The sequence below is a fragment of the Ruditapes philippinarum genome, unplaced genomic scaffold (genome assembly GCF_026571515.1).
Source record: "Ruditapes philippinarum isolate M1 unplaced genomic scaffold, ASM2657151v2 ctg5307_1_1_1_1, whole genome shotgun sequence".
Taxonomy (NCBI): domain Eukaryota; kingdom Metazoa; phylum Mollusca; class Bivalvia; order Venerida; family Veneridae; genus Ruditapes; species Ruditapes philippinarum.
In genome coordinates, this window is record NW_026861849.1 from 32,616 (window position 1) to 104,704 (window position 72,089).

The 72,089-nt window shown below is 32.1% G+C and overlaps 2 protein-coding genes across 4 annotated transcripts in view; both read right to left on the bottom strand.

Moving 5' to 3' along the window:
* The window catches only part of LOC132717117 (CAP-Gly domain-containing linker protein 1-like), a 10,901-nt gene extending 1,964 nt beyond the window's left edge, over nt 1-8,937 (bottom strand). The window contains exons 1-4 of one of the 2 annotated variants that reach the window (XM_060700517.1): nt 8,860-8,937; nt 5,175-5,333; nt 4,368-4,691; nt 456-488 (exon numbers count right to left, since the gene is read on the bottom strand). In XM_060700517.1, coding sequence (XP_060556500.1) covers nt 456-488; nt 4,368-4,691; nt 5,175-5,333; nt 8,860-8,931 — 588 coding nt within the window. In that variant the 5' untranslated portion in view covers nt 8,932-8,937. Of the gene's footprint in view, nt 1-455; nt 489-557; nt 4,692-5,174; nt 5,334-8,859 lie in introns of those variants that run through there. The other variant, XM_060700516.1, reaches the window with a different exon arrangement.
* A 10,518-nt stretch (nt 8,938-19,455) lies between these two features.
* On the bottom strand, nt 19,456-34,957 carry LOC132717116 (uncharacterized). 2 transcript variants are annotated; one of them, XM_060700513.1, is made up of 4 exons: nt 34,803-34,957; nt 34,110-34,340; nt 24,873-24,942; nt 19,456-23,155 (listed from the first exon to the last, which is right to left on the bottom strand). In XM_060700513.1, the coding sequence occupies exons 1-4, from the start codon at nt 34,941-34,943 to the stop codon at nt 19,890-19,892; spliced, it is 3,708 nt and encodes a 1,235-aa protein (XP_060556496.1). In that variant the 5' UTR covers nt 34,944-34,957; the 3' UTR covers nt 19,456-19,889. The 2 variants fall into 2 exon arrangements, with proteins under 2 accessions (XP_060556496.1, XP_060556498.1); XM_060700515.1 differs by having other exon boundaries at nt 24,839-24,942.
* Nucleotides 34,958-72,089: the final 37,132 nt, after the last annotated feature.

A 72,089-nucleotide genomic window follows, 5' to 3' on the forward strand; every position in this document is an offset into this window, starting at 1 on the left:
TATAAGGCTAAAAACATAAAATTTTAATTTTTCACATAGATCATCATGAGTACTTTAAACAGAAATATAAATAAAATATAATTAAGAAAAAAACAAAAAACATTGAAAATCGTATGTTTATGATATTCTCTGTCTGATTTGAGTAAAAAGCGTTTAAACGCCTTTCCATTTTGGGTTATTTTTCACTATTATAATAATTATGTTGGAAAAATGGAGCGAGGTAATGATCTGAAATTTCGCACATAAATTATTAGTATAGATCTACATCAAATGGAGTGATAATCTCAAAAAATTATTTCCAGTCCTGTTATATCAAAAGACCTCAGTGGAGTCTCTTTAAATAAATTTCTAAAAAAATAAAGTAACGAGGATCTTCAGTTGTTCTTTGTTTGTTTTCATATTAATGGCAATATCATAAACTTGTATGTACACCATCAAAACAAATATTCACTCACCTAACTTGGTTTGCTCGTAATTTTTGCCATTTCCTGCAAAAAACAAATCATCTTCTTTACTCCAAAAAAGACATTTTTGTTCAAAACTCATCAACAAGATATAAATAGTATTTAATGCCCAAAGGTATGTACAGAATTGTGTACATATTTTATTTCATTTTTATATTTTAGCATAATAACCATTATGATCACCTTATTTAACCCATTACTTCATGAGCATTTTCTGAAAAAATGGCTGTTTTTATTGAAAAGTCTCCCGTTACAAGTTCAAATTGCTATAAAACTATATAAACTTCTTCAATACTAATCAAACTTGGTACAAATGTTGACTCAACCATTGCCTTTGTAACAACATTCCCAGGCTTAAATTTCCTGTTACCATGGCAACAAGGAGACATCTCAAAATTGCCAAAAAATCACTATTTTGCATTGATTTTTTCCATCAAAATTGATTTGAAAGTGCTGCAACTTCTCAATGAATTGAGATAAAGTCAAATTCTTTTCAGCGTAGGTTACACGTTACCTCATGATCGATCTGGGGTCAGTTTTAGCCTGTCACATGTCCAACATTTTCTTGGCGATGAGGGGGACTGCCGCCCACCTTCAAACCCCCAAACAAAAGGGGTCACATCCCGCTTCTGGCAACCCCTGATGTATCTTTTGGTTGGGGGGGGGCCTTGCCGAAAAGTGGGTCACTTTTTTATTTAAACAACTTTTCTCAAACAAAAACAAGTGTTGAGAGCCTAAATAAGGCATTGTTTTCACCATTTGAGACAACAATAAGGGGGGGTGAAAAAGACGTTTTAAGGCGTGTATATCGGGTAATGGGTTAATCACTCACCCAAAATTCTTTGTAAGAAAATGCTCCGCAATTTAGGAGTAGGTCATTGGATCACATTTTATAATCTCAAAGAATGTTTCTAAGTTGTACAAATTTGAAGCTAAAATTATCAACATGATTATCAAAGTTCATAGTACTATACCTTATTTTGAAACAAAATTTGTCCCTGGACAACAATCTCAACATTTATCAGTGCTGAATTGTGTAAACTAAGCAATGATTGAAGAAAATCATTCGATAGGTAAGGCAAACCCTAAGGCTAACATAACAAACAAGATATCATACTTAACCTTTACGTGTAACCTTAACAATGAGCAAGCATAGCTGACATTAAACTTTTAAATGTGACCTTCACCATGAACCAGCTTAGCTAACATTTCACCTTTAAGTGTGATCTTCATTATGAGCAAGCAAATCTTACATTTAACCAGCATAGCTTACATTTAACCTTTAAGTGTGATCTTCACTATGAACAAGCATAGCTAACATTTCACCTTTAAGTGTGATCTTCATTATGAGCAAGCAAATCTTACATTTAACCAGCATAGCTTACATTTAACCTTTAAGAGTGACCTTCACCATGAACCAGCTTAGCTAACATTTCACCTTTAAGTGTGATCTTCATTATGAGCAAGCAAATCTTACATTTAACCAGCATAGCTTACATTTAACCTTTAAGTAGGATCTTCACTATGAACAAGCATAGCAAACATTTAACCTTTAAGTGTGATCTTCATTATGGGCAAGCAAATCTTACATTTAACCAGCATAGCTTACATTTAACCTTTAAGAGTGACCTTCACCATGAACAAGCATAGCTAACATTTAACCTTTAAGTGTGATCTTCACTAAGTACAAGCATACTTACATTTAACCTTTAAGTGTGATCTTCAACATGAGTAAGCATAGCTAACATTTAACCTTTAAGTGTGACCTTCACTAAGTACAAGCATAGCTAACATTTAACCTTTAAGTGTGACCTTCACTTAGTACAAGCATACTTACTTTTAACCTTTAAGTGTGATCTTCACCATGAGTAAGCATAGCTAACATTTAACCTTTAAGTGTGATCTTCACTATGAGTAAGCATAGCTAACATTTAACCTTTAAGTGTGACCTTCACCATGAACAAGCATCGCTAACATTTAACCTTTAAGTGTGATCTTCACCATGAGTAAGCATAGCTAACATTCAACCTTTAAGTGTGACCTTCACCATGAGCAAGCATAGCTAACATTTAACCTGTAAGTGTGATCTCCACCATGAGCAAGCATAGCTAACATTTAACCGTTAAGTGTGACCTTCACGATGAGCAAGCATAGCTAACATTTAACCTTTTAGTGTGACCTTCACCATGATCAAGCATAGCTAACATTCCACCTTTAAATGTGATCTTCATCATGAGCAAGCATAACTAACATTTAACCTTTAAGTTGGATATTCATCATGAGCCAGTATAGATAACATTTTACCTGTAAGTTTGATCTCCACTATGAACCAGCATAGCTTACATTTTTACCTGTAAGTGTGATCTCCACTATGAACAAGGATAGCTAACATTTTAAGTGGGATCATCACCATAAGCCAGCATAGCTATCATAAAACTTTAAGTGTTATCTTCACTATGAACAAGCATAGCTAACATTTAATCTTTAAGTGTGACCATCACCATGAGCAAGAACTGCTTACATTAAATGATGCGTAAGCATAGCTAACATTAAACCTTTTAAATGTGACCTTCACCATTAGGAAGCTCAGCCAGCTTACATTAAACCTTATATGTTTGACCTTCATCAGGGTAAGAATAGCTATATTCAACTTTTAAGTTTGACCTTTTTTTAATGAGTTTTGGCCTTTAAAGGGGGACAAAGGCAACATTTTAATTTCTTACTTTGTTTTTTTTTCCATTCATTATTCTGTAAATGCCCTCAAAATGAATACATAAGACAGTCAAAGGAACATAACTTTTCTCCATATAAAGAATAGAATGGTGGTTTCCTAACTTGACCCGCATGGGTCAGGTTAGTGCGCTAAGATTTCACAATAGTTGGCACAGTGAACTCTGGAAACATTAAAGAACATGTCAAATGAATGACTTACACTTGTTTCTATCATACAATATCCACAATATCTGTTATTGTAACTTCAAGAGTTTGTTCAAGTCACACGACTTGTCTTTAAACTATTCAGTGATTCTGTTGGCTTCTAAATTTTGTTAAACATATATAGATAAATTTACGCGTTAAACCAAAAATAAATAAAATTAAAACAGAATTTCATGCTGGGACTTTAAGAAATGTCATTTTAGCGTGATTTGAGTACATAAGATCATTATGATTTTTTGCCTGAATATCCCTTTAAGCAAGGAGTTTCTGCATGTGCCATATGCTTTTCAGGAAATATGCTAAAACTTTTTTTTTTCATACGGGGATTTTGGAAAATTTACTTTTAAAAATTCCAACAATATTTGTAAGCATTGGATAATTAAGGCTATATACATTTTGTACCCATTGTACATGGGATAAATCTGGTTTTTTTTTTTTTCAGTTAAAAGTATATTACCACATGGCCCACAAGAACTTAAATCATAAAGTAATTTATTAGTATATTACCACAATAACTAAAATCATAAAGTAATTTAAAGTATATTACTACAAGAACTTAAATCATAAAGTAATTTAAAGTATATTACTACAAGAACTTAAATCATAAAGTAATTTCTTTACAATTACCTATCATGTCTTGACCTTCTTTAATGGAAAGATGTCTATATACATGTATACGCTTAACATACATCACTTGAGCCGCGTCACGACAAAACCAACATAATGGGTTTGCGACCAGCATGGATCCAGACCAACCTGCGCATCCGCACAGTCTGATCAGGATCCATGCTGTTCGCTATCAGTTTCTCTACTTGTTATAGGGTTTGTAAGCGAACAGCATGGATCCTGATAAGACTGCGCGGATGCGCAGGCTGGTCTGGATCCACACTGGTCGCAAACACATTATGTTTGTTTTGTCGTGACGCGGCTCATTTTAGTTAACAAACAGAAGGAAATTTGTTTTACCTCTTTCTGTTCTGATACAAGTATCTCTAGAACAGTAAATTTCTTTTTCAATTCGGCTTTCTCAAGTGTTTCCTGAGACATTTGGAATTCAAGTTCTTTTATTGTTTTCTTTAGTCCTTCAAGTTCTTTTTCAATTTCCAGCTTTCCCTCCTTTTCACCAGACATCTTGGCTTCAAGGTCTATTAGCTTCTTCTTCAGATCATCATATTCTTCTTTAGTTGCAGCACTTTCTGTCGATTTCAGAATTTTTGCCAGTTCTTCCTTAATTTCTCTTAGAATTTCATCAAAGCTTTCAGTGGTAATAATGAAATCTTTCTTCTTCAGCTGATTAAAAGAAATCAGTTTTATTATATTTTCTATCATAAAAAATGTAGCTTTGTAATTTATAATATTTACTCTTCAATACAACGTATAATATTCTTCACACGCTTTTTCAATTTTCGAATATTTAAAGTAATTTTTTATTGATATAATCCAAACCTTACCACAATATCAGAATTTAGAATTCCTTAATTTCAGATGTATGAATTATATAGAATTTCAGGACCCTTAAAATTGTTCAGATTTCAAAGTTTTTGGAATTTAGAAGTTCTTTACAACTAAGATCTCTTTTGTTTATAATTTAACATTTTATAGGTACATATATATTTTCATGTGACTTTATCAATTAACTTAAGGGAATTATTATTACCACTTCAAACTCTGTTACCTTAACTTTGTCCTGAATTATGTGGCATGTTATCTTTAATCATTTTAAGTTAACTCCATAAAGATTTCAAACTGATATAATTCATTATTTACACTTACATCTTGAAGTTTATTCACTGCTATCTGGGCATCTGGTTGTTGTAATAGCTCTTTACCATCTTGTAAAACTGCTATCATATCGTCAATATATGAATTGGCCTCACTTTCTTCTAATTCCATGCTGCTTGAGTGGAAAATATTATTTCTATACTGACGTACCTATTGAATAGAAAACACAGGTTTTAATATTGTTCTATGCATATACATGTGTATACTGTTAAGCAATCAAAATTGTTTTCTTGACACTGGTTTAGGTACTTACCTTCATAAAAGACGCAATCACAAATTTTATCAGGCCTTTTTCTTACATGTAATTGTATAATATTCATTGCAAATTTGGGGACATTGTGTCAAAGACTTAATTTTTTATTCAAACTAGAACTGCCACTCTCATGGCGTGAATACCCCCGCATACCACTTTGTAAGAATCAACAGTGGCCATTTAGACCTCAAGGACAACCTCCCTGCCAAATCTGAGGTAACTAAGCTAGTGCATTGCTAAGTTATGTATTCTACATGCTTCAAATGTGAAAATGTCAAAATCAACACATTGCGGACAGGACATTCTTTAGCAATTGAGAAGAAAAGCTTTTTTAGTCAAGGTCCCTGTGACCTTGAACTTTGACCCAGTGACCTCAAAATCAATAGGCGTCACCTTATAGTCATGATCAACATCCATACCAAATATGAAGACTGTGGGTCAAAGGAATCTTAAGTTAATGGGTGGACAAACTTTTTGAAGTCAAAGCCCCTATGACCTTGACCTTTGATCCAGTGACCTCAAAATGAAAAGGGGTCATCTACTAATCATGATCAACATCCATGTCAAATATGAAGACTGTGGGTCAAAGGAATCTAAAGTTATTGGGCAGACAAAGTTTATGAAGTCAAAGTCCCTGTGACCTTGACCTTTGACCCAGTGACCTCAAAATCAATAGGGGTCACCTTATAGTCATGATCAACATCCATACCAAATATGAAGACTGTGGGTCAAAGGAATCTTAAGTTTATGGGTGGACAAAGTTTTTGAAGTCAAAGTCCCTATGACCTTGACCTTTGATCCAGTGCCCTCAAAATGAAAAGGGGTCATCTACTAATCATGATCAACATCCATGTCAAATATGAAGACTGTGGGTCAAAGGAATCTAAAGTTATTGGGCGGACAAGCTTTTTGAAGTCAAGGCCTCTGTGACCTTGACCTTTAACCTGGTGACTTCAAAATCAATAGGGGTCATCAACTAATAATGACTAACCTCCATGCCAAATATTAAGACTAAGAGTCAAAGGAATCTTAAGTTATTGGGCGGACAAGCTTTTTGAAGTCAAGGCCCTTATGACCTTGACCTTTGACCTAGTGACCTCAAAATCAATAGGAGTCATCTACATATCATGACTAACCTCCATGCCAAATATAAAGACTAAGGGTCAAAGGAATCTTAAGTTATTGGGCGGACAAGCTTTTTGAAGTCAAGGCCCCTGTGACCTTGACCTTTGACCTAGTGACCTCAAAATCAATAAGGGTCATCTACTTATCATGGCTAACCTCCATGCCAAATATGAAGACTAAGGGTCAAAGGAATCTTAAGTAATTGGGCGGACAAGCTTTTTGAAGTCAAGGCCCCTGTGACCTTGACCTTTGACCTAGTGACCTCAAAATCAATATGGGTCATCTACTAATCATGACTAACCTCCATGCCAAATATGAAGACTAAGGGTCAAAGGAATCTTAAGTTATTGGGCGGACAAGAAAAAACCGACAGACGGACGGCCGGACGGACAGCCGGACGGACAAGCTGATTCCAGTATACCCCCCTTACAACTTTGTTGTGCGGGGGTATAATAAGGAAAGAAATAATTGTGAAATTTATTTTTTTGGGGAAAAAAATGCCAGCATATAATATGTGCAAACTCTTTAAACAAAGCTAAATAAATATTACTGAAACTGATAAGAATTTAAAAGATATCTGAAACATTTGGAACGTCCACACCAAATACAAAATGTTTGTACCTTTTCAAATCACCGACTTCGGGAAAGGGATTTTTTTGGGATTGGGAAAAAAAGGACAAAGTTTGCATTGGGAATGCCCAGGCCTATATTTGGACACATGGGATACGGAAAAGTAGGCCTGTATACAAATAGTTCTTTATACAAATCTACAATTGTACATGTTTTCAGTAAATATTAACCACAAGCCTTGTGAATCGTTACAACAAATTTTGAAATAAAAACGATTGGTGGATTTTTATGCATTTGTTGTGAATCATTAAAGGGGTGAATAATTTCATAACCTTCTTAGTTAAACTAAAACTGCCACTGTCATGGCGTGTAAACCCCCGCATACCACTTTGTCAGAATAAAGCTCAAGGACAACTCCCCTGCCAAATTTGAGGGTAGTAAGCCATTGCATTGCTAAATTATGTATTCTACATGTTTTTGTGGCAAAGATCAAAGTGACCTTTACCTTTGACCTCAAAACTGAAACTGCCACTGCTAGTGTTGTCCCGATTGTCTCTGAAAATCAATAACTACATGTAATCGGACCACCCCAAAGTCGGCAACATTCGATAGTTCTTTTTAATAATCGATTATTTTAATGTTCTATCACAGACTTCCCGAAATACGTCGGTCCGACGGACATGTCCGATAAATTTTGATCAGGTCCGACAATTTTTTATTCCGGATTGGTCCGACTGTCCGGCTTTTATCCAAGCCGCATGTATATAAAATGGCGTCGCTAAAGGTGCCAAACCTGGGGGAAAACGAAAATCTACGCCAGAAGAGTGCGCAGAACAGCAATAAAAGGATGAAAAGAATAGACCTGAGACAAAATTTAATGAAAAATGGAAGCAGAACCATGAATCATTGGTGTATGACAGGGAGGAGATGAAAATGCGCTGTACGGATTGTGCCGATTTTTACGGCGAAAAAATAAAAAAACAAAAAGTGTCTTAGAAATACAAACACAAGTTATTCTTTGATTTTGATCAATTTTATTTGGTTTGACAGATTTTGTTTCGGTCCGGCAGATTTTCATGGTTTGTCAGACCGAATGTCTGACAGTTTTTTTCGAATTCGGGAAGTCTGCTACATCGCTGAATTGTCTACGGAGTAACTATTTTTTACACGCGGTCAAATAGAAGCTTCTTGCGGATGGACGAGCTGATGACAAGCTGTCAGTCTGGTATACCCCCTTACAACTTTGTTGTGTGGGAGTATAAATAGTATTTTCTCTTTTACTAAAATGCTGAATAAGTAATGAATATACAATTGCTGCGTTGACGATTTCTGGGTTTGCGTAAATTATACCATAATCACATGACCTTTCTTATGCCTTAACCTCACGAGACGAAGTAGAGTGAGGTTGCATAAGAAAGGTCACGTGATTATGGTATAATTTACGCAAACCCAGAAATCGTCAACGCACCAATGGTGTATCTGTTTTAACCTATAGCTCCGCCCAGAAACACTTACTCCTTCAATCTTCAAAACTGAAAATTATACCATAGTCTGGGTATGGTATAATTTACGGTTATTGGAAATTATACTTGGAAGAATTTTACATAAGAAGCGCTGAAGAGCTATAGGTTAAACAACATTTACATTACTTTAATGCTGAATATACAGCAATTACATTACAATAGAGCTGATAAAAGATAAGTAAAAGATATTTTATTAATGATTTACCTTTAAAAAAAAGTTGTTGGCTTTTGTGACATCACATCCAATGTGGCTATGAAAATACTGGTTATTTATCATTAGATGTAATAATTAGATGTAATATCTAAACAAATCAAACAAAAAGATTATGTTAAATTTTATATAAATAAGTAATTATGGTCTTGGATTGCAATTCAAAGTCAAAAATACTGGGTAAATATGATATGAGCCGTGCCATGACAAAACCAACATAATGGGTTTGCGACCAGTATGGTTCCAGACGCATCCTCGCAGTCTGATCAGGATCCATGCTGTTCGCTTACCAACCATATTACAAGTAGAGAAACTGATAGCGAACAGCATGGATCTTAATTAGATTGCACGGATGCGCAGGCTGGTCTGGATCCATGCTGGTCGCAAACGCACTATGTTGGTTTTGTCGTGACGCGGCTCATATGTGTTCCAAAAAAGACAAAAAACTAGTGGTGTCATCGATCAGGATTATAGATAAATAAACTATGAAAACTGAACAATTTGTTTATTTCTTTTATCATATAACTATAAAAGACAACTAATGACTAGTAACTATAAAGTTTAAAGCATTTTCCATTCTAATTTTAGTGTTGTTGTTGCAATTATGAGGTTACGGATTAGGTTAAATCCCGTCCTTGCCGTTCAAAATATACCGGGGTTTAATAAGCAAATTATAGTGTTTACAACCTGAATAATTATTATAGTTTAACATTTTATAATCATAATTTAATTCATACAAAGAAACACTGACACAAATTTTCTTGGCGCTTTCCCTTTTTAAAATCTGAATTGAGGGGTCTTAACACCCACTTAGCAGACGTGCGAGATTACAACGAAATTCGGCAGTATTTGTTAGAGACACAGGGAGGTAATTTGGTGTGATTTTCATTTTTGGAAAAAAAAAATGTTTGAAAACATTTGGCATCACAGGCGCTTGTCACTTTATCAAATATTTTACATAATCAGCCTATATTATATATATATATATATATATATATATATATATATATATATATATATATATAATATATATATATATATATATATATATATATATATATATATATATATATATATATATATATATATATGTATATTAAGATTATAGTATATACTTAGTATATAGCCCATATAGAACATAAAAAAGTTTGCTTCAAGCACCTGTGGTTGGCATTCAATACCTGATATTTAAAAAAATTGAAATCAATTGTAAACGTGTGACCATATAAATGATTTACAAATATTCATTAATTGAACAAACATTATTTTTTATCCAGTTTCCACTCCTCCATTTGATATGTTCTATAATAAGTTATTTCCGCGCACATGCAGTACATGTAACTGCGTGACACACAGAAAATCCCTTCCCTAGTTTGTGGTTATTTATGTAAGTACTTTTTTATTTATGAACCAAATTAAACGATATATTGAATATAAAATCATTTTATTATTATAAAACACCGTATCAAGAAAAGTTAATAAAAAAATAATCAATTTATAAAATATAAGTCATATTCGGTATCTTCTGTCCGCTACAGATATGACTTTTATAGAACGTAATTCGAATATAACTTATAACTTTTTTATTTATTGACAAAATTTAACGATATTTTGCATGTAAAATCATTTTATTATTATAAAACTTAGTATCAAGAAAATATAATAAAAAAATAATTACTTTGTAAAATATAAGTCATATTTATAAAGTCATATCTGAGGATATGAGTCATCTCCGGTATTAAGACATACCGTATATTACCTGGCAATCCGCGACATTTGGAAACGGTTGATTCAGTACATGGGTTAACGTGAAGGACAGAAGATACCGAATATGACTTATAGTTCATAAAGTTTTTTCTTCATATGATATTTTATAATAATAAAATGAAATTACATGCCAAAAATGGTTAAATTTGATACTGTAATAAAAATGTTACATGTTATATTTGTTGCATGTTCTAATTTAAATAATAGTCATATCCGTAGCAGAAAGAAGATATCGAATATGACTTTTTAAGTTATATATATTGCACGCTTTGTATAAAAGTCAAATCTGTGGCGGATTGAAGATACCAAATATGACTTGTTGTTTTCAAACTGGTTTCTTTTATTTTTTTATTCATTTTTTGGTATTGTTTTTGTCACATAATTTAAAAAGTTAAAATAATAATACATGCAAAAAATCGTTAAATTATGCCCATAAATGAAAAAGTAACAAGTTATATTCGTTGCATGTTCTAAAATTCATATCCTTGGCAGAACTTATGATACCACTTTATTTAAAATATAAGTCATATCCGGTATTAAAAGTCATATCTGCGGATATGAGTCATATCCGGTATTAAGTCATACCTGGTTATATGTTGCTTTTTTTGGGTTTTTTTCTAATATCGTACTTTTTATCACAAAATAAACAGGTCCAGGCCCCTTTACAATTTTGACAAAAAATGCCCTGCTGGCCTAATATTTGAATCAAGTTGTTATTATATGTGTTTATTAAGATGGGTATATTTCCCGTTATTTTCTTATTATTATTTGCTTATATTTTTCAATAAAATGTATAAACAAAGGGGAGATAATTTGCTACTTTCGTTTTCGGTACACACACATTTTAATAATCATAACCCATGCAATAGGACTAGCTGTTGCAATTATTAATCAATATTATGAATTCATTTAAGGAAAAGCTTAATAAACTAAAAAGTTTAATTAATGTGTGTTGATATTAAAGATTATTAGCCTCACGCGGAAATTCCCCAAAATCCAACTTTCGTTTTCAATTGATAAAACATTGGTAATTTACCTAAGAAAGTTAATTGTTTTTGACTTGTTATGTTAACATTTCATTTAAGTAAAAAATAATTTACTTATTAGTCACAAACGTTTCAAGATACTTACCGCAATTCCTTCAAATTTTGAGAAAATATTATCCTGGACTATTTTCCGCCATTTTTATTTCACACCAATTTTACAGCGCATGCGTACTGTAAACGAACACTACTAAATTATCGAAAGATTTCACAACACTAAATATTTTCCTACACTTTCTTTAGAAAAAAGGGTTAAATAAACAACTGGAAGAGACTCTTTGCGAATGATTATTTGAGGCAATATTGTGCCTTTTCTTTATTATGAGAAAATAATAGCAGACCTGTATATATCATTTTTTTTATCATCTAATTCACGGTGATAGGGCGTTAACCACAACTTTTCGGCGCAACTTCAAAATATCATACTTCTGACCGAGACACCGTATATTTCTGGACAAAATATTAATGGCGGGATAACCAAATTGCAGGTAATAGCTTACAAAATATCTTACTGCTGGACATTGCAAATTTTTTTCTATTGTTTAAGTACTCCATCGAATTTTTGAAACAATTTATCGTTAATCTAGCACAACACAATTCACAAAAAATTACATACTTCGAAGAAATAGTGTTTACAAAAGATCGTGTCTACCTCAACATGACTCGTACTTGTCACAAAAACATGTGTTAAAACAACAATGTTCTATGACCTTACGAGCACGTGTATACATTATGGTTAGGCATAAATTCAAGTTCCATACAAAATTGTGTGTTTGTATTGTAAATTTTAGGGAATATATATGTTGAAAAAGGCCTATTGACTCGCATATTGGAGCACCGTACAACACTGAATTTAAACACTGCATTTTTTTTCCGTTGACCGATAAATACTTGAACCGTTTTCATTTGCACCATACTTTATAAGTAACTGTTAATTTACCGGCTGTTATGTTATATGTTGCTGTTATCACATGTTATTATATGGAAAACTTCCGTAGGTCTGGTCCATGTTAATAATACTAGTTAGATAAGTGCAATGGTATCTTATATATTTTATTCTGATATCGAGAAAAGGACACAAAAGTATTTGCTAGTACGCATGAAAATCTCTTGTTTTGTTAGGAATTAGCCTGGTGACATTTAGCTTTTTCTAAGAACTGTAAAGTATGCATGCGAAAAGCAGCTTCAAATAACATGTTCTTGTACTGAGAGAGACAAACACTTTGTAAAGCTGAAATTTATTTTCAAAAAGTTGTCTGTTTTAGAATGACGTGTATTCTTAGAACCCCGGGCTCGTCTTGAGTCTTCATTCAAACGTTTCACCTTCACTTATAAGTTTTCTAATAAGCAAGGTTGCATGTCATTGATTTTATGATTTTACATATATTAATAGCGGATATGCAGCTAATGATTGTCTTACAGGCATATCGTTGCAAAGGCATAAATTAAGGCTATGATTATATATTCTGTTAATTGTTTCACATTTAGTGGCAACAACAATGATCAGCCTGCCATAAAAAAACTTTGAGAAGAAAGAAATTGCTGTGTTATATAATGTTGCTGGTATTCTCGGTCAATGACTCATCAATAAGCCTACCTTTTTCCGACTGAAGGTTCACAGACGAGTCTCTATGAGAATGCATGGAAGTTCTGCTGTGTTTCATGGTAACTCTCGATACAGTCTTGCCTATTATAAGCGACTTATAGAATCAGAAATTGAGCTGAACTTTGTGCTAACATATTTTGTTGTTGTTTTTGTTTGGCTTTACGGCGCAACGACACAACTTAGGTCATATGGCGCCAAACTGAAAATATGATTTTTGCTTACCTCGGGAGTTACAAACTTAAAGAAAAACCCGGGATCAAAACAACCTCACCTGTTGGAGCTAAGAGATAGAGATACTCTGGTCATGCGAACCCAATTGGTCGCCTCTTACAATCATGCACAGATGAAAGGCAGCTGCAATTTTGATGCCTCAACTGTCAAAGGCAATCGACTCCTATAAGACTCAAAATTAGCAATGTTTCATATGATTGATTTAAGTGATTTAACATATAGAGGGTATGTAGCTAATTATTGTCTAACACGCATATCGTTGCAAAGAAATGCATTAGTATAATTATATATTATGTTGTTTGTTTCACATTTAGTGGCAACTGTTGTCTTGAGCCTTCATTCAAACGTTTCACCTATAAGTTTTCTAATTAGCAACCATGTCATAAATTTTAGTGATTTAACAAATAGAGGATATGTAGCTAATTATTATCTTACAAGCACACAAGCATATCGTTGCAAAGGCATAAATTAAGGCTATAATTATATATTCTGTTATTTGTTTCACATTAAGTGGCAACAACAATGATCTGCCTGCCATTAAAAAAAACTTTGAAAAGAAAGAAATTGCTGTGTTATATAATGTTGCTGATATTCTCGGTCAATGACTCATCAATAAGCCTACCTATTTCCGACAGAAGCTTCGCAGATGAGTCTCTATGAGAGTGCATGGATGTTCTGCTGCGTTGCATGGCAACTCTAGATACAGCCTTGCCCATTATAAGCGACTTATAGAATAAAAAATTTTGCTTTACTTTGGCGCACCGAACACAATTTAGGTCACATAAAAAAGGAATGATGTTTTTCGCTGTCTTCGGGAGTTACAAACTTCACCAATGAGTTGTTGAAATATTGATCAGTAAACGTTTTTACCTATAAGGTCAATGTGATCTTGACCTCTGTCCTCTTGACCCCAAAATACCATTGTGGTCATCTTCTGACTATTAGCAATGCATCTGAAGTTTAAAGGTCAAGAGTCAATCGGTTGTCCAGTTATTAATAGGAAACCGTCTTGACATACCAGGATAAGGTGACCTTGACCTTTGACTCCAAAGTAAAAATCATCATATCTAGTTTGAAGTTCCTATGCCTATTGGTTCTTTAGTTATTGATCAGAAAACGATTTTACCTATAATATCAATGTGACCTTGACCATTTGCCTGCAAAATCAATCGGAATCATATACTGGTCATGAACAATCATCATACCAAGTTTGAAGTTCCTTGGCCTAAAAGGTCTTAAGTTATTGATCGGAAACCGTTTTTACCTACAAGGTCAATGTGACCTTGACCTTTGATCCCAAAAAGAATAGGGGTCATCTACTTTTCATGAACAATCATCATACTAAGTTTGAAGTTTCTATGCCTAAAAGTTCTTTAGTTATTGATCAGAAACAATTTTTACCTACAAGGTCTTGACCCAAAAATTAATAGGGCTCATCTTCTGGCCATGAACAATCATCATACCACGTTCGAAGTTTCTAAGCCTAAAAGTTCTTAAGTTATTGATTAGAAAATGTTTTACCTTCAAGGTCAATGTAACCTTGACCTTTAACCCCAAAATTAATAGGCGTCATCTTCTGGTCATGAAAAATCAATATACCATGTTTGAAGATCAAAAATCAGAAAGTAAAATTTTAAGAAGTTAAATGCCCTTATTTTGTTCTGTGGGAGAGGGAAAAACAAATAATTGCACAAATGAGTTCTGTACATTTTTTTATTACGAACAGTCACACACGCATGCTATCAAAACAAGCAAACAAATACATTTTACTAATTTAAAAGTACATTGTATTACATTAAAAACATATCCCAGTGCTCTATAAAGTTTATGTGACAAAATCTAATAGTTATATATTGTTAACATTTCTCTAACCTGATATGCATGCCACCATTTAAAAAAAAACATATTAAGCTTTTTTTAATTAATCAAAAACAATTTACATTCATACTATATTTGCACTAATAGAACAGTATGTTGTTATTTTTTGTTGTATCTATTCATTCTAAATACAGTGAGGAAATTTAAAAGTCTACAAGTTAAAACATACCTATATTTATTGTTGTACATGATACAAAAAAATAATCTTTAGTCAATCAATGGCTGAAAGGAAGTGTGTATTGCTATAATTTAAATCCCATATAGTTTTCCATAACTTTATCAATTAATAGAATTACAAATCAAGACACACTTTAACAAAGTTATAATTAATATACATGTAATACCGAATAGTACTGTTTAATTTGCTAGTTTTCATCATCTTGCTTATGACAAATTAAACAGTTTTTATCATTTATTTACTTCATATTCTTCATTAAAACCAACTTATTCTAATAAACAAACAAAGTTCTGATAAATAAAGAGAATAGAATTGTGCATATTTCAAATTGATAAGTGCTCTCAGACAAGTTTATATTTATTCAAACAGAATTATGTCTACTTTTCTAGATACTTTTCAATGTACATTTCAAGTTAATTGTTCATGTAAAATATATAAGTATGTACAATTGACATATTCCACATTAAACTTATCTTAACTTAACTTAAGTATAAATATGGACAATTTGTCATCATATACATGTGCATAAAGGTATACAGATGTACTTGAATGATATAATCTATATTCCAAATCACAAACAAACATGTTTGATGCATATGTTAATAAGACATAACATACCTAAACATAAAATAAACAAAAACATCCATATACCTAGTAATTAAACAATTACATGTAATTATATGTTTATTTATATACTAGATGAATTTACTCCATATATATTTAAAGTTTAAAGGCACATTACGAGTAAGAAATGTATAGATATTTATTTTTTGTAAAAAGGGCGAATAATAATATGTGTTTGGTTATGTTGTAATAATAGATTTACAACATGTGATATTCTTATCCCCTGACAAAAATGAGTTTGAAAAGAAAATATGATTAGTGTCGCAAAATGTAAACAAAATGGTTATTTCACATCCATATAAAATACTTATTCATCATAACTGTACTCAAAGTTGCCAAAATGCAAAAAAACAAAAACAAGATGGCTTAGATATATTGCCAATAAGAAACTTTTTGAACAAAAAATGAAAGTTTTTAAAAATAAAAGTGATTGCATTTTTTTCAGTCTTAATGGGCCTTTAAAACAAACAGGTTGAACTGTTTAAAATGTATGTATGTCACATAACATAACTTGTTATAAAATAATATAAACTTATCTTCATAAAAGGATTGCAATAGCTTGTAATTATCCCATAAACATTTATTTACATGTACTAATATGTCTACATATGTACTATATACATTCAATCAGAATTTCATGTAACAAACAGACATCAACATATGTTTATATATAACATTGGTATATACTTACATCAGCAAGCATAACAAAACTAACATACAGTTAATAAGATGTAGTTATATCATTACTATCTTAAAGCATTAAGGCAATCAAAAATGTTGAAGAGTCAATAAGCACTTGCACCTGACAGCCATGTATATTTTTATCTCAATTGTACCTTTCTATTGAGGATATGTATGAAGGTATAATGAAATCATATTTACATCTATGGTGTATAACATGTTTTGATTAAAAATTATGTTATACTGTCTATGTAGTTACAGTATATACTAGTACATATAAATTTACAGCAAGGTATATCTATACTTGCCTAGTGTTTAAATTTATCATTCTAACATAAACAACAAAGAGTTCACTTAAAGGAGCTCCACTGAGGTCCAAAAGCCAAACAAAAAAGAACAAAAATAGAAAATCTAAAACAGATTAATTGGGGTATTCAATATGGAAAAATAAAATGATACTAATGAAAAATACTCAGAATAAAAATAGCCAAGATTTTTTAAGTCGTAAAAGGGGAATAAATATGAGGAAAATATGAGAGGTATGGGATTTGTGTTAGTCATGTTAAAGAACAAGAATGTCAATTGAAATTTTTATTCAGTAGTTTTTTAGATACCAACTTGCACACATAAAAGTAACCTAAGTTTGACGCCAATGGGGGTAAGTACTATTATAGCATTAGCTATTCATTGAAAAGTCGAGTTAAAATGATTACTAATATTTTGGTAAAACAAAGTGAGCAAATAATCTGAAATTTTGTATACAAATTTTATACATGAAAAATAATATATCTTCTTCAAATAGTATGAAACCTCAACAACATAACTCCCGTCCTATCATGTCAATAAATTAAGAAAATACTATCCTCAGTGGAGTCCCTTTAACGATACTGTTTGAATAATACTGACTAACAGTATTAACTTGTACACATTTATGGTTTTCCATAATTACAATTTGTAAATTTTTACAATCTTTACAATATAAAACAATCAAAGAAGGAATCTCTAAAATATAACATGTAAATGGTCCTCATCTCAATGAAACAATTTACTTGTCCTATATATCATCTAACAGGTATTTATATATACCATTCCATTGTCCTATATATCATATAACTGGTATTTATATATACCATTACATTGTCCTAAATGTCATATAATTGGTATTGATATATACCATTCCCTTGTCCTATATATCATATAACTGGTATTGATATATACCATTTTCTTGTCCAATATATCATATAACTGGTATTTATATATACCATTCCCTTGTCCTATATATCATTTAACTGGTATTTATATATGCCATTCCCTTGTACTTTATATCATATAACCTGTATTTACATATACCATATTCACTTGTCCTATAAATCATATAACTGGTATTTATAATATCATTCACTTTTCCTATATATCATATAACTGCTATTTATATATACCATTCACTTGTCCTATATATCATATAACTGGTATTGATATATACAATTCTCTATATATTTCTCATATAACCGGTATTTACATATACCATTCCCTTATCTTATCATATATATCATATATATTATAATATAACTGGTATTTGAATGTTATATTTATCTTTTACTTTTTCTGACCTTGTAAATTAAATTTGTTTTATGATATTTCTATTCAAATTACTTATTATATTTTCTTATTGATTAATTTATATACTTGCTAATCTAATTACAGTCAAACGTGTATTAAGCGACCGGGCAAAGGAAACACCAAAAACGGTCGCTTAATGAAACGGTCTCTTAAGACAGCCAGCATGATATAAAAAGTCAAAATTTATAAATGACATCTTTTTTATTCGATGGGATTGTTTTTCAACTTCATTTTTATATAAATGTTGAATAATAAGTACGCTCCGATAATCTAAACGGATGCAACTGTAAAAATAACGTTCTGATATTTATTGACAAAACAGTTTTGATCCATTACGTACATGTTTGACATTTTTTTCCAGAATTTTTTAACTTCTCCGTTGTTTATCCTTGTCTCCAACACGAAACCCCTATTAGTGAAGAATTTTTTCTGTTGTGCATTTTTTCATTTGAAATAAACAAACTACATCTATTTGTTACGATTAATTTAATGGCTGATCAAGTTCAAGGTCAATTCAATGCAGTCTAAATGTCAACAAGCGAAGCGTATACACCATCTCAGTATGGGCGGAGCGTTGCATTGTTTATCCGATATTATTGGATAATACACGTCACGCGTATACTTAACTTCATTTGCATACGCTAAAACGGCATGGGAAATAGAGTTTTTCACACGTTTATTGTTGTGTTTTGATTGCTGACACCTGTGACATAACGAGGTGGCGTTCTCTAAAAACACAATTACTTGCCAGGTAAAGTGGTCGTTTAATGAAAAAATTGATGTCAATTAGGTGACTAATTAGCAGTCGCTGGTCGCGTTAAGCAAAAGTCGCTTAATACATTAAAGATATAGAGAGAAAATGATCGGGGGGAATTTAAAGTGGTCGTTTAAGACAAAAGTCGCTTAATACACGTGGTCGCATGGGCAAGTTAGACTGTATGTATTTATAATTCAAAGAACCTATTACTTTTTCAAATTATACTTTTCACAAACTATCCCTGATCTCTAAAAAACAGTTACCTATATTTTCTTTATATTTCACTGCATTTCTTTCATTTATTCATTGAAATACACATTTGAATATTACTTTCATCAATTTCAATATTACTACAATGACCAGAAATTGATATTTAATGAACTGTTTTTGATGATTGTTATTTATCATATTGTATAACATTCATTATTTAACATATCAATATGTAACTTTAGTATTTTTTATATTTTATTATGCTGATAATGTTTATTTTAATAATTATGTCTTTTATCATGAAACAATTTAAATTAAGCACTATGTTAACTGCATGTATTCTCTCTCACTATGTTGTCAAAAACGAAAAAAAAATATCATCTCTTTTAACATGCATTAATTTAGTTTAAATACTCTCTGTATACTTTATCACTTTTTTGTTGAAAAGTTAAACCCCAAAAGACCAGGCTTAACATGAAATAACTGATCCTTGTCTTTTACATATTGTATAGCATCATTTTCCTTCTCTCCTCTAAGTTCTCCTGATATCAATGTAAACTCCTCACTATCTCCTGTTATATAACAGTACAATACACTCACATCTACAGTATGAGGAATAGCAGGAAGACTATCAACAAACTTCTGCCATGTTGTCAAACTCATTATGACATACTTAAGCTTAATGTTCTTTAAACTCTTCATCTCTAAAGGTGACTGTATTATATTGTCAGTTAACCTACAAGACCGTAAATCAAGCTTACTGAGATTGTGTAACAATGGTAATACTGTGACTAGTCTCTTTGTTATGTTGGTATGATATAATTGAGATTTATTGTTATCATCTCCATACAGCACAAGTTCTTTTAATTTGTTAGATTTTGTAATAATATCAAATATTTTCTCATAATTACTATTTTCCAAATCATTACATTTAAATTTTTCAAGGTTTGTAGTATCAGCATCTATCACACTAACAGTATCATACAACTCAAGATACTGAAGTTGTTGATGTTTTGATAAATTTACATCATGCTGGTTCTTACACTCACAATTAACATAACCAAGATATATTTGTTCAAGATGACTGGTTGTCTCAAGAAAATTACAAAATGTAGTAGTATCATCATGACTCATTGTTATATTATACATACGTATTGCTACAAGATTGATCATACTAGGTAGGTTACTAACAACTGTTTTATACACTGGGTAATACTTGTCAGAGTAAGAGATACCAGCAAGAGACAGAGATTTTAATGTTGAAGTATTTACTTTAATTGTCTCAGAAACACAATTGTTTATCTCATCAATCCTCTGTTTGTTACTCTGTGTACTACTAGTATCACTTTGTGAATAATATTCATATTCTATTTCAATTTTTTCAAGATGATGAAATATTGGTAAATAATTTGTAAATTTAACATTTTCTGTGTTGATGTCAACTACCTTAATAGACAGAACAGAGTCAGGAACAATTTGATGCTGATCAATACCTGAACAAACAATATCGCAATACTGATTCCTTATATCAATGACCAAATCTCCTACATAAAATACAGAATTACTTCCTATACTACATGCTGCATTTAATTCTTCCATTGACTCAAACATAAGCTTTTGAATATCAGTAATACAACTATGGTCGTCATAAATGTTACTATTTATTGTTCTCCTGTATTCCTGAACACGAGAGTCTTCTGACACAGTATCATATATGTATTTTGAAACATGTGTTGCTAATCTTTGTTCTAGACCAGATAGCATAGTGATGACATTTGACTGTTCTAATATGTCATTTACAGTTGAACATTTCTGAAAAACCTCAATAATAAACTTCTTGGCTAATTCAACATTTCCTGTACTATCTGACAAACCAATTTTTGCATTGAAATTGATGCAAATATTCACTGCAGCCAGAAATTCTTGCATTGATTTGTGAATAAAAGAGAACAATGAGCTTGGTGGTTCTGATACAGAAAAACTTGGACATTCATCTTCTGTCAATATTCCAAGTTTCAAGCAATTTTCTCTTACTTCATCTGATATTCCTAGTTCATCAAACATACAAATGTCAAATGTCAAGGATTTATCCTTCGGACAATTAAATAGTGTCTCATAAGCCAACTGTGACACTTCATAAATGAAATGGCGGTTTAAACTTAATTTGGTTTTATCGGCTAAATATTTAGGAAGATCTACTTTCTGGGTACCCTTCATGTGTCGAGTACTTGTTCCTGTAGTTTTCATGTCATTCCAGGTGAAGAATAACTCTAACATACCGGTGTAGATGGCCCATCTTGAGGTTTTATCGAGTTTACCATCAAACCATAGACATATCAGTTGTTGTAGCATAATTGGTACCTGTTTTAAACTTTTAAGAGACTTTTCCTTCAGCTTTTTCCTACAGTCTCTAGCTTCTTTATTAGCATGTCTATTTACATTTAATTGTGAGACTGTCCTATTGACCATTTCCCATTCACATCTAAAATCAAAACCTTTCAGTTTTAATGACTGGTCAATCTCCACATCATTTGATCTTAATGTATGAAATTTCCATGACCGCGAAGTAGTTAATATTGTGTACTCCTTAAAGATGCTATGTTCTGGGACATTTTCAGAGGACCATTCATCTAAGCCATCAAGCAAAATCATAACTCTAGAGGATTCCTCTTCAAGAAGTGTGTTTAACATTTTCATTTGATAACGTTTTAGAAGCATTTCATCGATAGTGTCAATGTTCTGATACTGTCTAAGAGGGATGTAAAATACAAAATCAAATTTCTTCATCTCTTTTACACCATTGAATTTAACTTCATAATTTTTGCTATCATATTCAGAGTCATCACTGTCAAATTCAGAGTCTGTTAATTCAGTATCAGAGTTGTCACTATCGGATTCGGAGTGTATTAAGTCACCATCAGAGTCGTCACTATCACTTCCATTTTTCTTAATAACACCCACATGTTTTTCTCCTCCTTTCTCATTAACACCTCCATGTGTCTTACTGCCCTCTTCGTTTCCAATGTCTCCACTATGTGTCCCCTTTACCTCTTCATTTACAATGTCACTTCCCTTTTTTTCATGTTCTTCCAAATCACCTCCTTGTTTCTCAGTGCCACCTTCATTGTCATTTTCACCCCCAGCTTCATGTTTTTCACCATCACCTACAGGTTTTTCACCGTCACCTTCAGGTTTACCACTGCCATCTTCATTTTCATTGACCCCTCCATATTTTTCATCATTACCTCCATGTTTTCCACTGTCACCTTCAGGTTCACTACTGCCACCTTCAATTTCATTGCCAGCTCCATGTTTTTTACCATCACCTCCATGTTTTTCACTGTCACCTTCAGGTTTACCATTGCCATCTTCATCTTCATTGTCATCTTCATGTTCCTCACTGTGTGCCAAACACCATAAGTTGACCAGATATTTACAAAAACTAGTTTTTCCTGACCCTGCATCTCCTAGAACATATACAGATTTTTGAGGGACTCCGTCTTTTGTGAAGATTTCTGACATTGTTTTAACCCTCACTTCATTTGTCTCCCCTTTCTCTCCTTTTATTTCCCTCGTTATTTTGGGTCTAATATAAATCTCATTGAAGCTACATTTTTCACTTTTTGGTTGTAAAGGTGATGTAGGAACTTGCAGCAGGGTTTTGTGATAATGTTCAATCAGCTTTTTCCGCCGTTCTGTAATTTAATTGATTATATGAAATCCAATTGTTTGTTAAGGACAAATCAATGAGTTAATAATACAGAAAATTAGTATGGACCTGCATTGACAGATTATCACAGGCCCAAAACACTTATTGTGCAAAATAAAGACAACAGTTTAATGTAGGCACACAAGCTCGGTATATCAGTCAGCCAGTTTTTAAATTAAATTATCTTTTTTCTATATACTTAACTTTACTTGTCAATCTACTGCTTTCTACTTTGTGTAAAATATGAAAACAAATATTAACAAAAGAAGCATTGCACTCTATGAATGCATAACCCTAAGTAACACAACCACAAAGTTTATCTCCCAGTCTCAATAATTTCAAAAGAATTGAAACTGAAACTCATTTTGTATGAAGACATATTCCAAATTAAAACGAACCTCGGGTTAATATTTTTGCTTTGGATTTTTGAAGGTCCAAATGAGATTTTTTCGCCTATGGCATCGAGGTGTGCCTTATTTCGCAGACTGCAGTATATAACATACCTGATTAAGCCTTTACATATCCTGCATAAAATACCTAATTTAGTCTTTTTATATCTTATATAACGTACCTGATTTAACCCTTTTTCATATAAAATATAACATCATATGTAACGTTCCTGATTAAGCTTTTTCATATTCTATGTAACATTCCTGATTTAGCCTTATAACATACCTGATTTAGCCTTTTCATATTTTATATAACAAACCTCAGGCACACGCTTTCTAATATTTGGGGACCATACATGGCTTTTCATGGAATGGCACGGAAGTGTCGCATTGAAAACCGCCATATGAACATATCTACGGATGTTTCTAAATGCAAACTTTTATCATTTTATGTTTAAATGTTGAATTCTGCTTAAGCCAGTGCTAGGAGGCGTGGACGGTAGCTTGCACTTACCAGTACCGTCCATGAACAGGCTCAATCAAACCAAGCCTGCAACATTTTCAATTTTGTCATTTTGGGCTTTCTTTATGAATTCTTGTTTTCTCTATTTTAGCCCTTTTTATATTCTACATGTTCTATTTAACATACCTGATTGAGCATTTTTATATAATATATAACAAACTTTATTTAGCCTGTTCATATGTTATATAATTCATTTTCTATATAATCAACATACCTGATTTAGACTTTTCATATTATATATAACATACCTGATTTAGCCTAGTCATATATATATAACATACCTGATTTAGCCTTTTCATATTCTATATAACATACCTGATCTCGCCTTTTCATATTCTATATAACATACCTGATTTAGCCTTTTCACATTCTATATAACATACCTGATTTAGCCTTTTCATATTCTATACAACATACCTGATTTAGCCTTTTCATATTCTATATAACATACCTGATTTAGCCTTTTCACATTCTATATAACATACCTGATCTAGCCTTTTCATATTCTATATAACATACCTGATTTAGCCTTTTCACATTCTATATAACATACCTGATCTAGCCTTTTCATATTCTATATAACATACCTGATATAGCCTTTTCATATTATATATAACATACCTGATTTAGCCTTTTCATATTCTATATAACATACCTGATATAGCCTTTTCATATTCTATATAACATACCTGATCTAGCCTTTTCATATTATATATAACATACCTGATCTAGCCTTTTCATATTCGATATAACATACCTGATTTCGCCTTTTCATATTCGATATAACATACCTGATTTCGCCTTTTCATATTGAAACTTTTTTTGTTGAGGAGAATCTTCTACCTTGCGTCTTTTTATCTCCTACAACATAAATAATAATTCAAATAATTTTGTTTTGTTTAGTAATTTTCAAAAGTATCTATTGTATACAGTAATATTGTCATTTTAATATTGAAATTGAAGAAAATAGTATTCACTCTCATTCACAAACAGTGTCCAAATATATCTAAACAAGAGGGCCATAATGGCCCTGAAATCGCTCACCTTTATAAAGGCCTCCGGGGCGGGCAAATTTTAACCGAGGGGCTTTTATTTGGACAAACTTGGTAGACACCCATTTGAAGATGTTTCATGATAAATATCTAAGCTCTAGCTGTAAGAAGATTTTTAACCTTTTACCCCATGAGCATATTGCGAAAAATGGCCGTTTTCATTGAAAAGCCTCCGGTAACAAGTTCAAACTGCTATGAAACTATGAAAAATGCTTCAATACTAATGAAACTTGGCACAAATGTTGACTACACCATAGCCTCTGTAACAGCATGCTCAATGGTAAATTTCCTGTTACCATGGCAAAGGGGGGACATCTCAAATTTGCCAAAAATCACTATTTTGCATTGTTTTTTTTTCCATCAAAAGTGATTTCAAAGTGCTGCAACTTCTCAATGAATTGAGATAGAGTAAAGGGCTTTTCAGCGTCGGTTACTAGTTACCCTAAGATCGACCTGTGGCCATTCAGCCTGTCACATGTCCAAAATTTTCTTGGCGATGACAGGGACTCTGTCCCCTTCAAACCCTCAAACAGAAGGGGGCACATCCCCCTTCTGGCAACCCCCTGATGTAATATTTGGATGGGGGACGGCACCGAAAAAGTGGTCACTTTTTTATCAACATTTTTTAAACGAAAAACAGTGTTTTGGGGCTAAATAGGGCATTTTTTCACTGTTTGAGGCCTCAAAAAAGGGGGGGGGCAAAAAGCCGTCGAAACACGCTTATATAAGGGAAAAGGTTAAGTTTATACTATGAACATATAAGGAAAAACAAATTTTACCCCATCCCCCCTCTGGGCGGGGCCAACTTTGTCCCCAGGGCTTTTATTTGAACAAACTTGGTAGTCACTCACTAGAAGATAGTTCATACTTGATATCTAGCTCTAGCTCTTTGGGTTTTTTAAAAGATTTTTTTTAAAGTTTGTACTATATACATATAAGGAAAAATCAATAATCCCTATGGCGGGCCAATTTTAACCCCAGGGCCTTAATTTGAACAAAAATGGTAGACACCCATTAGAAGATGTTTCATGATAAATATCTTAGCTCTGAGCTCTAAGGGTGTTTTTAAAGATTTTTTTTTAAGTTTTTACTATAAAAATATAAGGAAAACCAATGATCCCCGGGGCCAATTTTGACCCCAGGACCCTTATTTGAACAAACTCTGTAGACACCCACTGGAAGATGTTTCATGCTTGATATCTAAGCTCTAGCTATTTGGGCTTTTTAAAAGTAGATTTTTTAAGTTTTTACTATATACAAGTAAGGATAAGCAAGGGCGGGACCAATTTTGACCCCAGGGCATTTATTTGAAGAAACTTGGTAGACACTGCCTGGATGATGTTTCATGCCAAATATTTAAGCTCTACTCTTTCGATTTTCTAAAAGAAGATATTTTAAGTTTTTTTTCTTTTGGTTGCCATGGCAACCAGAGTTTTGCTTAGAATGTAATTCTTTTAACAATTTTTAAAGTTGACTACCAAAGGAACATTCCTGTGAAGTTTGAATGAAATTGGCTTAGCGGTTTATGAGGAGACTTCTTTTAAAGTAAAAGTTGACGACGGACAGACGAAAAGCAATCACAAAAGCTCACCATGTCACTTTGCGACAGGTGAGCTAAAAATTATCTATTCAATGAAAATCAATTTCATTGAAATGGGACAATTCTCTACAGAGAATGCCTAATTTCGACATTTTTGGGTGCAATCATACATAATTTTACAAATGAGTATTGAAAGGTTCTCCAAGATATTGGAATTGAGGGACTATAAAAACTAGAACTATCACTAAATGTGATTAATACCCCCACAAGAGTGCTTCAGAAATGAGGATGTTACTAGTCACAGAATACCTTGTAAAAGAATTGAAATATAGATTTATGGTTGTGGGCAATTAAATATAGTTGTGGTTCTTGTATGTTGCATTTCCTTTCAATGTGGTTGGCCATTGATGAAGTTTTATTGAATTACTCTGTAATAAGTCCAGAAAGACAAGGAAAATAAACAAAGGGCAATAACTCTATAAATACTGAAGATGGAGTTATATCTCTTGTGCACTGCACTTCCTCTTATTGTGCTTGACCATTGTATGAAGTTGTTTTGAATTCCAAACAGTACGTTTTAAGTTATGCTCTGGACAAGAAAAAGTATCAAAGGGCAGTAACTCTGTATTTTGTCAAAATGGAGTTATGGCTCTTGTGCACTGCACTTCCTTTTAATGTCCTTGACAACTGTATGAAGTTGCTTGTTTGTTTGTTTGTTTGTTTCATTTTACGCCTTTTTCCAACAGTATTTCAGTCATATAGGCGGGTAGTTTCCTAACCATCGTTCCTGGAGAGTTACACCAGTACTAGACTACCTTCCTCCGCGCTAAACTAAAAAGCATCTCCCTGGGATCGAACCCACGCCAGAGAGGTAACTGGTTTAGAAGTCATCGACTCTAACCCCTCGACCACGGAGGCGGTCATAGATGTATTGAATTTCAAACAGTAGTTTTCAAATTATGCTCTGGACAAGGAAAAGTAACAAAGGGCAATAACTCTGTAATTAGTAAAGATGGAGTTATGGTTCTTGTGCACTGCACTTCCTCTCAATGTGCTTGACCATTGTATGAAGTAATATTGAATTCCAAATTTTAGTCTACAAGTTATGCTCCGGACAAAAAAAGCAATGGAAAAGAAACAAAGGGCAATAACTCTGTAATTAGTCAAGATGGAGTTATAGTTCTTGTGCACTGCACTTCCCCTTATTGTGCTTGACCATTGTATGAAGTTGTTTTGAATTCCAACCAGTAGTTTTCAAGTCATGCTCTGGACAAGGAAAAGTAACAAAGGGCAATAACTCTGTAATAAGTCAAGATGAAGTTATGGTTCTTGTGCACTGCACTTCCTCTCAATGAGCTTGACCATTGTATTAAGTTATAATGAATTCCAACAATTAGTCTTTAAGTTATGGTCCGGAAAGAAGAAAGCAATGGAAAAGTAACAAAGGGCAATAACTCTGTAATTAGTCAAGATAGAGTTATGGTTCTTGTGCACTGCACTTTCTCTCAATGTGCTTGACCATTTTATGTAGTTATACTGAATTCCAACCATTAGTCTTCAAGTTATGGTCCGGACAAAAGAAAGGAATGGAAAAGTAACAAAGGGCAATAACTCTGTAATAACTTTAGATAGAGTTATGGTTCTTGTGCACTGCACTTCCCCTTATTGTGTTTGACAATTGTATGAAGTTGTTTTGAATTCCAACCAGTAGTTTTCAAGTTATGCCCCGGACACAGAAAAGTAACAAAGGGCAATTACTCTGTAATACGTCAAGATGGAGTAATGGTTCTTGTGCACTGCACTTCCTCTCAATGTGCTTGACCATTGTATTAAGTTATAATGAATTCCAACAATTAGTCTTCAAGTTATGGTCCGGACAAAAGAAAGCAATGGAAAAGAAACAAAGGGCAATAACTCTGTAATTACTTTAGATAGAGTTATGGTTCTTGTGCACTGCACTTCCCCATATTGTGTTTGACAATTGTATGAAGTTGTTTTGAATTCCATCCAGAAGTTTTCAAGTTACGCCCCGGACAAGGAAAAGAAACAAAGGGCAATAACTCCGTAACTAGTAAAGATGGAGTTATGGTTCTTGTGCACTGCACTTCCTCTCAATGTGCTTGATCATTGTATGTAGTTATATTGAATTCCAACCATTAGTCTTCAAGTTATGGTCCGGACAAAAGAATGGAATGGAAAAGTAACAAAGGGCAATAACTCTGTAATTACTTTAGATAGAGTTATGGTTCTTGTGCACTGCACTTCCCCTTATTGTGTTTGACAATTGTATGAAGTTGTTTTGAATTCCAACCAGTAGTTTTCAAGTTATGCCCCGGACAAGGAAAAGTAACAAAGGGCAATAACTCTGTAATTAGTCAAGATAGAGTTATGGTTCTTGTACACTGCACTTCCTCTCAATGTGCTTGACCATTGTGTGTAGTTATATTGAATTCCAATCATTAGTCTTCAAGTTATGCTCCGGACAAGGAAAATGCAACGGATGTCTGGACCGACCGACCGACCACCAGGTGACTCCTATATACCCCCCCCCCCAAACTTCGTTTTTGGGGGTATAAAAATTGGCTTAGCAGTTTATGAGATGTTGTTTAAAGTAAAAGTTTACGGACGGATGCCGGACAAAAGGCAATAACAAAAGCTCACCATGTCACATTGTGATAGGTGTACTAAAACAAAACAGTCTATAGTCCATACTTATTTACCCCATTGATACACCCCTTTTTTATTTTTTATTTATTTGCAGTCAGGTCTTTAGTTGCTGCATTTGAACCATTAAAGTTATGAAAACTTGCAATTGAGCTTGATCAGCTAAAATGAAGTCTTTAAACTTGCCCATGCTACCACGTGTATTAAGTAAAATTTGTTATATGCGCTCACTGTAAATCCCCCGAACCCTACCCCCCGATCATTTCCTATATACAGTACAGCTCAAGCAATTTTTCCTCTTTTCACTCAGTCACCGCGGACACTTTTAACGGCGAACAGAAAATCGTGGGGGACATACTATAGTATCCCACGGCGACAAATCGCCACGGACGGGTAGTTAAAAAAAAACCTGCAATCCGCGGTTGAAAATCACAGAGATTTCATTTGCAGTGATTAATTTGCATATGCACGTAAATGTTCATTTAAATGTATTACGTAGTCTTCTTTTAAAAAACCAAAAAGACTTACAATGTGACTGATGATTTTAATCATTCAATAAAATTATTTAGTTAGCTCCGCGATATTAATGTACAATTACCGGGGAAAATCACATCACAAAACAGTTCAATGAAAAAAGTTTCAAGAAAACGGAATAACAAAATATTTAACGAAATTGGTCAACACTTTCAAGAAAATTAAATGCTTTGATGTTTCTGTGTAAAAAGTTGAAACGATAGCTGCTAGAACACTTAAAAAGTTTTTTTTTTAGAAATTCTATTCATACTTGAAACAATAAACGCCACTTATTATATAATATACATGTACATTTAATAGCGACCAATCTTAAGAAGTTGTTAAATCCAATCAAGGAACTAATTTATTTATTCTTTGCTCAAGATCGCTTAATTAAGCAATTTACACCTACAAAAATTAAGCAATTAGCTCATACACCTAATAGTGCAGCCGTGGACTAGTTCATGTAAGTAATTATATATAATAGTTTAACAAACATTTTCTTAACATGTGTTTTAACGTAAACTTTGCAAGATGCCATTACAAAATCTGATCAAAAGCCACAATTTTTTTTGTCGTTAAATACGACTGTGATGGGAAAATGCAATTAAGAAGGCGAGAATTACTTCTCCATAATGGTGAGGTGAGTGTCATAGAAATAAATTAGAATCTATCTCATTACTTATTATACAACTACAGTAGTCCACGGTATGCGCTATCTAAAAATTTAGATCTGTGATCATGATGAAATAAACATATTTGTTACATCTTTTTTTCAGATCATAACCGTTAATGCGACGTTAAATATTTCAAATAGAGAAATGTTTAGTTCAAAAGTAAATTTGTGTGTATTATATGCTATGACCCACTTAAACTTTAGTTCTCGTCAATATTTGGAGGGAAGGTAATTAACACACGTAAATTTAACAGAAAAAATCGTTTAAATGGATCAAAGAAATAATTAAAAATTGTTATATGATTGTAGCACTGTAAAATCAGAAGGTTAAAATGGCTTAAAGCAGTTGAAATTAATTATGTTAAAAGTTACTACATATTAGGGTTTTAATTTCACACGCAAATCATTAAATTTTGTAATTATTTGCATATGACAGGTGTTACGTCCTTTTAAATACATAACATACAGATTTTCTTCTATAAAAAATGTGTTTTAGTTCATTATATTTTACAGACATACAGTAATAGTAATAAATGTCCCCGTGTTATAAATAAACTAAAAGTCACCCAAGAGAGCGAATTTTAAATTTAATTATACCGCTGCAATATTTCACAGTGATCCACGGTGACAATATCCCACAGCGCAAACTTCCCCCAGTCAAGTTGACGAACGGAAAGTCACAACTATTGCAGGGACATCGCGGTGACAGTCCACCCATAAACAAATCGCGGGGATCGGCAGACTTTGGAAAAATTGCTTGAGCTGTACTGTATCTTTAATGTATTTTAAAGCGACTTTTGCTCACCGCGATCAGCAACAGCTAATTAGTCAGCTAATTGATATTAAACGACCTTTTAAATTGTAAAACACGGATTTTACTGCAGACATATTCTAAAAGTGCTCCTACCTATCAAGTGAAAGACTCATCGTGATTTCACAAGTGTCAACAATCATAACAAAATATATAAATGTGTGAAGAACTGTATCTCCCAAACAGTTTTTAGCGTATGCAAATGAAGTTAATTATAGGTGTTACATGTATTATCTAATATAAACGATAGAACAATGCAACACCCTGTCCTTACTGAGATGGTGTATACGCTTCACTGTTGATTTTTTGACTGCATTGAAATGACCTTGAACTTTTATAATCAGCAATCAAATTAATAGCTACAGTTACATGTAGTTTGTTTCTTTGAATTGAAAATCACCACAGAAAACATTTACACAAATTAGATTTTACGTGTCGAGAACAAGGAAAAGCAATGTAGTACAGTAGCTTGAAAATTTGAAAATGAAAAACATGTAGGTAATGGATCAAAGCTGTTTTGTCAATAAATATCAGAAAGTTATTTTTTTTATTTGAACATCTAATGAGATGATCACAGTGTTATAATTATTAAACATTTATATAAATTAAGTTGAAAAAACTTCCCCACCGGGGAGGAAAGATGACGCATAAAATTTTCCTTTTTTATCATGCCTTGTCTTAAGAGACTGTTTTGTTAAGTGACCATTTCTAGAAGGTTTAACATTATAGAGGCATAATTTATAGGTCCTCAGTCAAGTCACATTCCTATTTAAAGAAAAAGTTATAAACATGATACTAAGGTATGGCTCTATTTGACCCATGTTCATGATTTTCATAACTTAGGCAATGCCATATTAAATATGTATCACTTTAGCCATGTAGCCTAAGGATAGGCCATTGATTTCAAAGGGGAAGTTTTATACATGTATAGGCAAAATCATAACTGTTCAATAGAATTTCTTAAAACTTGGCATGTTCTTAGGCTATGATAAAGCTAAACTGGAACCATCACTGAAGATGAGTAAACACCCCCATCAGCAACTTTGACTTTTTGAAAATTAAGTGGTCTGAAAAAAATATTTGAACTCAACCAATAGTAAAAGAAGTATCAACTGTGTACAAAAAATTATTTCAATTAATTGAAACAATAACCGTGGTCTTCATATAAGCTGCTTATTATACATCAAGTTTGATTACACTATCTCATTCCTAACTCTAGTTATTGTCTGAAAACCATTTTTCTTTATTTAGTAGGGGTGACCTTGACCTCAACCCTAGGGGGTCAAAATAAAATACCACCGGGGTCTTCATATAAGATGTTATAACCAAACATTGATTAGAATATTCCATTCCTAACTCTAGTTTATGTCCGGAAACCATTTTTCCATTTTTAGTTATGGTGACCTTGACCCCAGGGATCCAAATGCAATATCAGCTTGGGTCTGCATATAAGCTTGCTATACACCAAGTACAATACCTTATTCCAAACTCAAGTTGTCGTCCAGAAACTATGATGTGGACCGACCGACAGACAAGCTGACTGCTATATACCCCCTTCTTTTGTGGAGGTTATAAAAATGTGGGCCACCATCCTTTTTACTGAGATCTCTACAAAATTAGACATTTTTGCCTATAAAAAGGGCACAATACCAACTTTTTGCTTAACTTATATAGTTTAATTCTGTTTGAGTCAATGTAAATAATAAAGAGTAGATTGACTTTTTTCCACTGTTTGTGAGATTTTTCTTAAAACAATAACCTATTTTTTTATTCAAACTGAAACAAGAGCTGTCACCCATGTGACGAATGCCCCAAAAAGGTTTCTTAAGCATGCAGGTATTATGAAAAAGAGAATGAAAGTAACTAATTGCTGAATATTGTTCTTTGTATTATTGTACCTGTAATCTCTAATTGTGATAGCATGATCCTTCAAAGTATAAGTGTCACCTTGACTTTTGAAGAAGGGACCAAGTTCCTGGACACAACAAAATATTGTTATGAGATAGACATTTGTGCCAAATTATTACAAAATCCCTCAATGCATGATAAAGTTATAGTCTGGATATGATTGTTGTGTAAGTGGGGACAGACAGACATGAGCCTTAGCAGCCACACATTGTCTTGATGTGTTGACATTTGTGCCAAGTTATTTTAAAATCCTTCCATGCATGACAAAGTTACAGTCCGGAGATGAATGTGTATCTTCAAACTCTTCTCAAGAGAATGAGTACCTTCATACTATAAGTGTGATCTTGACCTTGAAGGTAGCGACATGGGTCTTTGTTGCGATGTATCATTCAATGCCTGACAAAGTTACAGCCCAGACCTATAAACTCTAATTGTGATAAAGTGAACTTCAAAATGGTTGTGTGACCTTGACCTTTGAGGTGGGGACGTAATTTTTGAACGAGACACATTGTCTTTATGTGGTAGACATCTATGCCTAGTTATTTTAGAATCATTATATGCAAAACAAAGTTATTTAGTCCAGACACGTATGTGAGTACCTATTTACTCTAATTGTGATAATGTGAAACTTCAAAATGATAGTGTGACCTTGACCTTTGAGGTAGGGACGTGGTTCTTAAACACAACACATCGTCTTGATGTGGAAGACATTTTGCCAAGTTATTTTAAAATCCCCCAATGTATGACAAAGTTACAGTCTTAACACAAATGTAGTTGGGACGCACAGACGGACAGACGTAGTTGTATTGGAATACATGTACTGGTATATAAACTTGAAACAAAGAAAAGGAAAACATTTTTTACCTGTTTTTGCTCTGTTATAACTGCCTCAAGTTCAGTAAACTTTCTTTTCTGTTCCTCTCTTTCTAGTGCCAACTGTCTTTCAAGTTCAATAAATTTATTTTTCAGCTCCTCATATTCCACTTTAGTTGCAGCATTTTCAGTAAATTCCCGCATTTTTGTCATTTCATCTTTGATTTGTTTCAAAATTTCTTCAGAGCATTCAGTAGTGATGACAAAGTCTTTTTGCTTTAGCTGATGAAAAAAAAAAGTTCAATTTTCTTTCAGAGATAAAATGTAGCTATATCATATAGCAACATTTTTATTTCAAAATTACCACAATTGTTTTTTTTTTATTTTAACTCTAATACTTTTTCTGAGGGCTTCTAAAATCTTCTTTTAAGGCAGGATGTGTGGTATAGTCATTTGATTGCCAGAATTCTCTATTTTCTCCACCATTTGATTTTCTTACCTGTTACTAACAAGCTTAGATCTGTATTTTTGATATTTACATTTTGAAGGTATTTATAAATTATATTTGATTTATATATGTTAACTTAAGGCAGTTGTTACTTAAATTTGACTAAAATAAATTAACCACTTCGAGCACTTTTTTCTATTAAACTCTGTTAATTTAGTAAAATGTGCTTATTGCAATTATTATGATAATTTAACTCTATAAAGATTTCAAACTTATAATTTATTATATACACTTACATCTTGGAGTTTCAGTACAGCTTGCTGTGCAGCTGGTTGATGAACAAGTTCCTTACTATCTTGTAGAACTGTTATCATATCATCTAAGTAAGTATTTGTCTCGCTTTCCTCTAATTCCATACTGCTTGAGTGGAAAATCATGTTTCTATACTGACGAACCTATTGAATGAAAAACAAATAATACAACATATTTATAGGGTGTATCACTTAATTACACTCAGAGATAAATGGACATTCTTTTTTATGCTTTGTTGCTGTATAAATAGAGTAGTTGGTTTAAACATATTTAGTTAAGCTTGATTGCGAAACAAGTTCTTACAACTTATATTTATCATTTTCGAGTCCGCTTCCTGGAACCAACCAGTACTGGTGTCATATGGAGAAACATGGTCGTGACCCGAGTAGGGCTCGAACCCATGATCTCTGGGTTGAGAGGCAGACACCTTAACCACTAGGCCACCGCTCCCTTTAATAGAGTAGTTAACTTACAATGAAGAGTAAAATTCTATGGTATCTACATAATTTAACAACATCATTGCAAAGGAACAGCAAAATATGCCAGAATAAATAAGGCTTAGTAATCAAGGATTAAATGTGCTTGAGTTATCAAGAATAATTTTTCACATAGAGAAAAGCCCCAAATTTCTACAGAAATAAAAGAAACATTATAATTAAATATATAAATGATTAAATGATTAAATTTACCTTTTGAAAAAAGATTGTTTGGTCTTGTAACATTGTATCCAATATGGCTATGAAAGTACTTGTTATTTATGATAACATGAAGCAACCCAGTGCAATCGGTGTCGACTGCTGATGTCTTGTCCTTGTACCCAGGAGCATTTATAAAACATTTGCAAACCTCCCACGGTTCTGTCGACCACTGTTGGACATCACTGTTTTTCCAAAAAGGTGCTGGTGGCATTGATGCATGATACTGTATAATGCTGTCATAGATGGCACCACATACGTTGTTTGGACAGGGTCTCTTATTATTTGGAAAGCAACAGTTACATTTATCTTGATTGAGGGGACATATTCCTTTTGAGACTCGGACATGATCTGGCTGGAGAGTTGTTATCTGACAGGTGCCACATGGTATGTTTGGTTGAGGAGTCTTTGTTTGTTGTATTTTGTTTATAATATCTTTGTGCTGCTGGTTTCCTATGTCATCACAAAATGGCGCAAGTCCCTCTTTAAGATAACCCAAGCCTAGGCCAGCCTTAACCCACTGCCGGTATTTGTTGTTCTTTAAATGTATCTCATGTGCCATCTTGATTTCTAGAAAGAAAAACAAATATTTTTAGCTACAATTTGTAAGAATCCATGGAAAACCAACATTAACTATGACTGATCATAAACACTTGTACATGTATGCCCTGAAAACTGGGTCCAGTTAAGGGACCATGAGCTTTGACTTATAATGAAGGCATTGTAACAATCTCTAGAGGGCCATATTGACAAAAAAAGCAATGGAAAAGTAACAGAGGACAATAACTCTGTAATAAGTCAAGATGGAGTAATGGTTCTTGTGCACTGCACTTCCTCTTAATGTGCTTAACCATTGTATGAAGTTATATTGAATTCCAACCATTAGTCTTCAAGTGATGCTCCGGACAGAAAAAAGCAATGGAAAAGTAACAAAGGGCAGTAACTCTGTCATTAGTCAAGATGGAGGTATGGTTCTTGTGCACTGCACTTCCTCTCAATGTGCTTGATCTTTTTATGAAGTTATATTGAATTCTTCAAGTTTTGCTCCGGACAAGGAAAATGCAATTGACCGCTGGACCGTCCGACCACTGGGTGACTCCTATATACCCCCCCCAAACTTCCATTCGGGGTATAATAATAAGAGCATCAGCCCGAGACTGGTATAATTGTGTGACAGTTTTTTGAATATGATACGGAATTAGGCAATAATTATACACTTTTTTTCCCGATTATCTAAACACGTGCAATCTTCCCTTCTTGATATACACAATGTATGGCAGTGTTTGATGGCAGTGTTAAACCCAGTGTTTAAAAAATAATCAATTTCATTAATGATCAGCGACTGGATTAAAAACTTATTTGCGACGCCTGATGTGCGGCGTCGTCTCTTATGGAATGCTTTTTATTTTGGCCTATGGAAGGAGCTGTTATTATTAGCAGTTATTCTGTCATGTTGTGTTAGTTTTTTCATAGTTTTGAATGATTTCAGTCCGTTAACATCAAATTTGTACTGTAAAATTGTTATGTCGTTCACGTCATAATTACAGGGCGAAAGGCATACACCTACACGGAATTTTAAGAAAGCCAATTATTAAAAATCTTATGTTGGTATGTTGTAGACAGTGAGGGTGTTTGGCATTGTTGTCTGTGTAGAAATGCAAAATTTGACACAGCTTACACACATGGTCATGACATCCCGGAAAAACTACGATCACAATCGTCAGGCTACATATCGGTCGTATATCATGTAATGTATATAACAACAAAAATTGTTAGGAAAGAAGGGCTCTTATTGTTTCAATGTATATTTTTGTTTTAATGTCATAAATATGACTCTCAGATTAAGATTAATGATATTGTAAATTTCAAAAAGCATTATTTATCCAGAAATTACCGAATTTAACATGTCATGAAAATAAAGGGAGCCCTTGGAGGTAATTCGAAATTTATTTTCTATAATTTCTCAGTCAAATTTTTCAATAAGAAATGAATGTTCATAATTTTAGTGATCAAATATAATGTGCACAACTGTTTGCAACTTACATATTTTACATATTCTTTGCTGTTTGACAATTGTTTTATAAGCATACATATAAATGTGACATTACAACATACAGGATCATTTCACTTCCCCTCGGAGCATGCACTTCGCTGAGAAGGTACAAGGCATCGGCAGAAGATTTACGGCTTGCCTGGTAGTAAAAAACTCAACTAAATAGAAGCCCCCCATAGGCTGTAACAAGGGGACTGCTAAATCTTCAATTACTGCTGACCAGCTGCCGGTGTCAGTGATTTTTTTCACTGTATTTTACAGCCGAATAAAAGCTGTTTCCCCTAGCCAAAAATAGGCATATTTTCCCCTAAAAATTATAATAGTTTCCGCTTAAAAATGCCTTCCAGAACCGTCACTAATAACAGCAACTTACTTATATTCTAGAAGACAGAAATCTGTCCATATATATAGCCCCTTCTATGTATCATTCATGTTCAATTTAATTGATATTATTTTTCTTTTCATAAAATGTGTGGGTTAATTCCTTTTTCAGTTGTGGGAATTTGATTTCAAGTTTTTTTCCCATTTTCTGATTTATCGCGCTATATTTTCCCCTTCAGACAGCCACAGGTTGTTTTGAAAATAGGAAAAAAAATCACTGGGTGTCATGACTAATGCCGAGGGTAGTGGCCCTTTGATGTAGGCTGAGACAAGGATGGTGTGCTAGGGCGCGTGAGCCCCTAGTACAGATAGACGGCTTGTAAGGCAGGCCTTTTGCTGGCACGAACAGGCCTTTTCAGGGCTTAAACCTTTCATATTGTCACAGGTTACTGTACATTTAGATTTCTCATTGACCGCCGTACAGTGGCTTACTTTCAGGTCAAAATTCATATCTTTGGCTAATACTCTGTGGAAATTGCATGGAGCTAAATTATCACAACTTTTGTGCTTCAAAATTAACTCTTGAAGGGCATGACTGGTGACATGTCTGGGGTCCGTACTCGACAACTTAAGCTGGTTTTTGTAGCCTTACCTGCGGATAATAGATTAGACCCTCATTAAGCATTAACTACATACATACAGGATCAAAAAGAAATTTTTGTTATCAGAACAGAATAGAACAGACTTTATTATTCAATATCTAATAAAACTTCATCTTCTTTTAAAAGTGAATAAAGTAAATATATATAATTAATTTATTCATCATAATTTTTCTTACACATTGATTCTTATTTAATATTCTTGTGCAATTTATCACAGCCGAAATGCACAACTCGTGTCAAGAACTTTAAAGGATAATTCAGAGATCACAAAGCATGGTGTTGTTGCGTGTGAATCTAGTATCAAATCACTCAGTTATTATTGTACAGAAGATTGGATCAATGACTTCATGAAGTGAGCCATTTGTCTCGTATATATGCGAGACATGATTAGCACTAGTGTCAAACATATGAACAGGAATTATTACAAATGTATGTAGATATAGGTTAGAGAAATAAGTATTGCGAGAAAAGAGTCTGTTGTGTGAAAATATTTTTAGAGTAAAATAACAACATCTTGGAATGTATATAAGCTCACCAGGTCATCTTATTTATGCTGTGAGCGCTCACTGGGCCTAAAGAGTGTTTGTGGAACTTAAAGTCTCAATGTAAACATAACTTTATTGAAGCAAGTCAATGCGTGGCGCCACTTATTGGCTGTGCTGGCGTTTGAATGCACATGGCTCTGAGTGTGAGAAAGAAATATAGTCTTTTAATGTTGAGGTTATTAAAATAGTCGCCTATTGTTTAGGGCATACTATCTACACTTTGACGTCCTTTTACTTCAAGCACAAATTATAACCGCAATTCAGATTAAGATAATTATTTTTTACATGGTTTAATGGTTGTATTGCAAAAAAATGTTTCTTGATTGCTTAAAAACTTTTAAAGAAATTGAAAATTTGTTTTTATTTCTGTGAATTATTTCCAAATGATTTGTACATTTGTTATTTGATTACCTGAATATAAGTATAAATATAGTAAATATTCTACTAATTAGTGTATTAAATATATTTTCAGATCATTCAAGATAAACATTCTTATATAGATGAATTCATTAGATTGGCAAGGAAGAAACTTTTATTGGCATACAGAACAGCGGTTTTATAATAATATTTTTTATTTTGAAACAGATTTTTTTCATAGTTTAACCCTTCACAATTAACGTCAAATGATTTATTTGTCATATTATTATTTTCATTATTTTTCAAAGAAAGGACTATACAAATTTAGTTGTATATTTTCAATTTCATTAATAAATGTTAATAAAGGAAATAGATTTACATTGTATTTATATATATATCATCTTCACTCAGAATCATTTTCTTATTAAATGGACTGTAGTGAAACAGAAAGACCGCACACATACAAAATATACATTCAAATTCTTTTTGTTTTTGAAGATTAAGTGTTGCAATTATCACATGTAACCTAGAAACGAAAGTTTAAAAAGAACTTTTTTCAATTATCACTTGTTACCTGGTAATTAACCCCCTTCATAAGTTATTAAACTTCAAAGAAATTTAAGCTATATGTAAAAAATGATCAACAGTTAACTTTTATTTCGCATAATACTGACTCAATCTGTAAATATTTTTATTGTTTTCTAGCGTTACTTTTAAAAAATTAAGAAATATCTTTCTACAGGCATTCAAATAAAAAGAAAAGTTAAAATATACAAGTGACATTAAAAAGGCCGAAATCGAGACAGCCACACGGGAGTACTTTACTGTTACGATGATTGTCTACTTCACTGCACTGACGTTTGAAAACAGATTTACAAAATAATAATAATGATATAAATGATTAAGGAAATTTAAATACTCTATGAAAATAGCAAAATTGACAATATCTGCTATTATCAGCACTATTTTGTACTGAAAAAAATGAATAAATTCCAATACATTTTTACCCCGGGGGCTAAAAACCAATTTTTCAACGTGTACACTCTCCCCAAATAAAATTGAGCGAATTGTTAAAATTTTAAGCCCGCCAATAACAAGAGCCCTTAGCAAAAAAAAACAAAACACACACCACACACAACTTGAAAAATTTTACCCGTAAAACAAGCTTTTGTGTTAAATCAAAAGCCAAAACAATAAAACATATATTGTCAGTCTTTATAGCGTGGTAAAATATGCCATATTTTCACATTACAGTGGGCATGGACAAGATTGAAGGAGACGGGCACAATAATCAGATGTTTGATGGACTACTGTAAATTACTTGTACAAGTCAAAGAACTATATTTCCAGTGATATCACAAATCCATCCGTCCCTTTAAAATAAGAAACAACTAAATGTCGGACATTCCATGGTTATAGTAATCTTCTGAAAAAACTCTCAGTGTAATCTATTCTTCTTTTTATAAATTCTTTTAATCTCTCAATTGGTTGTGTCTTGTCAACTTTCAATGATACCATTCGCAATCCTTTAATAAATAGTGTATAATGAATTTGTGTATAACATTAATAGAAAAAATTTCTAGAAAAACTATCTTGCCCTTATGGCCTTAAAGGTTTCATGATTATTCTAGCTCACAATATGAAGAGCATTATAGCGAATCTGATGAAAAGTTTCTTCGAACCTAGCTTATGGGGAGGTCTGCTATTGTCTACTCAGGTGTCCTCGTGTGTGCTCCGTTATCAATCAATCACAGAGAGGTGGTGGAGTCACGTGGGTGGAAGTCACGGTGGAGTCACTTGGTCGGAGTCAATGTGCGACCAGTATCTGTTTTTCTTGCGGATCGGCTAAGTTATAAAAGGCGTGGAAGGGGAAACTCACCGGTTGGGAGTGGCCATATGATGCGCTCAACCGTATCAATGGTAAGAGTGAGAGAGAGCTGGTTGACTTTGAAACCAAACCAAAAACAACAAGAAGAAGGCATCAAATTTTTTTAGAATGTTGTAATCAAATTTAAAGTATGTTTCTTAACAATTCACATGTGGTGTTATTTGGCACATTAGAGTCTCTCCAACACAAACAATGTTTTAAAATAAGAAACAATGGACCCATGATACCGCTCCCTGTTGGATTTTGTTACAGCCCCTCTCCCCTTACGCTCCATACACTCTCCTACTTCTTGCATGTCCCTGGGACGCTCTATCCGTGTGGTGCTGCGAGCGCTCTGGTCACTGAGTTTGAGGTGAGGAAGTCCATCATGCCTCCATTGACAGACAATTTCAAATATAACACCATTAAGTGTTCTATTTATAAAGAGTAGTGTGTCCATGTGTTGATTCTATAATCATGGAAGCTTTATAATAGTTGTCTCACCCCTTTTGGTCTGATCACATTTTCAAATTGAGCAAATAATTCAATGGTAACTGCTACATATATTGTGTTATTTATACAAACGGCTTGCATTGTACAAAAATCTCTCTCCACCGCAAAATAGCTCATCTTTTTTTTTTCTCAAAAAGGGTTAGTGTGCGTAAAATAAATTTGTTATAAATATTCCTGCGCAAGGTTTAGTTCAATTGAACCAATGGTGTGAGTAATAGAGAATACAAGATTGCTTTGCAAGTCTATTATGAGCCCTTCGCGCTAGGATACTTAGTCTCATATTTGTAATAGATATTTTCTCCACACATTGCACAGTGATATAGCTTATTAATAGACTTATGCTCAAAAGTTAATGTACTATATGATTAACACATTACCTATGTGTTCATATATACACATACCAAGAGCACATGAGAGGAAGATACTAGCGGTGATTTCCTACTAGTGCCAATGCATACTCTTTATCACGCTCCGAATTTCAACACAGATCGAAACGATATTTAATAAGGAAACGCCTTTTCCATGTAGATGGTTTGACCTTCCCCAAAGTCGCAATGGCGTCATTATGATAGAAGTTAAGTCTGTCAGGGTTATTTTTTAAGGTTATCCTTGAAGGCAGGTATTATGGCAAGGTTGAAGACAATCCATCAAAAATAACAAAGTAACAGCCTCCGGAATAAACAGCATGAAGCGGCAAGCAAAATTTGGACCCTATTTTAACCTTTGAAAGGTCAAAGGTCATTTATGGGCGGACGTGCGAGATGCTCCAATTTTGTCCGGAAGGTCAGTGTAGCGATTTCCTTCCTACTCGATGTAGGAAAGGGGATCTTTAATGATGGATACCCTCTCAAGTAGTATACTGTTTTGTTGCGACACAGTCAAACTGATATTGGAAGCGGAAAGGCACCACCAAGAGGAAATAAAAATTTCTTATGAGACGTCACGGATGAACCACGAAATTACGGACGCCCAACGACCAACTCGTCTCCTGACGGCTCGACAAGGTCACGGTTCATACAACTCATTAGAATTGCCATCAATTTAGAACATACAATGCGCTTTTGTCCTGTAGTCATTCCACATATACCACAATGAAAGGTTGAGAGATCGTGCATATTACAAGATATATACTAACTGAGCACAAAAGTGAGAATTTCACCAAGCCACGGTATTGTCTCGTACGGACGTGTAGTGATTTTCGTCGGCTAGATTCAAGGTCCTATGCCTCATTGGCCCGAGTGGGTCACAAGATAGGATCCATGTCGATACATCTCATAGAGTGTATACAATAGTATACAAGAACTGTCTCAGAGGAGAGAATAGGTCTATAAAGTGGACACTATTTATTCGAGTGCGACTTTTTACAGACTGTGATTTTTTTCGAAAAACACGTATCATTGAATCAGGTCATTGGGTGTTTTTCTTCAAAGTACTGATGGCTGTTGATACATATAATTTAGGTATACCAATAATATTTGCTAATTATACAAGTGTCAAGCAGTCATTACCTTAGATAGATGATATGAAACAAAATACACAAAGATATTGAATTCCTAAGTAAACAGAGTTTAAGCAAAAGGTCTTTTAATTCTAATTTATAAAGATGGTGTCTGATATGCACGAACAAAAGATTTTCATCTACGCTCTTGTTTTCTCATAAAATTGTATCTATACCCACAATTACTCGCACTCTGATCTATTGTTATGCTAACAAATTAAGAACATCTTAATCAACGTGACGATGAAATATATTACATACTATGTTCTCTGTGCACATATTTTCGTAGTGCTATAGATATTGTAAGATGACGTAGTAAGCTAATATATATTATACATCATAGAGAGTTATTGATCTAATTTTTAGAATTTTGAAAGCTCAAGATACATAATTAACTTTCGTATATACACATTAAAGTGTATACATGTTTTTACTCAATTTCGATTAAATTGTTAAAATAGAAAAGAGAAAAGTCCTGACTCAAATATGTGAGCCTTATTCTCTATGAGAGTGGTAAAGTTACTTTCTTCATATGGAGTAAATTCCGTTGAGCGAACTGGGAGCTTATTTATTTTTACAGGTACTATATACACGATACAGCTATCATTCAAAGATATTATCAGAGAATCGAATGTTAGTTGATAACAATGTGTATTAATGTGCCCTAGGATATTGAAGACATTCGTCTCTACATGAAGTATTTTTTAAGGTTATTAATTTAATTTATCAAGGTGTACTTTTAATTATCGCGACGTTTAAAAAAAGATAAAAATATTGAAGATGTGTTATAGGGACGATTAATCATCATTTATTTGAGGGATTGTAACACAAAGAGTGTCAGATCCCTATGGTCATTGATATTTAATGATTAATAATCACGGCTGTGACACATGTCAGCTTGTACGGTCCAAATTATTACTCTCGCAAAAGGTCAGAGCTGGACCGTCACTATGAAGATTGTGAAACATAAACCTCCATCTCTGTATGCTCTTGGTGATTACGTTCATCTATCTCTAAACACAGTACCCAATGATAATGCGAGCAAAGAAAGAGATAGTTCTATATACTTTATGCGGAATGCTGTCAACCAAACTCATTAGATACGTTTCCTTTTTTTATAGTATATTGCATCACCATAGACATCATGATCCATCTGTCTTCATCGCCATAGCAATCAGCTTTCAGATAAGTGTTGCACTCCTTTAGTAGCATATTCTATTATGAATATAAAATATACGAGCAATAGTCCTGTGACTAAGAGAGTCTCAAAACATTTCTACATTCATAGGGTGTTTTCATAATATATATAATCTTGCTTCAAGATAGCTGTTCCACATTAATTCTCGGAGTCTTGAAGAGTCACCTGGTTGTCGCGATGTCAAAATTCATGACAACTCTCCTTCTGACCTCAAAGTCAAGTGTGTGAAACAGCATTACATAGAGCGATGGTGCAGAGTTTCAAAAGTATATAAGTAGTGTGTGGGAAGAGTCGAATGGGTATAGTAGTACGCGATTAGTCAGATACCTCGCTATGGATGTGTAAGTTTGACATGTTGAGTGTGTATAGCACAAATGGCTAACTATCATGGACTACAGGTGTTAACAGCTCAAATGTGTGTAGTTAATCAGGGAGTGGTTAGGATATTGTTGCAACAGGTTCAAGGTCCACAAATGTGGTGGCCACAGTGAGTAGTCACAGTATGGAGGTGATGGATATCATCTATTATCCAGGATGTTGTCCGGGGAGCATATAGTTCTATCCTAACTAGTGCAGTGTGAGAGGAATTAATGGTAGTTCACCTCGTTATAGAAATTGTTCACCACCATGAGAGCGTATGGTGCCCTGCACATGAAAAGACCAATGTCACTGCTAGTGGTGCAAAGGTGAAGGTCAAGTTAGAGAGTGACTTCATAGAAGATCAACACTTGTCTGCGAAGCCAAAACTTCTACTAATGACAATCAAAGAGGGATATTCGGAAGTATTACTATTTTGGCACAATATGTGATATGTGCTATCATGATTTGTTGAAGGCTGGAGTGCCGTGCATAAAATTCAGGTCCGTGCGACCAAGCAGTCATGAGTTCTAACAAATTTGAAGTGTGACATAATGCGTTCTCTCCCTAATCTTCCCATTTGTTTTCAAGGTCATTTAACAATAACAGCTCGCAAAGTGCCAAGAATAAAAAACTTGCTTGCTAGATAACACTTATCCATAATGACCCCCATCCTCCAATGTTACTAAAGCACTGTTTCTTTTCCAGTTACGAAAGCTCATAAAAAACAAAGTCACAGAGGCACAGGTGTTTATGTGAACTCTTAATATGCGAACCCTTGTTGTTATGTATGTGAACATGAGATTTTTCTGTATGATGTGTCTAGGGGGTGTCGCCGGTGAGGTGTCTTTAATATGCAGTGTCTGCATGTCCTATCTCTTTGACAGGACTATACATGTTTCTTCATGAGTTCATGAGGTTTGAAGGACCACACCGGTGTTCTCCTCCAATATATGGACCATGAAATAAACCAAAAAGGTCCTGAATAGAAACAGGCTGCGGACACCCTTTTAAGGTATAGAAATACAGAAATATAAAATTATTGTCCTAAATAAGCTCATATAATTAAAAAATTCAAATTGAAAAATTATGAAAAGCCTGTCTCATAGAGAGAGAGTTCCAAAATATAGGCATCCTAATTTTTAGTTTTCAGTAGAAATGAGACTGCACCTGATAAAGTTACACAGGGGTTTACAATTGCTCTCTCTGTACCAAAATATAAATGTTTGAATTAAAAATAATAGGTTTCAAAGAATTTGGAATTTGTGTTTCTGTGGATTGCCAAAAGTGTTTTTATTTAGTCTTTTAAAAAATTCATAAACTATATAAAAGAGGCATGCCATGAGATAAAAATGAAGAAAATTCGACAATTTTATACACCTTATACGTTCACATTTCAAACTTTATCTCAGACATTGACTCTAATGGTTATTTGTCTCTCACAGCTGATTCACAAACTCATGTGGGATTGATAACCTGTTATTTAGGCAGAAATCAGGTATGAAGGCGTTAGTAATCTATAGAAATGACGTGGTGAGCTGACGACGAGCAGGAGAACGAATATCAATAGACTACCACAACAAATAGAGGCATTGAATAGGTATCCATTTGAGCCAAAATAGACAGACGTCTAAACAAAGATATAAGATATCCTCACACGATTTCTCTTATGAACCTACACAGGCAAGTTCAGTTCTAAAAGTGCTTAAAGTATTGAACACAAATTGACTAAGATGACTAAAAAGCTTAAATATTAGATAATAAATCTAACTTATGTGCGTCTGCACAGTAATAAGCTTTGTAATTATTTAATTATAATAAGAGATACAATTAATTAAGTGTCATAGAGTGAATAATATTTAGTTATATTAAAACAGTAGAAAAATAATATCAATACTGTATACAAGTAGATGGGTAAGTAGACTTCTTGCAAGTGTCTATCTCGAGTTCACTCTGACCTGAAGGCATGCGTGTGTGTTTTTAACCTGAGTCAAAATTTAGAATGTGTCAAACTTTAAAGAGATTTTTTTTATTTTTTTTACAGGGATTAGCTTTGTGCTATAATTGATCAAGTTAGATTTAATAAAGGCTTGCCAAAGGTCCAAAAATAACTTACCTACAGATGTGCAGCATAGCAAAACTGGATCCAAAAAAAACTTAGTATCACTGAGATGCAGTATATATGTAAGTCATTTTTAATTATTATTTATAAAAGATCCCTAATATGGCAATTGAATGAAGGTTTTTTTAAAATCTGAAAGTTATGAACTATATCTTATTGAACAAGATGTATTCAATGATAAATAATAATTACATATAGCCATGATCAAATATAATTTTATATAGCCATAACCAACTGTAATTACATATAGTGATGATCAACATTACATATAGCCATAACTTACTGTAATAACACATAGCAATGATCAAATGTAATTACATAAAGTCATGATCACCTGTAATTAACCATTATTAGCTATAATTATATATAGCCATTGTCAACTCTAATTACCTATAGCCATGGTCAATTGTAATTACATATAGCAATGTTCAACTGTAATTATATATAGCCATGGTCAACTATAATTACATATAGACATGATCACCTGTAATTAACCATGATTAAATGTAATTATATATAGCCATTGTTAACTCTAATTACCTATAGCCATGGTCAACTGTAATTACATATAGACATGACAGGGCCAAAACACCATTTTTGGGGGAAGGGGCCTCAGCCTTTTTCTTGGGGAAAATATGCATGATTTTGGCATATTTGGGAAAAGGGGTCTCAAATTTAACACAAATCTTTAAAAAGTTCTTCAAAATAGAAAAGCAAAAAGCACTGGAAAATACTAATAAGGCAGTAAAAGACCTTAATTCAACACCCTCATTTAATTTTGTTCTAAATTCTATGGAAATTTCAAGACTGGGGAATTTTGAGGACCAAAACTGGGGAAAAAAAGAGGCTAGTTTGGTTGGGGAAGCAGCCTATATTGAGCCTCTACAAAGAAGGGTTTTTTTTGGTCCTGCATGATCGCCTGTAATTAACCATGATTAAATGTAATTTATATATAGCCATTGTTAACTCTAATTACCTATAGCCCATGGTCAAACTGTAATTACATATAGACATGACAGGGCCAAAACACCATTTTTGGGGGAAGGGGCCTCAGCCTTTTTCTTGGGGAAAATATGCATGATTTTGGCATATTTGGGAAAAGGGGTCTCAAATTTAACACAAATCTTTAAAAAGTTCTTCAAAATAGAAAAGCAAAAAGCACTGGAAAATACTAATAAGGCAGTAAAAGACCTTAATTCAACACCCTCATTTAATTTTGTTCTAAATTCTATGGAAATTTCAAGACTGGGGAATTTTGAGGACCAAACTGGGGAAAAAAAGAGGCTAGTTTGGTTGGGGAAGCAGCCTATATTGAGCCTCTACAAAGAAAGGTTTTTTGGTCCTGCATGATCGCCTGTAATTAACCATGATTAAATGTAATTATATATAGCCATTGTCAACTCAATTACCTATAGCCATGGTCAACTGTAATTACATATAGACATAATCAGCTGTAATTAACCATTATTAAATGTGATTATAAATTGTAATGGTCAAATATATTTACACATGACATTGAACAGGATTAACTCATAGCCATACTCGACTGTTATTACACCATACATTAGTAACTGTAATTACACATATGAGCCGCGTCACGACAAAACCAACATAATTGGTTTGCGACCAGCATGGATCCAGACCAGCTTGAGCATCTGCACAGTCTGATCAGGACATCCATGCTGTTCGCTTACAAACCCTATAGCAAGTAAAGAAACTGGTAACGAACAGCATGGAACCTGATCAGATTGTGGGAATGCGCAGGCTGGTCTGGATCCATGCTGGTCGCAAACACACTATGTTTGGTTTTTCATGACGCGGCTCATATGTTGATGAATTTGATATTCTTTTTGTCTAAACAGGTGAAAGACCTATACAAATGATCCTTTGAATTATCATAATGGTGTCAAATGCAGGTAAGATTTTTTCTGTTATCAATTATCAGAGTTTGATATTAACTGTATACATCAGTTTTAAATGAAATCTACTTTTACAATAAGCTTGTTTTGTGAGTTGGTTTTTTAAATCATAACAATACAGAGTTATAAATGATAAAAGTCTGATAGAAGAAGGCGTAGTGTGTCTTTTGAATTATTTCAGACACAAGCAGACATTGAGTAGAACTACCAATGTTCTGTAAGCTAGCTTGATAGCTTATTTAAATGAAATAATTCAAAGTTCTTGGTAAAATTTGAACTCACAGTGGTTTAGGGGAAATTAAATAAGTTAAAGTCTACAATCTTAAGCACTCAGCTGAAGGCTTAATCCATGTTGTTATTCTAACATGCTTCATGCTATTTCCCTATCAAACAGATAGGGTGTTCAAGTGCATTATTACTAGATATTTGCACAGCATAAAAAAGCAAATGCTTACACGTCAAGTGACGTCAGATATGACATCAATAAAACCAAAATTTTTAATGATGGTCAGAAAAATTACTTCTACACTCAATGTAGTTCAATTATTTGTTATTTAATTCTCTGTAATAATGAAATAGATATACATTTTTTCTTGCATTATAGTACATTTACAACATTGCACAATTTATAGTTCAAATGCTTTTATAATTAATCACTCAACCTATCAGCCTTTTGTGATTTTATTCCTACACATTTGAAATTGAACCTTGCATTATTCTACAACAATGCACTCAAATTTAATATGTATTTCCCTAAATATACATAACATGTATTGGAATTATAGATGCAACAGAATGTTGAACTTTGCCTTATGTATAAAAGAAACACTATTTTTTTTTTTCAGGTGGGGTGTTGCAATGTTAAGATGCCTTGAAGCGAAAATAGAAGAGCAATGTTTCAGATATAGACTGGCCATTCTTTATCTTACATGGTGACAAAGATGCCCTTGTGTGAACTGGACGGATCTAAACTCATGTATGATAAAGCTAAAAGTACAGATAAAAAAATCAAAGTAAGTGAATGAGTTTAAAAGCTTCTTGTCTGTTGGAATGAAAAATGTTCAATTTTTTTTTGGGGGGTGGGGAGAAGAAAAGATTTTGTTTGTTTTTGGTAAAAAAAAAAAAAAAAAAAAAAAAAAAAAAAAGGGTCTAAATGATTTTATTTTTGGTTTTCTGTCTGTTTGTTTTTTTTTTCCTTAAATTATTTTGCTTTGCCCTTAAAAATTGATTCAGATTTAATCTTGTACATGTAAAATCCTTTTTTAATGTTAACTAATTATTTTTCTTACTTTTCTCAGATATTTGAGGGTGCCTTCCATCAGCTGCATAATGAATTAGAACCAGTGAAGAAAGAAACCTTTAATCTCATATCAGATTGGTTGAATGAAAGAGTTTAAGGATACTTCTCTGCTGTGATTGGCTAGAATCAAATTATTCCCTCTATAAAAACATTCCTGATTTGGTTGAATATGAAAATAAGATGCAAGGATGTTGCTGATTGGCTGAATTTGAAATTATAATGTAAGAGTGTTACTCATTAGACTGAATATGAAAACTTATTGTATGGAGATTGCTGATTGGCTGATTTTGAAACGTATGATCAGACAATGATGCTTGTTTTGAAATTTAATGGACATCTATTTGTGTTCAACTATTTATTTTTGGTATTGCACAGTTTTTTTTAAAATAAAATGTTTATCATACTCTTATTCTTAGCCAATGAATATAGTTAATAATACCCTAATAGTTATTTCTCATTGGATTAAATCCATAATGCTATAAAATAATCTCATGTTTGATTGGATAATTTGGATTGGATGTAGAAAGCATGTCATGTCTTTGATTAATGACTGGCAAAGCCATCATGTAAGTGTGAAATATGGCTGGTTTAAGAATGTGATTTATACATGTTCATGTGTTTTAATGCATATTTTTTTTATGTTAATACTAATTCTAAATAATAGAATTAATTTTCAAAATATTTTTTTTAACTGTATTTGAAAAATAACTTTTTTATATATAAGTTTTAAGAAGAATTATATTATTTAAAAAGTTTTTGAATTTTTAAAATTTTTTTAAAATTTTTTTTAATTTTTTTTTTTTTAAAATTAAAAAAATTTTTGAAAATTTTTTAAAAAAAAAAATTAAATTTTTTTGAAAAAAATTTAAAAAATTTAAAATTAAAAAATTTTTTGGAAAAATTTTTTTAAAAAAATTCCTTTTTTTTTTAAAAAACCCAAAAAAAATTTTCTTTAAAAATTTTTTTGGTTTTTTTTTTAAAAAAATTTTTAAAAGGAAATTTTTTCCTTCCGGAATTTTTCCCCTTTGAAAACAATTTTAAATTTAACCATGGTCCAATTTTTAAAAAAAAAAAAGGGGGGGAAAAAAAAAAAATTTTTAAAAAAATTTTTTTTTTTAAAAAAAAAAAGCCCAAAAAAAATTAAAAAAGGGGGGAAAAAAAATTTTTTCCCCCCTTTTTGGGGGAAAAAACCCTTTTTTTTAAAAAAAAAACCTTTTTAAAAAAAATTTTTAAAAAAATTTTAAAAACCCCAAAAAAAAAATTAAAAAACCCGGGTTTTTCCCCCCCCAAATTTTTTTTTTTCCCCCTTTTTTAAAAATTTTTTTGGGAATTTCCGGGGGGGAAAAAAAAAAAAATTTTTTTAAAAAAACCCCCCCTTTTTTTTTAAAAAAAAATTTTTTTTTTTTTTTTTTTTAAAAATTTTTTAAATTTTTTAAAATTTTTTTTTTTTTTAAAAAAATTTTTTTGGGGGGGGCCCCCCCCCCAAAAAAACCAAAAAAAGGTTTTTTAAAAATTTTTTGTTTTTTCCTTTGGGCCCTTTTCCCTTTTTTTTTTTTTAAAAAAAAATTTCCCTTTTTTAAAGTAAAAAAAAATTTTTTTTAAAAACCCAAAAGGGGTTTTTTTCCAAAAATTTTTTTTTAAACTAATTTTTAAAAAAGAGGGAAAAATTTTTTTTTAAAAAAATTTTTTTTTTTTGGGGGTTTTTTTTTAAAAAAAAGGGGGGTTTTTAAAAAATTTTTTTTTAAAAAAATTTTTTTTTTAAAAAAAAAATTTTTTTTTTTCCCTTTTTAAAAAAACCTTTTTTTAAAAGGGTTTTTTTTTTGGTTTTTTTTAAAAACCCTGACCCTTACATTAACTTTCTTGAACTCAGTGTGAAAAGTCTATTCTACAAGTATAAAGCCATGCCAGCCTGAAAATCCATACAGTCTGACCTGGCTTTATACTGTAAGGTAAGCTCAGTTTTTATCATTAGAACATCATGTGTTATCAGTTGTGGTTTAAAACAGATATGATAGTTTTATATTGTGATATTTGCTCAAATTTAATTTATGTTGTTTTTTTATATCACATATCCACAGATCTGATTTTGCTCACATTTTTACACTGGCTTACATAGATGTTGTACTTTCTTACAAAATTTTACAATTTAGCATATGCAAAATTTTTAAGCCTTAAGCATTATTTTAAAGAAATGGATTTTTTTATTGAACAAATGTTGTATTTTTTAATGATTTGTGCACCTGGTTTGTAAGCAATAATTTTTTACGTTTTTTTTTTTTTAATCTCTTTAATTTTTTGACCTGGACCAAAACGCAACCAACAAGGGAAGTAACTGTGATAAGAGAAATTTATCACAGTTGTTTCCCTTGTTTGATAAAAGCTGTATATTGTAACAGATAAGGTCAAATTGATGTGTGTATGTGAAAGTCCAATTCAATCAAATCCATATCAGTTTGTTGTATAATGTACTTTTTCATATAAATTGTTATTTATGCTCCAATCATTCATTGGTTTTAAAAGATCCTGTAACACATTTTGTATGGTTTTATATCATAAATATAGTGCTCAAATGTAGATTTATCAATTTTGTAAGTTTCAAAAAAGCATTTTTTGTAAAGATATTACCGAAGTTTACATTTCATGTTAATTAAGGGAGGTAATTAGAAATTTATTTTCTATAAAGTCAGAGTCAAATTTTTCAATAAGAAATAAATGCATATATTTTAATGATTTCCATATACAGTCAACTATCGTTATCTCGACATCGCTTTTCTCGATATTTCGTTATCTCGATCAAATTCTGAAAGTCCCGTTTTTTCCCCTTCTTTATCTATATTGAATATATTTCTTTATCTCGATATTTTTATTTCGATTTTTTCAGTATCTCGATGTGATATTTCAGTCCCAATAGTTCTTTTCACACTATAATCCTTTGTTTATCTCGACAAATAATTGTTCGTCTGCGCCCTCCCGCAGAGGTGTGAAAAACACAAAGCGGACGGTTATCGCTCAAAGCGCGTGTCAAAATAATTGATGATGATATGTTTGTAACAAGTCAAGGTGTTTTGAAATAATTGTTAATCTAATTAGCGTGTTGATTGACTAATGTCGAAAATGAGTGAATTTTCCGTTGTGTATACATTTCAAGGAAACAACTAGCAGTCAGATGCGGAAAACAAACGGACATTACATCATTCTTTAAGAAAAGTGATTAAAATGTGTTTAATACTGTGTGCTATCATTCGAATAAACTTTACTGCAAGTGATATCAGTTTGTAAAATTGTTATCGAATAATCGGTAAATTAAATAAACGTGCTAACTATTCATAAATTGTGTGCTTTTATAAATGTGCTATTACTCTCACAAAATGATTGCTATGATTGTTTTAGTGGTGTATAACTGAGTAAACCTCACTATGTGTTTATCACATAGCACCTAAATGCTGTATTCCCGCTGGTAAACATCCGTTAAATTATGTAACAAATTGTTATTTTTTATTATAAGGATTGACACAAGATTATGAAACATCGTACTTATTTGACTTATAAGGTATGCGCATGTCTTCTGTAAAAATTAGTTTTTGACATGTTCAAACCCTCATACGTTTATCTCGACATTTCGTTATCTCGATATTTTTTTGACGGTCCCGAAGACTTCGAGATAACGAGAGTCGACTGTAATGAAAATTGTTTTAGAATTTATATAAAATTTCACTTAAGTGTGGTAACAACCTAAATTACAACATACAGGATCTTTAAGCACAGCATACTCATTGAAAGTTATTTTGCCATATTGAACTGTTGTTTTAGTATGTGAATTGCATAATATTATAATATTTTATTGTTGACAGAAATTCTGCTGCAAAATTGTTATTATTTGTTGGGCACTAATTTTTGTGGTATTAAAGGATAGGTCAGTCCATGAATTTAAGATCCAATGAAATTTTATTTTGTCTACTGTATGATTACTTTGTATAACACTTTTTTTTTTTTGCAAAAAAAAAGCAACAGACAATTCATTTATTGTAAAACCTCCAAAAATGTCCTTTTTGGGAAAACCCACAAGCTATTATGCCCACAAATTAAGTGTATTTACAGAAGTTTAACAAAATGTTTTTAACATATCCAGTGTTCAACATATCAATTGTTTTGTCGTGTTTTTATTTTATTTCTCTTTTTCTTTTGTGATTTTTGTGTTTATTTCATTTAAGTTTCGAATGTGTGTGTTTGTTTTTGTGTGTATTTTATTGAATAGTATATAATATTATTTTGTTTAATTATTGTATATACTTGTATGATATGAAATATTATCAATAATGTTATAATATCGCACATAGAGGCACCTCGTGGGATGGTCTTCATAATTCTATGTCAGGTGCTACCTCAGGGGCATTTATGGGATCTACCACGAGGTATGTATCTGGTTCATTTCAGGAAAATACTTTGGGCACAACTTTTGTAATAAACCTTAGTGGCACTTTATTATTGTTATTATTCAGGGGGACCTAATGGGTGTATACCTCAACCAGTTTACCCTGGAATCTTGCCATATCACCTCAGTAACAGTTGTGTTGTGAAATGTAACAGAAATACAGCAAAGTTATACTTGAAATAGTTTACCGCACTATATGCTAAATACTAAAAAATAATTGTCAAAAATCTGTCATACTGAATATCCATTATGACAGTGTTTACATTTAACTTGTGATATATATTGTTTGTAGTTTAATCCATCTAGGACAAAAAATAATGGTATTTAATTCCCAGAATCAACAGAAAGTTTAAGGGCATTTATTTTAGTTTTAACAAAAAAAAAACAGGAGAGAAATTAGAATAACAAAATTATATAATACCTGCAAGAATATAATGTGCATACATTTATATAATCTTGGAAGTCTTCCTAGACAGAATTGATTGTTTTACACGGTTTTAAAGTGACATTATGCCTATCTATGAGTTTTCAAATTCTTTAATAACTGACACCTGCATAATCAATAACTATTGTGACCCCGATAAACATATAAAAAATATCCTTATGAATTTATCAGTAGCATTCAATTTATAAAAAGAGTGGGGCAGTCTTTTTTATATATTTAGGCAGTTTTAACATTTATTCCAAATGTAAGTTATTATCAAATTTTGGTCAGTGACCATTATAATTGTTAGTCTTTTTGAAATATAGAAGTATTTTTGACTCAACAGTGTCAATTTTCTACACAATTCAGGTTTTTATACGCCCGTTTGAAAAACGGGACGTATTATGGGAACGCCCCTGGCGGTCGGGCGGGCGGCGTCCAATTTTGTCCGGAGCATATCTCATACATGTATGGAGGGATTTTAATGAAACTTCATATAAATGTTCACCACTATGAGGAGCAGTGTCGCGCACATGAACCAGGTCTCTAGGTCAAAGGTCAAGGTCACACTTAGAGCTCATTGAAAAATGCTTGTCCGGAGCAAAACTTCCACATGTATAGAGGGATTTCAATATTACTTGGCACAAATGTTCACCATTGTGAGGCGGAGTGTCGCGTGCAAGATTCAGGTCCTTGCGGCCAAGGTCAAGGTCACACATAGAGGTCAAAGTTCAGATAAAAATATGAAGATGTGTATATGGACCATTTAGTCATCATTTATTGAGGGATTGTAACACAAATGGTCATTATCAAGACTATGGCTGTGATACATATAATTTAGGTAAATATATACAAGATCTAGGTCACTAAAGATGATGAAATATCCAGATTTTGTAAATAGAATTTAATCAAAGGGAGACAACAAAGTTATTACTTTGTTCATAAATGACTTACACAATTACTCCCCTTGATCTATTTTCACTTTCAATTCTAAAAATAGAATTTAATCAAAGGGCATGAAATAATCCTCTTTCTTGGACTTGAGTATGTTCTAAAGAATGTAACATTTATTTACACATGTTTCATTCATTGGTCAAGATTCTTAACTGTGATAACTATGGTGTTCTGTAGACTTGGTATTTGTTCATAAAGATCATACAGTAATTACCTTATCAAATGTAAATACTTTCTCATAGAAATTTAATTATATTTTAATTTTCAAGTAAATATCAGTTCAGCTCATTCAAAGATTAAGAATTGTAATGAAATGTATTTCCCTAGAATAAAATCTTAAATCAGAATTTTTTAGTTATTAAATTACATGTACTTTTTATACGCCCGTTTAAAAAAAGATAAAAATATGAAGATGTGTATAGGGACAATTTAATCATCATTTATTGAGGGATTGTAACACAAATGGTCATTATAATGACTACGGCTGTGACACATGTACTTTAGGTCAATATATGCAAGGTCAAGGTCACTAAAGATGGTGAAATATCCAGATTTTGTCTGGAGCATATCTCCTACATGTATGGAAGAATTTTTATAATACTTTATGGAAATGTTCACCACCATGATATGTATTGCTCCATGCATGATCCAGGTCTCCAGGTCAAAGGTCAAGGTCACACTTAGAGCTCATTGAAAAACGCTTGTCCGGAGCAAAACTTCTACATTCATAGGGGGTTTTCAATATAACTTGGCACAAATGTTCACCATTGTGAGGCTGAGTGTCGCATGCAAAATTCAGATCCCTGCGACCAAAGTCAAGGTTACACATAGAGGTCAAAGTTCAGATAAAAATTTGAAGATGGTTATAGGGACCATTTAGTCATCATTTATTGATGGATTGTAGCACAAATGGTAACTATCATGACTACAGGTGTTACACATTTAATTTAGGTTAATATTTGCAAGGTCAAGGTCACTGGAGATGATTAAATATCCAGATGTTGTACGGAGCATATTTTCTACATGCATGGAGGAATTTTAATGTTACTTTTATAGAATTGTTCACCACCATGAGACGTAGTGCCCTGCACATAAGCCAAGTCTCTAGGTCAAAGGTGAAGGTCACAGTTAGAGCTCATAGAAAAACACTTGTCTGGAGCAAAACTTCTACATGCATAGAGGGATTTCAATATAATTTGGCACAAATGTTCATCATTGTGAGACTGAGTGCCGTGCATAAAATTCAGGTCCCTGCGACCAAGGTCAAGGTCACACATTCTGTGCATATCTTCCCTATTGATTTGTTTTAAGGTTCATTTAACAACACAGTGCCAAGAATAAAAACTTGCTTGCTAGATAACACTTATCCATAATGCCCCCATCTCCATCTAAAGCTTTTTCGTAAACGGGCGTATTTTGTGACTATGGCACCCTTGTTAAGGTTGTATTAGACTTTTTATCAAAGTTTATACTAAGCTACATGTATATATTTACTGCAAAAATTATTGTTTGAATTTTAAAATATGCTTGTATGAAAAAAATATGGTAGTGAATTGCCTGAAATAAACCAATTTTATAAACTTTATTATTGTATGAAATTTATTTTACTATGTTTTCTATTTTAATTATAATTTAAGAAAATGTATAATTATTTAACAATTAACATTATGCAGTAATCTATAATTCATGTAATAATTTCATTCACCCATTACTTTTATATACATATAACATTTCAAGGCAACGATTATGAAAATTACTTTTTTGTTTTTGTTTTAGAATGCAACATATTCAAATGAGTGTTGAACAAATATATAATATTTATATTTTTTAAAAAAAGCAAACCCACCGATTACTTAGGTTAAAATTTTCATGCTTTAAAATAATATTAGAAAGAAAGTTCTGCTTAAACAGAATGCTTATTCAAGAAATAATAATATCAAATTATATATATAGGTGTGCATGATAATACTGATCTCGACTTACCATCTATAAAAGTTATTAACACACAGCTCACGGTCAAAAAGATCACAACCATATATCGTAACAAAACATATAAAAGGGACTCAACCAAGGTTTTTTGACATGATGGAGCTCAACATAATTTGTGAACCATAATTATGATGGAGATCTGGACCAATAATTTATATCATTCACTCACTTCGTTTTTACAAGAGAATTCATATTTTTTGTGCAAAATGGCCCAAAACTTAATTTTCAAAACATTGCAACACTTTTCACTCAAATCAGGCTATGAATCCCCTCAGAAATGAATAGACAAATTTTATACTCAAACAGTTAGCATTCTTAGTTGTAAACGTAGGTAGGAATATTTGTTAAAGGTACAGTAATTAGGTCTGGTCAGTAGAATCTCACAAATAATCTTTTTTTATATCAAGATGATATTGTATATTTTAATCAAATTTGAAAATTGAAACATTGGCAGCATATGTTTTTGACAGATTTAAATCACTTTACTTCATATTCAAATACACAATTTATTTGAATTTGAAAATTAGATTCAATGTTTTCTTTAAAAAAAATGAAAATAAAACTTGTATCCCTTGTTCTAATTGGAGATATTAGGAATTATTTTTTTGCCTGGTGCCAAGTCTGTTGGATGCCAAAATTTATTTTGGTGTGTTTTAATGAAGTCCCCAAACAGAGTTATCTTTCTTTGTCATATTTTTATTATTACTTGATCAAGGGCAACAACTGTTGGTAGATCTTGTTTTTTTTAATTATAATCAGGGGAAACAACTCCTTCAAATGTCAAATTTTTGTTCTGTTGCATTTATCTGTGATTACCTTAATACTGCATGTTATAATATTAATTATTTTAGAAATATTTTACTAATTTAATCAAGAAATATCATATAATGTATTCTATCAAGTTGTGTTATACATTTTGAAAGAATAAAAATATTTATTATTTTTCACTTCTTATTTTTCTATGCAGATCTAAAAAAGACGGATATTTATCTACAAGAATGCGATTCTTATGTAATTTTATACTGTTTTCTGCTGGTCAAGATGTCAGACTCTATGTGTGTCTGTTGTAATACTTATGGCAAGGTAAACCAATTTGTTTCCATTAAATATCACATTAACTTTCAACCCTTAACCCTGGTACAGAGCCTGACAGACCACACGGTACAATTGTTCCCAAATTTTAAAGAGAGGCAAACCTATTTAAGAAAATTAGATTTACTTGACATCTTATTGTCTCAGGTTACTGTATATTTAGGTTCTAATTGACTGCCCTACAGTTATCTATTTTTGGCTCAAAATTCATATCTTTGGCTAATACTCCATGGAAATTGCACGGAGGTCCGAGGTAAATTATCACCACTTTGCTTCAAAACTAACTCTTAAAGGGTTTGACTGGTGACATGTCCAGGGTTTGTAAACGACAGTGAAAGCTGCTTTTATGCCTTACCGGGCGGATGGGCTCTCATTAAACATAGACTACATATAAGCGTACATGTATTGATTGGTAGCCAAACTGCAGAGTGTTGATTGACTTTGTTGATAATTGGATGTGGTTCAAAATAAGAATAGTCCAAGCAGATATATATAAAATTAATATAGTACCTGTTCCAAGGTAAAGGTGGCCTGGACTGTTAAAGAATTTAGTGGCCATTGCCCAATAGTTGCTAACTAATTAGGTTAGCAGGTGTCTGTTTCAAAGGATGAAGAACCTATGAGGGCAGAAAATGTTATAAGACAATGGGGTCAAATGTCAATCAAACATTGACATGTTAAGAATAATTGCCTATTGTTACAGACAACTCTGTTTCAGTCTAATATTTCGGAAACGATGAGCCGGATGCTTATAAAGAGTCTCCGATAAATTTGTGAACGTTTCATGTAATATTTAATGTCTGGGGGAGGTAACCATTACCATAAATTGTGGAAAAAAACAGAATGTCTATAATCCACTCTTTCTTTTCAGTTTATGATCCACACTTTCTTTCCAGTTTGTTTTTATTTACATCTGTAATTTATCTGTAATTCAAACAATTACGTGTCATTAACTGCGAAAAAATGCAATTTGTTACTGTGTAAGGGAAGTAACTCCGTCAGTCATAATTGCAGTATGACAGCTTGTTTCCCTTTATCACGGAAGTCCCTATTATTTACATACATAATTGCTAATACACGATCGGTTTAAATTCCAGAATAAGGCATTACATTTTTATTCAATTTAGCTCGTTTGAAATGGGGAAGAGAGCTTTAAGCCTATATGAACATCTTTAAATACATTTTCTGTTACTGGTGAAAAACAAAGAAATATGGCTGTGAACACAGTATAGGGCTCGAATCCACGCTTTCAGGAATAAGAGGCGGGCACTTAACTGTTAGGCCACCGCGCTCCACTCTAATTAATACGTGAAACCTGTACGGTCTCGAGAGCCAACAAATTTCAAGGTATTTCAGGATTATTTGTTTTCCAATTTCACATGTTACCAATATAATACAATATGAATTGATGTAATATGAAACCAATCTATGATAAGATATATTTTGACAGTTACATGTGTACTAAATTCATATCTCATTTCAATTCAATACATGTACTGTAAAAGATGAATAAATTAAAAAAAATAACATACAAATTTCATAAAAGGATTTATACACTGTAATCAATACTATTGTCTTAAACAATAAAACTTATCTACATACATATATCATATATTTTTCACATTTATAGTTTGCTATATTTGTACAGAGGTGGTGGTATTGGTTGTTTTCACTCAGATCACGACAGTAACCCACATTGAATTTACCAGGACACAGTTCAGCCACCGCACCGTAGAAAAGAATTTCATCATCAATCACAACAAAAGTGACCTGTACCGTACGGTAATCGAACACGGGTCGCCCGATTAACAGTCCAACGCTTTACCTATTGAGCTAACCGGTCGGCTTCGTATATGTACAGATGCACCTGTGTTTACCTATATACATGTATTATTGATCTATATGAAATTTGGCTCTGGCTTGAAGTATACTAAATCATACTTTAACGCTAACATTTATTCATCTGATTAAACAAAGTTTGGCTTATCGTGAGCTTGGCCTTGTATCTCATTTAATTGTTTAATTCGGCCGGCGACTGTAGAAATGATTACATCTTATAATTGGGGGGACCGAGGGAGCTAGATGTCAGATGTCGAAGCGTACACTTGTTCCCAGAAACGAACGGGTCTTTCGTTTTCTATATGTACCTAGATGTAGCTTGGTCGTGGTAGAATTCTTGCGGGAGTCGAACCTGGACAGTCAGTGGCGACGCTGATGTTTCTAGTTTTTAACTTGATGTGAGCACGGACTTTAATTGACAATTAATTGTAATTAAAGTTCTTAATGTAAAAGACCTTTTGGTCAATCTTCGTTATTTTTTTTTATTTTATTAAAGTTAGTAATTGCATTGCTTAAACTAAACAACAGTTACATGTAACGTAAGGGGAATATTCATTTACCATCTTTATATCAGAACTTGACCCACTTCTTTTTTTATCATTTCTTTTAAGTTTTAGAGGAAAAAAATAATTTGAGAAATTATAGTAAACGGAAGTAGGTATATATTTGCCAAATATATTAATTTACATATAGTATAGAAGTTCGGTGATAAAACTTTGCATAATTTATCATAATGAGCCGGAAACGGCCAGCTTGTATTTCATATGGAACTAAATCCGCCGAGGTTACTGCGTTGTGGGATGTTGGAACAAAGAGTTTCCTGTCATCCCATTGTACATATGCAAATGTATTGTTGAAAATTTTGCTTACTCTAGTCATATATGTAAAATAAGTTATTAAAATAAGTTTTTCGCTGTCCTCGCTTGCGGTATAAATTTACGCGATGAAATATACGTTTGAAACGTAACTATTTAGCTTTAAGATTGTTACAACGGCTTTACAATATATAGCTAATTGTCACTTGTATAACTAACTTTCAATATTGTTTGTTTGTTTGGTTTTTTTTTTTTTTTTTTTTTTTTGGGGGGGGGGTTAGTAGTAATTCTATAAAAAGACCATATATTATCTCTTTTCTAAGGCACGCGCATGTATTCGTGTACAAACTTGAAATACCGTTTCAAGAAAACGTTAAGACAAAAAGAGACTCAACTTATTTAAAAGTTTCGGGTAAAAAACTCGAAAAGCTAGGAAACAGGTGACTATTCAGCATTTCATGGCATGAAAAAAAATATTTCAGTGACAATTTAAGATATATGAAAACCTTTTCATTTTGGTAATTGATACGGAATGATATGAAGAGGAAATGAAAAAAAGAACGGAATTCAAAGAAATTTGATTTAAAGTAATCATTCAATGTTATTAACAAACAGGTGAAAAGTTATCCGATATTCTAAGTGACATTTTTCCAAAGCGTTACGCACGGTTTATCCAATAGTTTAAATGCGCCTAACGGCTCGCATCATAAAATTTATTTATATTAAAACTTTTATACAAGGCAAAATAATCTGAGATTATTTAAATAATATAATCATGGGATGAAATTGTTATCTTAAAGGGGCATTTACAAGTTTCATTGTTACCAGTAACTAAAATAACTTTCAGAGAAGCCGGGTACCATATCAATGAAAAAATCTTCGACAAAGTTCAAATAGGTTTATCTTATATCAACGACTAAAATGGCAGACATGACCTCGGGCGAGATTTTTTTTCTTCAAAATGTTAAAAATAAGTTAATCTTAACATTACGAATTAGTATAAAATCAGAAATGTTCGTCACTTTCTGAGATTTAGTCTCAAATGTGCTGATTCCCTGTTTTGGTAAGGTTCATATTCGTAATGGCTGGCTTTAAATAACATTTTAGAACTACCGAGGAGGAGACCAGTCTAAAAACAGATTAGTTTATATGTCTATGATTGTTTTAAGATACACCTACTCTTATATTTGACTTTGTCTAATAAAGTTACGAAAATATGTGGAAAATTCAGAAGAAAACTACTACAACATGGCTCTTCCTGTGTTTATAAAACCGTAAATCACCTTGACAATGGTTATAGTTAGTGACATATGTCCCTAAATCATATAACATAGCTTGTCTTCGGTCTAAATGCTTAGAATATCTCATGCTCAAACAAGATTTTTCAAGATTCAAGATTTTATTTCAAAAGGCATAAAAATTTTACAATGTCCGTCGCCATAAACAGAATGACGGTTACAAATAGTATATGAGAAAAATATGTAACTGAATACAACTAATTTTTACATTAACATTTTTATATTTAAAGAACACATATACATTGTATTTCAATATATGTTTGTAAATAATAGTATATGCTATATATACCAATATCATTATTTGAAAACAATCAATCATTCGTTCTATCATGTAATGCATTTGCAAAGTAGATCTATTAACAGTTCCATGCTTAGAATTTTTCATTAAAGATATAAATTTATTTAAGGTAGACCAAGAGCAATACTATTTTGGTAAATGTTCTTTCCTTAATTCCCTATAAAATGGACAAACTAGTAAAAAGTAATATTCTGTTTCAATTTCATTCATATTACATTTTAAACAAATTCTCTGATCTCTGTCAATATTCATAAATCTACCTTCTTCTATCATAAGTCTATGTGCTGAGCATCTAAATCGTGACCAAACTATTCTAAACTTTGGATTTCTTACTGAAGAAAGGTATTTTTCAAAATCAAAACTATCTTTTATAATCTTATACGTCTCTAATTATCCGGGGCACCACACTAAATGCCGTATTCCGGTATAAACCGGACAAGGCGCTTGAATGATTACATACTAAAATATCGCGGAATGAGCTTTTATACGTCTAATTTATCTCTTCACACCGAATTATATACGATAATGAATGAAAAAATGTAAGAATCGTCAAAAAAAGCGATATTTTTCTACTGTGTGATTATGTGATTTCTGCAAGCGTCTAGATAGGTACTGCTCCAACACTGTACTGTATACTTGTATATAGTGAGTTAATTAAAACATAATGTGGACGATTGCCAAACGTGAAATGACAATTGTTCCTAGTAAACCAAGTTCTTAGCTGTAAATTAAGGATATTGGGAAACTACATGCAATCACCGGTTCTTCTAAAATGTATCTATAGATACAATGAAGTTAGCGCACAGTAATAAGTTATTCCCCCTTTTTATCAATCTGCCATTTGCAGTCTTTAAATTAAATTTTGGCTTCTGCTTCTTTATTTTATAAGTGTTTTTAAAAATTTTTGCAAGGTTGTGTGACATTTTACAAACACGATAACAGTAACCATTTTATACCAAAGCATAGTTCAAAGTAAGTAAGCCAAGATTTAGAATATATTCTTTTATTGATTTTTTTTTAATATCTGAATTAAAAGATTTTTGTAGATTTACTGTACAGTAGTGTCTGACATAGCAAATTCTGGCCTTTCTTGCAATAGAAATCTAATGTATATCCTTCATCGCTGTTTAAGTATCTATTTACTGTACTGTATACATGTTTTGACATAACGTTACCATGCAGTTTTGATGTAAAATTAAAGTACAGTATACAATTATTGTATCAATAAAGTTGCAAAAATAAGTAAAGTTACAATGAAAAGTGCTTAAAATGTATGTCTAGATGTATGCTACTCTACTGTAGATGTGAAAGCTGTTCAAAATCCTTAAAATAAGCCACTCTTAATGACATAATTTGGCAAAGCCACTTCCCGCTTAAACACGGTGAATCAATTACTAGTACTCATTTGTTCGTAATTGTCCTGGTTGTCCTGTGAATCGTTTCGATATCCATGCGTACGAGATAGATAATGCTTCGACAAGTTAGTCAAAATCAGCTATAATTGCTGGTCTTAAATATTTTCGACCATGGCAAAACCAGGCTGCAGGCAGTTAAAGTCATAATGCAATAAGCAAACCATTGTAATGTATCTGTTACATTTGCTATATTAATACAGTAACATGTATTACATAATCAATAAGGCAAGTTGTTTGAGACACGTTTCAAGGCATAATGATAACACAAGATTGAGAAAAGTCTGAAAATAATAAAAGAAACAAACTCCAATTTCAGCAGTCAAACATACTATGAGATGTATCAAACATTGGTTGAGGACCTTAATCTGGCTGCAGACGACAATATTATGCTGAAGGCTACAGAATGTCTCCTTGCTGCACTGCGGTCCGAAAGGCTACAGCAAAGGCCAAAGGACGAAGAAAAGGATCAAGAAAACTGGGGAGTGTATAGGTGAGAGAATGGATTTGATGAAACTTAATATTATGTGTTCTAATTCAGCAAAACCAAAAGCTAAAACAAATCCATAATTTGCCAATATAACTTAATTCGTATTTTTTAATTGAAATTGGAGAGATGAACAAAAATTGTAAAACATCTCCTTAAAGCTGAACAGTACCCTTTACTTGAAGTTTTCGTTTACAAGACCGTGACAACGGAAAGAATTAATTATCAAATGATACATATCTAGACATCTTATATATTATATTGTGAGGGGCGCATATATATACTTTGCTCCCGATGTCACATGAAACCATGAATAGCATTTTTCCTTCTAAAATTGTGTTAATTTCACATTATGAGAAAAGAATTACACGACAGAATAGCTACATGACATAATGTCAAGGCCGTATCATTCAGTGACAAAAAATTAAATGTTCAACGCTCTATATTTTTTGCCCATTTCTTTTCTGTCACATACCAATCAGATGTAACCTCGATTCTCCTCATCATTACAGACAGTTCGAGTGCAAGGAATAGCTTGCGCGCGCGTGCAGGCGTGCGTGCGTGTGTTTGTATGTGTTTTATACCTGCAACCCTTTCCCAAACCGATTATGACGATATGGGCAGAAAAGTAAAAACCCCTCCAGAAAATTATAAGTCAAGGACAAAAAACATGAGAAAATTTTTTATATTACGCCCAAAAAAGGAGGATAACATTTTGCCTTAAGGTGGAAAGGGAAATTTTTCATATACAGAAAGATGTAAAACCTTTTTTGTGCCAATCCCCCAAAAACAAAAACCCGCCTTGAACAATTTTTTAAAATTTTAAAGGAATGAACAAAAATTTGAAAACACCAAGGGATTTCGGTTTCGTTTAAAAAACCCGTACCAAAGAAAACTAAACATTTAAACCAAATTTTAATTTTTAATTTAAAATTTTTGTTTTGGACGGGGTTGACCCAAAAGTTTAAAATTTCCCAAAATTATTGAGAAAAGTCCACAAGAAAACAATAAAAATTAATTATTTGTGAAAAAAAGAAAAAATTTCCAACCTTTAAAATTTTTTTTCCCCCAGTTTCTTTTTAAAAAACTGAACCCTCTTGCCCTTTAATTTACAAATTTGGTCAAGGAATATTTTCCGGGCTTAAAGGGGGGGTTTAAACCGGAACAAACCCCATAAGATTTTCAAAAATAATTATACATTCGTTTTAAAATTTTCTTTTTTCCGTTTCAATGAAACCACCCCCGGGGAAAACCTATTTTAAAATCCTAATTTTGTTTTTTCCGGGTTTTAATAGTTTAAAAATTCCAATTGGTTTCTTGTTGGGGGAATAAAAAAATGGGCCAAATTTAAAATAAAAACTTTTTTTTTCGGGGGGGGAATTTTTTTTTAAGTTCAAAAAACCCCCAAAATTTTTTTAAGGGCAAAAAAGCAATTTTTTAAAAAAAGGGGTTAAAATTTTTTTTAATTTGTTATAATGCAATTAGGTTTTTCATAATAAGCAATAATCGAGTTCGTTTTTTTGGGGAATTTTGTTTAAATTTTACAAAAAAAAAAATAAATTTCAATTCTGACACCAAAATTTTTGCCCTTTTTCAGGAAAATTTTAGCCTTTTTGCCCAACGAAAAAAACCAAAAAATAGGGGTTGCGAAAAAGCAATGGAAAATCCAAACCAGCCCGGGCGCTTTTTCGGCCGCGGGCCCTAATTTCGGGAAAAAATTCCATTTTTGGGTTCCCGGGCTAATCAGCTTTTTTCAACTTGTGTTTGGGGGGAAAAAGTTTGGGGTTAAAGGAAAAGAAAAAATGTAAATTTTTTTTATCAAAAATTGGCCGCGGATGGAAATCCAAAGGCCCTTTTTTTGGATTTTTCTGGGTTTTAAAAAAAAAGGGACTTTTAGGGGTTGGTTTTTTTTCTTGAAAAAAACCGGCCCCCCAAATATAATTATGAAAACCCTTTAGCGAATTTTTAAAACCCAAAAACATATAAAATGTCCCATTTTGCTTTAATTTTTTTGCATTTTTTATCATATTAAAATAGCCAAATTAGTTCCCTTAATTCCTTTGACTTTAAGGGAAATTTTTACCCGGGAAACTAATTGTCCGGTCACTATATCATTATGTCAAATTAGCGCGGGGGCCGGGCAAAATAAATCACGGGGTGAAAAAATGGGCGTTATAAACTTTCTTTTAAAGGGAAAAATGATGGCCCCTTTTTAGTTTTTTGATTTTTTAACTTTGACAACCTATGGTCAGTAACTTTTCCCTTTATTGTCAGCGTTCTTTCAATAAAACTTTTTTTACAACCGGGTTTCCGGCCTTAAATTTTTTGTGGGTTTTTAATATAGAAAAATAAAAAAAACCCACCTGATGTAGGAAAAACAGTCAATCGAAAAATTTTCCAAACCTTTTTCTTTTCCAAAATTTTTTTTAAAAAAATTTGGAAAAAAAATTACCCTTTTAGACCCCCTTGGCAGTCATTTTTTTAAAAAAGTGTTTATTTTTAAAAATAAAAAATTTTAATAAAAAACAGTTCCCCCATATAACCCGCGTATAAAAATTGAAAAAAAATTTAAAATCAAATTTTTTGTAAAAAACCATGCAGTGATGTTAAGCATTGTGTTTCTTTCCGCAAAAATTTTTATTTCTTTTTAAAAAATTTTTTGGGTTTGAAAAAAAATATTTTTGGTATGTTATCTTAAGACAAAAAAAACAATATACAAAAATTCCGTTTCCCAAAAAAACCACGGGAAACATGGAAAGCCATCCGTAAATTTAAATTATGGGGTTTTTTACCTTTGGAAAAAACTTTTTTATTCCATTAAATTTAAATTTTTCCATAAAAAGTTTTTTTTGTTTTGTTTGTTTTATTTTTTTTCATTAGGGCCATAAAACCTTTTTTCCCTACTGTAAGATAAATCAGGCCTCAAACCTTTCTTAATTTCCATAAAACAAAACTTTAAAATTTTTTTTCTTTGCGCGTCAAATATGTTTTTACGTGTTTTTTCAACCAAATTCATCCTCTTTATTTTCCCGTTTTAAAATTTCCCCCCCCAACCTTTAAACAGCTATTGCCGAAAATTAATTTTTCCCCAAACCCCAAAAAGTTCGCAGGGGGGGGGGATTTAAAAGCCCTGGGGCTTCTGCAGTTTGTTAATGCCACAAAAAAACAAAAAAAAATTTGCTTTTCGCCCTTATTCCTTTTGGGCCAAAAAGAAAAATTTAAACCAATTCTTTATCGGTTTATTCCTTTGGTATTCGTTAAAAAATTTTTGGGAAATTTTACGTTTTTTTAGAAAAAAAACCATTTTTTTGTTCCATTCTTTCAAATTGCATTTTTTTAAGCTTGTTTTTTAAGTATTTCCTTAGTCACGCAAAAATCAATAAAAAAAAAACATCCCAAAAAATTTTTAAAACTTTGGTCAGGGAAAACCCACCCTTTAAAATTTCCCCGTTAAGGGTTTTCCCCCCATTTTTTTTTATGAAAAAAATTTTCATTATATTTGCTAATATTTGCTTTTTTTTGTTGTCTTTGATATTAATATTTTCATTTTCCGCCCTTTTATTTTAAGTTTTAAAAAAATATAAAAACCAAAATGAATCTGTAAAACCCTTTTCTTTTTTTCCCCGTCTTTTTACACGAAGAAACATTTTCCTATCTTGATTAGTAAAAAAGGGGTTGAAATACAATCAAAACGCAAAAAAGGGAAGGGCCGGGGAAAACTTTTAAAAGGGAACCTCTTAAGACGCCGAATGGATATTTTTTCCCACCTTTTTGGGGACTTTTTCCTTTTTTAAAAGACCCCGATAAAAAAAAAAACCCAAAAAATTTTAGAAAAAATGTAAAAATTTGGGTTTTAATTTGGGCCCCTTTCCATGGCATAAATTGGGAGCCTTTTTTCCCCAGATGCCTTTTTGTTTATTTTTGTAACTAAAAAAAACATTCAATATTTGTTTTTTTTAAAAAATCAATCAACGTTTTTCGTGTTACTGTTTTATAGATTTTTGGGTTTTAAACCCAAATTTTCCCCAAAAAGCGTTTTGGGTTAAAATGATCTTAATTACTTCAAAAATTCCCCATCTTCCTTTTAACTTTTAAAAGACTTTGACTTTTTCCCCGTTGTTTTTTTTTAAATTTTCAGGGAACGTGCATTTTTTTTATTGTAAATTTAAAATAAACAAGACAATTCAGTGACATAAAGAAAAATAACTCGTAAATTTGCCATACAGTATACATTTCTTTAAAGGGTTGTTTTTTGATTTAATTTAATTTATAACATCACCCTCTTTTTAAAAATAAACATTTCATACGAAAAATTTTAAAACGTTTTTTCCGAAATATAAAAACCCGACGGGGAAAAAAAAATTTTCCCTTTTTCTGTCCCGGGTTTTTCGCCACCCCGAGGCATTTGTTTTTCTCTGCGTGGAAAATTTTTTTCTCTGCGGAAATTTTTTGTCGTCTGCTTTCTTGGAAAAGGGGTGCTGTTTTAAATATAGAGTGACAGTTGTCGATTTTTTATTGGGGAAAAAGTAAAGGAAAAGTGACTTAATTTACGCCGATTTTTAAAGGAAAACCCAAATTTTTCCCCAAAAAATATCCCGGACTTTGATTCAAATGTTGTTTTTTGTTAATTTTCAGCATTTACCCAAAATTTAAATTTAACGATTTTTATTTACAGGATTTTTTTAAATTTTTTTTAATTGCCTCCCAAAGTAAAATTTAAAAAGGGAAAAATTACGTTCGCAAAATTTTTTAAAATCTGATTTCCCAAAGATTGAAAACCTTTTAAAAGGTCAGAACCCCTTTTTTAAAAAACTTCCCTAAGGAAGGGAAAAATATAAAAATTTTTTTTTTAAAATAAAATTTTAAAGCCCAAAAAAATACTTTATTAAAAAAGGGCCACAATTGTTTTTAGCCCCAATTTAGGGTTTTTAAAAAACCCCATCCCCTCCTTCCCCGGGTTTTTTTTCTGATTTTTGATGTTTGTCTCAAGTATTTTAAATTTGTGATAAATCAAAACTTTTTTTAAACGGTGAATGATACAGAGTTTTTGGTTCCCGTAATATATTGAAAGAAAATTTTAAAAAAGGGAAAAACTCACAACAGATAAACTTTCCTTTTGACTTTGGGTTTTAGGTTTTTCGTCTTAATTTACTTTAAATGGCAGTTGACTTTTTTCACAAAATTTCTTTTTAATTTTAAAAAGAATTTTGAAAAAAACTTAGGGGAAAATTTTTTTAAATTAAAAAAAAAAAAACACCCAAATGCCCAGTACTGAAAAACAAATCAAATGCCGGTTTTAAATTATTTTAAAAGACCCGGGCCCCAAGGGAATAAATACCTTTTCGTTTTTTAAATTTTTTAAAATTTAATACGTTTTTTTATATATACGATTTAACTTATAATTTTTTAAGGACACTTTTTTGGGGTTTAAAGGGTTTAATTTTTGTAGAAGTTTTGGATAACATTTTTTTATGTAAGGATTTAAACACTTTGTAAAATTTTTTAATTTAATTTTGTTTTTTTTTTTAATTCATTTTCTTAAAAATTTCAGCTTTTTAAAAAAAATATTTTTTATTAAAATTTAGGGAACTTTAAATTTGCAAAAAACAGTTTTTTAAATTGGGATTAAAGGAAACGGGGGGGGGAGGAGGGGAGGGGGAATGGGTTTTTGGGGTAGGGGACTTTTTTGGAAATTGTGCACCCCGGAAAATTAACCTTGGTGTTTTAAAAAGGGGGAAAAATTTAAGGTGTTAAAAAAATGGGGAAAAAATTGCGTATATGGCTTTTCGGGCTTTATCCTTTTAAAACGTTAAAAGAAAAATTTTTAAAATTTTTTTAAAATTATTTTGGGGCCTTTAAAAACCTATAAAAAATTTTTTATAATTTAAAATTATAAATACTTGGAACGTCGCTTTTCTTTGGGGAAATCGTAAACTTTTATATATTTTTTTTTATAAACGGGGCCATTTGAAACCCCTTTTCTTAAAAAAGTGCTTGATAAAATTTTTAAAAATTATAAGGCCCTCCTGAAAAATTATAAAAAATTTTCCCCTTTTTTAAAACAAAAAGGGGTTTCTTGTTGAATTTTTAATCTTTTAAATTTTTAAAATTTTAAAATGGCCCCATATAACGGCTATTTTAAAAAAATATTTCCCAATTTTTAGGTTTAATATAAGGGCCTTTAACCTTTTTTTCCAAAACAAATCCTTTTCCAATTTATAATCCCCGGGCCAAAAAAACCGTTTGTAAAACGTCCCCTTTTCCCAAAATTTTTTAATTTTTTTTTTTTTTAAAAATATTTTTAAAAATTTTCCACCCGGTTTGGATTTTTTTATTTTTGAATTTAAAATTTTAAAGAAAATCCGCTCAATTAAAATTTAAAAAAAAAAAAATTTAATTTTTTAAACCTTTTTTTTTTAAAATTTAAAGCGGGAAATTTTTACACAAATGGAAAACCTTCCCTTTTGTTCTTTTTTTTTTAAAAAAAAATTTTTTTAAAAAAAAAAAAAAAAAAAAAATTTTTTTAAAAATTTAAAAAAAAAAAATTTTTTTAAAAAAATTTTTTTTAAAAAAAAAATTAAAAAAAATTTTTAAAAAAAAAAAGGGGGCTTAAAAATTCCCCAAAATTTTTTAAATTAAAAAAAAAATTTTTTTAAAAAAAAATTTTTTTTTTTAAAAAATTTTTTTTTTTTTTTTGTTTTTTTAATTTTCCTTTTTTTTTTTTTAAACCCCTTTTTTCCCCCCCCCTTTAAAAAAAAAAAAAATTTTTTTTTTGGGGGGGGGAAAAAAAGGTTTTTTTTGGGGGGGAAAGGGGCCTTTTTTTT

What these genes read in the sequence shown, in the direction of transcription:
- LOC132717116 (XM_060700513.1), bottom strand. Translation starts at nt 34,943, where the DNA reads ATGATTTTCCACTCAAGCAGTATGGAATTAGAGGAAAGCGAGACAAAT. An exon ending in CTGTACTGAAACTCCAAGAT is followed by an intron (nt 34,341 to 34,802) that starts GTAAGTGTATAT and finishes TTTTTTCATCAG; the next exon opens with CTAAAGCAAAAAGACTTTGT. An exon ending in TTATAACAGAGCAAAAACAG is followed by an intron (nt 24,943 to 34,109) that starts GTAAAAAATGTT and finishes TTTATGTTGTAG; the next exon opens with GAGATAAAAAGACGCAAGGT.